This window comes from Salvelinus namaycush, unplaced genomic scaffold, assembly GCF_016432855.1.
Source record: "Salvelinus namaycush isolate Seneca unplaced genomic scaffold, SaNama_1.0 Scaffold1288, whole genome shotgun sequence".
Classification (NCBI taxonomy): domain Eukaryota; kingdom Metazoa; phylum Chordata; class Actinopteri; order Salmoniformes; family Salmonidae; genus Salvelinus; species Salvelinus namaycush.
Genome location: NW_024057995.1, coordinates 1 through 70478, shown reverse-complemented (window position 1 = coordinate 70478; position 70478 = coordinate 1). Strand labels below are relative to the sequence as shown.

Sequence of the window (70478 nt, the reverse complement as noted above, 5' to 3'; positions counted from 1 at the left end):
CTGCAGAGCATTGTTCGCTGCTAGCATGCGACCATTTAGGTATGGCTTGCAAAGTTGCCTTTTCAGATTCTGTGGCAGCAACAAACTTCCAAATGCACCACACCAAGTGCACAGCAATGATTAGGGGAATACTGGCTCCTTATTTTCTCAAAAGGGTAACATCAGATGTGGGGGATGAGAAGTTCAGTCTCCTTTTGGATGAGTCCACTGATGTCAGTGTCTCGAAATACCTGGGTGCGGTGATTCGGTATTTCAGTGCTAAAAAAGAACCGTTGTGTCCACATTTCTCAGGCTAGTTGTCTGGGAGGGTGGCGATGCCAGATCAATAGCAAATGCGGTGGTTGAGTTTCTTGAGAAGTGAAACCTTAAAAAAGAGAATCTTCACAGTATTGGCACTAATAATGCGTCTGTGATGACTGGGGTACACAACGGGGTGCACATGATTTTAAAGGTAGAATGTGCATTGCCCAATTTGGTACTCATCCGTGATGTGTGCCATTCTTTACAATTGGCGGTCTGTGCAGCATCCAAAGAAACCATCCCTAGGAGTGTTGAGTACTTAATCAGGGAAACCTACAACTGGTTTTCCATTTCCCCAAAACGGCGCGAGGCGTACAAAGCAGTGTATGCCACCATTAATTGTGGCCAGAAACCCCTGCAGGTCACCAAAGTGTGTGCCACACGTTGGCTATCGATTGAGCCTGCGGTAACTCGTATATTGAGCCAGTGGGAAGAACTGAAACTCCACTTTGAGTTGACCAAGGCCAGTGAGCGTTGCTACATGGTGGATGTGCTCCACGCTATGTACATGGACAAGACCAACTATGTCTACCTGACATTCTTGAAATCAAGTTGCAGTGAAGTAATTTGAGGGAGAGCAAACAGATCCTGTCAAGCTTTTGGACAATCTGGTACACCTCTTAACATCAATTTGCAGCAGAGTAGTCAACCCTATGGCAAAAATGGATGTCCTGAATGATGCCATTGATGGACATCTCAGTCCATCACCATGTACCAACTCAGTCTTGCGCCAGAGGACAAAAAGGTAATTCGGAGACAGTGCATCAACTACATTGTTGCTTTAAGCAAGGAGCTGCAAGCAAGGCTCCCAGACAACCTTGAACCCTTGCGAAACAACATGGCCTTGTTCAGTGTTAAGGAAACGCTAAAGCACAATAAACGCACCACTGAAATTATTAAAGTAGCTGAGCTACTGGGGTACCAGCCCCAAACAATTGATCAAATTGTTTCCCAATGGAGAAACATCCATCTGTTTAGGTGGGACTCAACTGAAAACACAGTCGAGTTTTGGAGTGAAGTCAATAACTACACGGACTCTTCCGGGTCAAATCCATTTGAAGAACTGTGCAAAGCTGCACTCGCTGCCCTCTCCTTGCCACACTCAAATGCGGAGGTTGAACGGCTGTTCAGCCAAATGAGTGTGGTCAAGTCAAAGTTAAGAAATAGAATGTCACTGCACACTCTCAACTCCATACTCCTGGTGCGGTATGGACTGAAGCTGGCTGGTGAAACCTGTTACCAGCATAAACTACCAAGTGAAGTTCTGCAGCAGTTTGGCACCACAGCAGCATACAGCTTTAAGGCCACTCCATCCTCTACTGCTGGTTCCAGCTCCGTGACAATGCAGTTGGACAGTGAAGAGGATTTCCTTGCCAATCTATGATCCATCATATTTACAGTACGTATGCAAGGAGTGGGCTTTCTGGAACTGGCGGAGACACACAGCTGATGGTGGCAGTGTGTACTGCAGTGGGTGCGAGAACAGTGGCAATATCTGAAGGAAACCATCGAGCAGCTAGCCAGCCAAGCAGCACAACAACCTGGGGAGAGCTGGAGAGAGATGCCTAGCACATACATCATTATTTGAGTTAAGTTGCTTATTCAATAAGATAGCATATATACCTTGTTATTTGCCTGTACCTATAATTGTTGATCAGTTAGGTAGCATGTTAACTAACTACCAATACACTGCTTAAAACTATGATTGTTCAGAATGTGTAGGTTTACTAGTTAAAAAGAAAATAAATAAAATGTAATTGTTCAATAATGTGTAATTGTTCAATAATTCAATGTGTTGTGTTTAAAAATAAAAATGTGATAATATAAAATGTGTTGTGTTTATATTAATTTTACAAATAAAAGTATATGATAATAAACAAACAAATCTAAACTAACAAATATCAAATCATATTTTTCGCCGAGATTATTTTTATATGTTTTTTTTTTCATGTGATATTTATATATATATTTTTTCACTTTTTTTTTATTTTTATTAACAGTAACATGCAAAACATAAACATAACAGCCAGAGGGATTCCACAAAGAAATGATTAAAAAAAATAAAACTCATCCACATTATATCAATTCAAATACAGACATATAGCGAATACATTTTTTTGACATTTTGTTTTGTATACGTTTCAAAGACTCTAAATAGTTTTCCAAATCAGATCAAAAAATTAAGAAAAGGGCCTTTTTCTTCATACATTTTGATTTGTGTATGAAAAATGTTCCAAATAAAATAAAGAGATTTATGACATATTCACATTCAATTGTGGAATCAGTGTAGAAAAATAATATGTCAAACTTAGATTTCAATGGTTGTATGCAAAATGAGGACAAGATATAGTTTTACATCAGTCCAGAACACTTCACTATATAACAATGACAGAATAAGTGTTCAATTAGAGTCTACGTAATGACGTTACTCAGTTTTACGTTATTATGTAATGACGGCATCACGCAATGACATCACAATGTCTATTAGCAACAAATCAACTTCCTCTGGAAATTAGTTGGCAACACTGAGCGGAATGCGGCGAAAGCACCTACCGGTAACTTAGCATTCAATCTAAAGCCATCCTTTTGTTTCAACTCCTCCACTGATCTTTAGAATTTACCCTAGACAAATTATGGATTTCTAGTATCAAACATGTTTTGTTCTGGTTTGTTTGTTTCATGTTCAGACCGATATCTGGCTGTTAGCATTGCAACGTCTTTCGATGATGAGAATTTACACAGACCTGTTCTGAATACTTGATTGTACTTTAGTATTTCTGATGAGAGACTTGCAAATGTATTAGAATTTTTAAAAAAAATGCTGCGTTCGCAGAACACGTGTCCGCATCTAGCTAGGTCACATGAGAACCTACGTTATTTAATGGTTGGCTAGCTACCGGGGTTGTAACTGAAATTAGTGTTGACTTTATATTTTCTCCTTTCAAGATGCCGACGACTCGAATGTGCTGCTCTGGTAAGCAACATATTACTTAAATGCCTGCTTACGTGGTGGTTTTACTTAGCAACTAGCTAACCACGTGCCATGTTAGCTAGTATGCTAGCTTGCCATTTAGGTGTGACCGGACCATCAGTCGTTATAAACCCAACGTTAGGTCTCTGCTACGGTGATGATAAAATGAACTCTCTCTTACCGAATCAGTCTTTGAAGAAGAAACTTCTTTACCAGATTCTGAGTAGCAGTTGGCCCCTGACTCGACTGTCGTTGCTGCGTTAATGACACCCTATTCTCAATAGTGTACTACTAATAACGTTGATCTGGTCAGAAGTAGTTCACTGTATTGGAAATACGTTTCCATTAGCGACGATATCAATGTTGGGTTCTATATGCCTGCGTGTTGCCTGTTCATGAAGGGACCTCCCTATCTTCCCCCTGATCAACAGCAATGCAGGACAGATGCCAGGGAAGTCCAGAAGACTGACACGTGAGTGCATTGACTTACCACCAGGAACATTAGATGTGTTCAGCTTGTCAGCCCTAAGCCTTAAGGGTAAAGGTCCTGTGCCCTAAATCCCCAAGTATCTTTGTGTGCACTTGGAAAACTGTCATGGATTTTCAACTAAATAGGGAAGTGCACTTTGGGGTGGACTTTCAGGACGTAGTAACTGACTCACACGTGACTGGCTGTAAATGATGATCCTCAATGACAAGCATATATCTGATTTTTGGTGATGCTAACTTTGATCTGATGGCCTCCTTGTCCTGTGTTCCAAAGCCTCTTGTAGTAATATACAGACTAGTAAGTCACTAACATGGATGTGTTCTTTGCTCAGGTCTGCATTACTTGTGACACGACTTCCTGACTGCAAGGCATCTGAACAGATTCTCCACTTGGAGTTCCATTCTGGAATAGGAATGTGTGCTGGTGAGTTCCATTTGAGTTTCTTCACTGGTGTTCAGGACAGTTCTAATGGCACCATTTCTATATGGTCACTACCTCCGGGCTTTATATGATGATCCATTGACAAGCATATGTCTGATTATTTTGTGAAGCTACTGTTTGTTCTGATGGGCTCTATTTAAGAACTTTCTATCTTCTCATAGAAGCCAGGCAAAAACTAACATTTATTTTGTGATTCCTTCTATAGAATACCTGATTCCAGACCACGAGACTGATGCGCTTTGTGAAAATCCAGGTTAGTGAAATGTTAAGACACTAGTACCCCACTTCCCTTTATAGTGCACAACCGTAGACCAGGACCCATGCACTATAAAGGGAATAGGGTGTGACTTTTTGGATGCAGGCATGGTCCCCTTTTGGCCGGCCAACTGTACAAGATGGCTACCGGGACGTGCTACAGTCCCAATGATGATGAACTTAACTCACTTTGAACCAATGTGAAACGACATGAACTACTGAGTGACTGTAGCTAATGCAGCAGTTAGTCATTGATTCCTCAATCATCACACTAATAAAATGTTTACCTTTCATTCTTCAGGGTTTGAGTGCTGTGGTCAGTGGAATTGCAGCGTGGACGCCAACATACTGGTAAGTTGTGGTTCTGAAACTGTCCTAAATGCTGCCCTCTATAGTACACTACATTTGACCAGAGCTTTAAGGGCCCTAGTCAGAAGTAGTGCACTAGAAAGGGAGGTCTTTCCCAGAATAACAATCGTTCTCTGCAACCACATGATAAACCTTTTGGAATCTCGTTTGTCTGACTTCCTGTTGATGATAAATGACCTGACACCCTGCTGAGTAAAGAACCCTCGCTTGACTGTCTTGTTGCAGCCTAGTTTCACGTCCTCCATTTTGTCTTACAGTTGACTGTCCTGAAACAAGATGGCTGTTCTGGGCTGCTCTAAGCTATGCAGGTAAGGATCCATCCAGTCTAAATGTATATTTTAACACCAGTGTCTTGTCCTGGAAGTGGTAGTTCAAACATTCATTAAGTTTATTGTATAGATATCTACACAGTGTTGCCAACTTTTACTTGTACAGTTTAGCTGAACGCAACATGTTTGAGGGATCCCGTCCTTCTGCTGAACATGATGAATATTCTCTTTGGAATCTGGTTCGTCTGAACTCCTGTTGAGAAAAGGAATAGCTGACTTCAGCAGAGGGCTACGTAACCTGTCATAAAGGCTACATATGTAATGTCTAACCCCTCCATGTGCCTGCCTGGTATCTGGTCCCCATCCAGACTTTAACCTGAAGCATATGTCTTCGTAGGTTCTTCTGTTTGTGGCTGAACAGGGAGCCGTGATGCCAACTAGACTGGTGAGTTTTGGTTAATGAGTACGTTCGGTAATGAATCTAGTCCTTGTATCTTAAACAGAGCCTCTTCTTTAGCCACAAGCTATAACCAGCCTAGTGTTAAAACTCTCTGAACGGTTGATGTTTGGTAGTCGTGGTGACTCTGGCTCCTAGTGATGACACCCGCACGCGTCTTACGCCCTGTGTCGACAACAGAACCTGCAAAGGTGGACCCACTGGCGTTGCCAGGGCAACAAGGGGACAGCTGGTTGGGGTTACCAACTGTCTGATGGGACCAGAGACTCACACACACAATATAATTTGGCTTTGCATTGTCGATCCAAGATGGCTGTCATTTGATTTAATATCAAGAAGTAGATGGAGATTCATTCATGAAATGCTAGTAGCAGCACAAGTGACTGGGGTGGATGGGCCACTCAGGATGTAGTCAGTTAATTTATATTTCCATGCAGTACCATCAATACAGTTTAAGGATTGAAGTTAGAATACTGACTTCCAAATAACTAGTGTCCTGATGTAGTACAGGGCCCTTGTCAGCACTTTCCCATATTTAGTCTCTCAGGGTGGTAGTGCTGGTCTAGGATCAGTTGTGTTACCTCCCCAGCTGATTGGTTACCCCTCTGATCTATCAGACGATATAGCAGTCTTTAATGTAGTGCTGTTCAGCATGTTTATTTGGACTCCTCTCCTTCAGGTCCTGATGGTGGTACCAGACTGGTCACTAGAAGATGCCTGTTACTGAACTACCACAAGGTGTGTATGATCGACTTTACTTCTGTCCTTTATAATGTAGAAGTGATGATTTCCTGTTACCGCCCCAGTCTGATGTTAAGCTGACTGATTGGTTAGTCAACTGATCTACACTATAGCAGTGAGGTCTGGTCCTGAGGACCCAGAGGAGTGGTGGGTCCCCAGGATTAGATAATGCTGTGCTGTAGACTGATCTAATGTCTGACCACTAGTTCTTACAATATCACTTAATTCTCCCTCAACTCTCCTCCCCCAGTTGATGTCCTTGTGGGTCTGCAGTCTTCAGGAAGGTGTGTGTGATTGTGTTTTTACAGCATCTTCATTCACTGACCTTTCACCTCTTGCACTTGGTACCAACTCCACCTACCTTCTACCTATTCATTAACATCACTGAGGGAACTACAAATACCATGGACTCTTTACAGCACACACCCACCACATGGAACATTCTGGATGTATGTGATGAAATGACATCCCCAGTTGGTTGGCTTCTGTCCGGTGCTCTGTGGCTGGCATCAACGCAGGTTTCCCATCGGTCTCCTGTGGGTTGGGCAGACACTGACAAGCCTGCTCTCAGTGCGGGGGCAGGGGTAAGGTGGGCTGCCTGCCTGGAGGGAGGGTGTCTGGGTGGGGAGCTTGTAGCCAGACCTTGGACTACTGGCTGGATGGCTGCAATGACTGAACCCCCTTGGTCTGATCTCGTCTCAGAATGCTCTGCATATAGTCTGCAGTACCTAATGTACTTGTGCATAATGTTTAATTTGGTATCTGTTCCTTCCAGGTCCTAACTGTTCCAGCCTGGCCACTGGAGAACTGTTACTGCACTACCTCAAGGTGTGTAGGATCAACTTTGATCAGTTGCCATTAATTTCTGTCCTTTATAATGTAGAAGTGATGATTTCCTGTTACCGCCCCAGTCTGATGTTAAGCTGACTGATTGGTTACTGAACTGATCTATACTCTAGAGCAGTGTTTCACAATCCTGGATCTGGGGACCTAGATGTAAGGCTTCGTTTAGACACCGCTCAATTCTGATCTTTCACTAATTAGTCTTGAGTAATCAAATCAGTAAAGATCTGGTGTGATTGTTAAACACCAATTAGTGGAAATCTGAATTGGTCTGCCTGTGTAAACGCAGCATTATTCACCTAATTCAATCAAGGGTTTGAGTGTAATCAGGTGTAGGGTGGTATTCAGGTTTTCACTGGCAGTGCTGTCCCAGCATATTAACACTTCACAGGTTGAGTTGTGAATTCTGTCCTGTAATTAGATCACCTGGTCAACAGTGAGGGTCTCACAATGCTCTGGTCTCATTCTTGTAAACAAACACCATGTGACTGGACCTACTGTAAAATACATAAGTAGCTATTAATATAAACTTCATAGAAATAATGTAAATGTTATTGGTGAAACCCTGTTTTCCAAATACTCTGGTATACCACCCAAGCCTAGTTCTGGGGGGGGAAACACTTGTTGACAGTTTTGGGTCCCCAGGATTAGAATACACTGCTATAGACTGATCTCATGTCTGACTACAAGGTCTTACATTGTCACTTCATGCTTTTCTACTTTCTCCCTCTAGGTTTCTGCCCCCCTGGTTGAGGTCCTAGTGTTTGGAAAGGTGTGTGACTTTTGACAGCATCTTAATTCCTCTTCCACATGAAGCATTCTGGAATGTTGTAAATTATGAACGCACTTGACTGGCCAGTCTGGTGGCAATCCTGTCCTGTGCTCTGGGCTGGATAAAGGTCTGGCCTCCCATCGCCCTCCTGTGGGTTGGGCAGACACTGACAAGCCTGCTCCTGTTGATCTGGGGCAGGGGTAAGGTGGGCTGCCTGCCTGGAGGGAGGGTGTCTGGGTGGGGGCTTGATCCCAGACCCTGGACCGCTGGCTGGATGGCTGCAATGACTGAACTAGACACTCCTGATCTGGTTTCAGAATGCTCTGAATGTAGTCTAGTAAAATAAGATTGGTTTTATTTGGTTTTAAAACTGTTCTGTCTTTTTAGAGCTCGTTGGCTGCTGAAGTGTTGCTGTGCTGGTGGAGCGGGAAGGTGTGTAGTGGGAATGACTTACGGTTCCAGTATTATAGTACACTGAGTATAGAGGATATTAAACCTTCCTAATATTGAGTTTGCCCTCAGAACAGCCTCAGTTGTCTACAAGGTGTCTGAAAGCGTTCCACAGGGCTGTTGGCCCGTGACACAACTGTGGGTCGGCATTGGAGTCAAGTTAGCTGGATGTCCTTTGGGTGGTGGACCAGTGTTGATACACATGAGAAACTGTTGCAGTGTTTCATTTGAGCTAAACCGGTGCACCTGGCACCTACCATACCTCTTTCAAGGGAACTTAATCTTTGTCTTCATGTTCATCTACACTGTGATGTCAATAAGGGCTAGCTTTCACCTGGTCAGGTTAATGTATTGTCCACTCAGTGTATATGTGTTGTAATGGAAAAGGGGGGCAGATCAATATTAGGAAGATGTTGTTAATGTACTGTTGAATGTTCCTCTTGGATCATCACACTGACCCAGGCTATTTGTTATAAACTACATACTCTGACGTGATGAGTCATCATTACCGCCCCAGTCTGATGTAACGCTGACTGATTGGTTACTCTCTGATCAAATCATCTCATACCTTGTGTATTAGTCCCTACAGTATCACCAGGGTTTAATTCTCACTATTTTCCCTCTAGCTCTCCTACACTGACAAGCCCTCTTGTACTCCTGTTTGGTCAGCAAGGAAGTGGGACGTCTCGTTGGAACTGGGGAAAACCAGGCCAAGTCAATTCAACCCTGTGACTGTTTTGATGTATAAATAAATCTACAAATTAATGCTTGTCCTATTTTTCTTTCTTGGTGGTAGAAAATCAGACTTGGTGAATTTGGCCATTTTGAATGAACCATTTGTTCTGAATTCAATACTGAACAATTTGACATTTCCTGTCATCTCAAATCTTTACATCATTATTCTAGGTGGTTGTAAACATGCAGACGTAAAGGTAACATTTCACTGGCTATAGAAAGTTATCTGACTTCAATAATTTTACGCATATTTGTTTATGAAATTGTTATTGTGAGCAGCATGATTAGTTATGTAGTAGGCTTAGACACGATGGGACAGTTTATAGCTAATATATGGAATAAAGTCAGTTTACGCTGCAAAGAATACCGTGAAAAATAAAGCGTTCACTCAGGCTCTTTGCTATGGGGCGAAAAGTAAATTCCGGTATATTTAACTGGGTGTGTATCATGGACATCAATGTGCCATCTTGTAGTCTCGAAACCCTAAATGGGTTACCTCTGGTTCGTTCAACCATTCCTATGGTGGAAAGAATAGGAGGGTTTTGGGATCGACGGCGACAACGGGGGTTAATGGCGCTGCATGGGTCAATCTGTTTGCGTTGGTCGTCTACCGAAGTCGGGTCATTCATAATTTCGAGCTGTTAAGGAACTGAGTTTGTGTTTATACAGGACCTACCGTCAACCAATCGTATCATTGCAGAGGTATTTGGAGCCCCGAAACGTTACACAATGAGGCGCACAGTGATGCGGTAGGGAACTCAATTTGGTCTCTGACCACTACAAGGTAATTCAGTGTTGGCTCTTTTGACGCTAGTTTCCCGGACACAGGTTGATAGTGCAGCACAACACCACTGGATAGAATACCTGTATGTCTCTAGTGGTGAACTGGGATAGTGCAGCAGAACACGCCTGGATAGAATACCTGTATGTCTCTAGTGGCGAACTGGGATAGTGCAGCAGAACACACCTGGATAGAACACCTGTATGTCTCTAGTGGTGAACTGGGATAGTGCAGCAGAACACCACTGGATAGAATACCTGTATGTCTCTAGTGGTGAACTGGGATAGTGCAGCAGAACACCACTGGATAGAATACCTGTATGTCTCTAGTGATGAACTGGGATAGTGCAGCAGAACACCACTGGATAGAATACCTGTATGTCTCTAGTGGTGAACTGGGATAGTGCAGCAGAACACCACTGGATAGAATACCTGTATGTCTCTAGTGATGAACTGGGATAGTGCAGCAGAACACCACTGGATAGAATACCTGTATGTCTCTAGTGGTGAACTGGGATAGTACAGCAGAACACCACTGGATAGAATACCTGTATGTCTCTAGTGGCGAACTGGCATAGTCCAGCAGAATGCAACAGTCCTATAATTTTTATCACTGATGGATGATATTTTCTGTGGCATTAAAAAGGTTTGTCTGACATTGGACATGGTGCCAAATAACCTTTCACCTGACTGATGCATGCTTTCATTAAAGGAAAATTCCACCCAAAACAGTCTTTTGGTATTTGCAAAATGCATCATATGGGGATTTCTGTATTTTGAAAGTTACATATCTTGAGAACTTGATTGTTGATATGCAAAACATTTTGGGACTATGTCACAACGGACTAATGAAACAAATACCAAAAGATGGTTTCTGGATGGAGTTTTCCTTCAACTGGTTTCTAGAACTCCCTGAAACTGTATTTTATGGTATTATTCTGTAGTGATGAAATTAAAACCTTTTCAAGACATGAAGTCAAACCGTTACACACCAACACTAACCATGGTGGGGTGACTGAATTTAATATAGTTATACACCAACACTAACCATGGTGGGGTAACTGAATTTAATATACAGTTATACACCAACACTAACCATGGTGGGATGACTGAATTTAATATAGTTATACACCAACACTAACCATGGTGGGGTGACTGAATTTAATATAGTTATACACCAACACTAACCATGGTGGGGTGACTCAATTTAATATACAGTTACACACCAAAACTAACCATGGTGGGGTGACTGAATTTAATATACAGTTACACACCAAAACTAACCATGGTGGGGTGACTGAATTTAATATACAGTTATACACCAACACTAACCATGGTGGAGTGACTGAGTTTAATATACAGTTACACACCAAAACTAACCATGGTGGGGTGACTGAATTTAATATACAGTTATACACCAACACTAACCATGGTGGAGTGACTGAATTTAATATACAGTTATACACCAACACTAGCCATGGTGAGATGACTGAATTTAGCAGTTACATACCAACACTAACCATGGTGGTGTGACTGTATTTAATATACAGTTGCACACCAACACTAACCATGGTGGGGTGACTGAATTTAATAAATGGTTACACACAAACACTAACCATGGTGGGGTGACTGAATTTAATTTGCAGTTATGCACCAACACTAACCATGGTGGGGTGACTGAATTGAATAAATGGTTACACACAAACACTAACCATGGTGGGGTGACTGAATTGAATAAATGGTTACACACAAACACTAACCATGGTGGGGTGACTGAATTTAATAAATTGTTACACACAAACACTAACCATGGTGGGGTGACTGAATTTTAATAACAGAAACATTAAAGTGAAGCACTGGTTGGCAGAAAACCAATAAACCACTGTAAACAGTTATTGCTCAGTATGATGGTAAAGTCATCAAAAATATGAACAATTATAAAACTATGAATATCTTTCCATAACTTTTTTTACATGTAGACAATGCCAAAATAAATACAAAATTGTTTCTGGATGCTCAACACAAAAAGTACAGTTAATGTTAACTTCTTTTTTGAGTTTCTTCAGGTAATGATTCGCAGGGTAATACATATGGATCATTCTGAAAGAGACCTCTGACCTTGTTAACAAGCAGGTATTTGTCTGGTAATAACCAGACTTTTTTCCAACAGATATTAGTGACCAATGTATTTCAGTAAGTTGTGACATAAGGAATAGATACAATATCCCTTTGAAATAAAGCACGTATAGATCTGTTGTTCTGAGGGAGCAAGGAGAAACACATTTTCCCTATCAACTGGATTAAGCGAGGGTAGGTCAAGTAGGTGGGGTCTGGCTACACCTCTAAACAACATGAGAGTTCCAGATGGAATAGCATCAAAGACTATTATGGCGAACTCTCTCGGTGTAACAGGGATATTGTAATGAGATAAAAATTCCTCATAATTCAGTAACAATCCTTCTGCATTAAAAAGTTGACTCACCAGCAGGATATGATTATTGAACCAGTTCTTAGAAAATGAAGACTTGTTTCTATACAAAATATCCTTATTGTTCCAAATGAAATACCGATGCGGGGAAAAATGTTGTTTATATATTAACGATCACGCTAAGAATACTTGTCTATGAAAAGCTGATAATTTTGTAGGAATCTTATCAATGTTATAGTTACAAAGTAACATAAAATTGAAGTCACCAAAACGAGAGAAGATATGAGAGATGAAATTCCAAATTGAAGTTGGATTCTTTAAGAAATGTTTAGCCCAATTTATCTTAAGTATTATTCGAAGTTGGAAAATCAAAAAAATTGAGCCCACCATATTCATATGTGTACATAACGACAGATTTCCTAATATAATGTGTACGATTTTTCCAGATGAAGTTGAAAAGCATCTGGTCAACCGCTTGACCTATTTTGATGTCAAGATGGAGGGACTGGGCTGCATAAGTAAGTCTGGAGATACCTTCAGCTTTAGAAAGCAATACTCAACCTTTCAAGGATAAATCCCTCTGCAACCAATGGTTCAACTTCTTTTTTTCAATAATAGGTATGAAATTTAATGAGCATCTTTCCTGTTGATCCTTAGACATGGTAATCTCAAGGTATGTTACTTTTTCCTTGACTGGAATATTGCAGATAGAGGGTATCACACAGTCTTTAACAGCAAACAATTCACACTTATTAAGGTTTAGGCAAAGACCAGATGCTTTGGAAAAAATATTTAGCACATCGACTTCTCTAGGAATCTGGTCAGCATCTTTCAAAAAGAGGGTGATGTCATCTACAAGCTGACTGATGATAATATCTCTGTCAGCAATAGAGATCCCTTTTAATAATATCTCTGTCAGCAATAGAGATCCCTTTTAATAATATATCTGTCAGCAATAGAGATCCCTTTTAACAAAATCTCTGTCAGCAATAGAGATCCCTTTTAATAATATCTCTGTCAGCAATAGAGATCCCTTTTAACAAAATCTCTGTCAGCAATAGAGATCCCTTTTAATAATATCTCTGTCAGCAATAGAGATCCCTTTTAATAATATCTCTGTCAGCAATAGAGATCCCTTTTAATAATATCTCTGTCAGCAATAGAGATCCCTTTTAATAATATCTCTGTCAGCAATAGAGATCCCTTTTAATATCTCTGGATTTAACAAAACTTGTTGGGTTGCAAGCAGGAAAAGGTAAGGCGTAATTGGGCAACCTTGCCTAATTCCTCTTTTCAAATCAAATCTAGGAGAAGTGCCATACTTTTATTGACTGGAACTGTTCTCATTCATATAAAGAGTTTTAATAGTACTTCAAAATAATTCCCCAAAACCAAATTTCTCAAGGCAGAGAAATAGAAACTCATGTTCCTATGTATCGAAGGCTTTATAAAAGTCTAAGAATACAATAAAACTATATTGGAAGATTAAATCAGAATAGTCAATAAGGTCAAACACCAGTCGAATATTATTACATATATGTCTATTCTTCATGTCTTTGACCCAGATTGGGTCTCTTCTATAATTGAGTCCAATACTGCCTTCATTCTTTTTGCAAATATAGAGGTTAATATTTTGTAGTCGTTTTTGAGCAGACAGATTGGACGCCAATTATCGAGGAAAAGCAAGTCTTAGAGCTTAGAGATTAATAGAGCTTAATGTAATCAGACCTTGAGTCTGATTGGGAGGGAGAGCATTATTGGGGTGGCAGGTAGCCTAGTGGTTAGAGCGTTGGACTAGTAGCCGAAAGGTTGCAAGATCAAATCCCCGAGCTGACAAGGTAAAAATCTGTTGTTCTGCCCCTGAACAAGGGCCTGTTTCCTAGGCCGTCATTGAAATTAAGAATTTGTTCTTAACTGACTTGCCTAGTTAAATAATACTTTTAAAAAATATATTTACAATGCTTTCAGAAAAGACCTCTAACAGAAATGGGGCTAACTGTTGAGGAAAATGTCTTGTAAAACTCGGCAGTCCCAGGAGACGTATTATTTTTAAGGTGTTCAATAGAATAAATGATCTCTTCAACTATAATAGGGTCACCACACTGTTCCATTTCAGCCTACCCAATTGATTTCACATCCACCAGAGAGTAAAAAAAAAAAAGAGTTGAGGACACCTCACAATACTTAGAACTATATAAATTCCTGTAGAAGTTGCAACTAAAGTTAGAGATTAATTAGGGACCATCTGTGATGAGAACAGTCATTTTGATTGTTGAATTGTATTATTTTTAGAGTGGTATTTTTCTAACCTGAAAAAAATAAGATTTTTTTTGTTCACCCTCCTCTAGCCACTTCTTCCTAGATCTGACAAAGGCTCCCTCTGCTTTCAGTTCATACAGGCTCCCTCTGCTTTCAGTTCATACAGGCTCCCCCTGCTTTCAGTTCATACAGGCTCCCTCTGCATTCAGTTTATACTGGCTCCCTCTGCTTTCAGTTTATACTGTCTTCCCCTGCTTTCAGTTCTGTCACGTTCCTGACCTATTTCTGTTAGTTTGTTGTATGTGTTAGTTGGTCAGGACGTGAGTTTGGGTGGGCATTCTATGTTTTCTGTTTCTATGTTGGTTTAGGGTTGCCTGGTATGGCTCTTGATTAGAGGCAGGTGTTTGGCGTTCCTCTAATTAAGAGTCATATTTAGGTAGGTTGTTTCACTGTGTTCGTTGTGGGTGGTTGTCTTCCGTGTCTGTGTAATTGTTTGCACCATACGGGACTGTTTACGGTTTGTTCGGTTTGTGTAGTCTAATTGTCCTATTCGTGCGTTCTTCTTGTTTTATGTAAGTTCGTCGTATAGGTCTGTCTACACCGTTTGTTGTTTTTGTTAGTTTAGTTAAGTTTGTGTTTTCGTTAAATAAATATGTGTTCAAACTCCACTGCGCCTTGGTTCGATCAATACTCCTCCTTTTCGGGAGTAGAGGAGGAGGAATGCCGTTACAAGTTCATACAGGCTCCCTCTGCATTCAGTTTATACTGGCTCCCTCTGCTTTCAGTTTATACTGTCTTCCCTCTGCTTTCAGTTCATACAGGCTCCCTCTGCTTTCAGTCTATACTGGCTCCCTCTGCTTTCAGTTCATACAGGCTCCTTCTGTTTTCAGTTCATACAGGCTCCCCCTGCTTTCAGTTCATACAGGCTCCCTCTGCTTTCAGTCTATACTGGCTCCCTCTGCTTTCAGTTTATACTGGCTCCCTCTGCTTTCAGTTCATACAGGCTCCCTCTGCTTTCAGTTCATACAGGCTCCCCCTGCTTTCAGTTCATACAGGTTCCCTCTGCTTTCAGTCTATACTGGCTCCCTCTGCTTTCAGTTCATACAGGCTCCCTCTGCTTTCAGTTCATACAGGCTCCCCCTGCTTTCAGTTCATACAGGCTCCCTCTGCTTTCAGTCTATACTGGCTCCCTCTGCTTTCAGTTTATACAGGTTCCCTCTGCTTTCAGTTCATACAGGCTCCCTCTGCTTTCAGTTCATACAGGCTCCCCCTGCTTTCAGTTCATACAGGCTCCCTCTGCTTTCAGTCTATACTGGCTCCCTCTGCTTTCAGTTTATACAGGCTCCCTCTGCTTTCAGTTTATACTGTCTCCCTCTGCTTTCAGGTTATACATATCATCCAACTTGTGTTGTAGCTCAAACAGAACAGACGTGTCCTCCTCAGAGACTTTCAACAGGCTTTTGAACAAGAGAGATGATCTTTGTAATTACACTTTCTTCTTCAGCTCTCCTCGTCTTGGCAACAATACTCCCCATATTTTCCAACCTCATTTAAAAAGCTCCCAGTTATTGCTGTATGAATTGTCATTTATAGACTTGTTCCAGAAGTGTGTAATTAAATTATCTCCATTTTGACCAACTCATGTTTTAATATAGAGCTATTAAGCTTCCAGTTGGATGCTCTGCCAATGCCATTATCAGAGGTAAACAGTGTAATGTCAGTATTAATAACTCTATGATCAGTAAGGGGAGTGGACAGGATATTAACAGAAATAGTATGTTTATCAAAACATTTAAACACCAAACCCAAGATGAGACTTGTCATTAGGAAACTTTACTCTCCAAATATCTATAATATCAAACCTTTCCATAAACTGCCTCAAACTTCATAGAAGTGGACTGTCCCGGAGACCATCTATCAATTAAATTATTCTGAGAAATATTAAAATCCCCACCTACTAGAAGTAAAGCATTAGGGAACTTGGTTAGCCAATGGAGAATAGGCTTTTCCAAAGATACAAGTAACTGATCGTTTTCAAGTTTGGAATAGAACCCATATATGTTGGTAAGAGTGATGTTGTTACAGTTGATGACAAGACAAAGAAAGTGACCAATAGGGTCCCAGTCAGAGCAAAAATACAAAGAAAGTGACCAATAGTGTCCCAGTCAGAGCAAAAATGCTTCCATTGAAATTATTCTTTAGAGTGGTAACTCCAGCAGTGTGGGGGGGGGGGGGGGGGGGTATGGGGAAAAACCACGCTGGTTGACTTGACAAACATACAAGAAGAACTGGCACAGAGAGACAGGAAACACAGGGATAAATACACTGGCACAGAGAGACAGGAAACACAGGGATAAATACACTGGGGAAAATAAGCGACACCTGGAGGGTGGTAGAGACAATCACAAGGACAGGTGAAACAGATCAGGGTGTGACAGCCTTTCTAGGAAGCTGGAGGTTTGCTTGGGGTTATAGGCAAAGAAGGAAAATCCTCGTCTGACACAGTAAGTGTCATAGAGTCTGTCAGGCCAGTATAGTTGTGGCAGTTGTCAATCAAAGCATTTGTCTCCTGTGTAACAATGTTGGATGATGCCTGAGCATTGCAGGCTGAGGAGGTAGCTGTAAGATTTCTCTTTCTGTCAGCACGCTGTGACATTTTGGAAAATATCTTAATTCACCAATAACCTGTTTTTAGCAAGCAAAGTATTACTTTGGTAGTTCAAAATAATACAATTCACTATCTTTCAAAAGTTGGTATGCAGCGCTCGGTAGGAAGCGTGTACTCAAGTTGCCATCTTGGAGCCTCCTCTCGATTGCAAATAAGTTAGAAATTGTGCTACTAATGCACGTCTCGTAAATGTGTTTTTGTGTGGTTATCTTCTGGAAATTGTAGAAATAAAACATTTTTCCTTCAGAAGTTCCAGCTAGGCAGGCTAACTGATTAAAAATCATGACGTCAGACGTCATCAGTGGGCGTTAGTTAATTCATTTGCTAGGTATCATACAGTAGGCGTATATTAATAATTCTGTATTTAATTTAAGTAGACTTGCACTCATAATTGACCGTAGTTCACATAAAGTACCCATCATCGCGGGATGAACGAGTGTCGAATTTCCGGCCAAGGGTTGTCCGTTTAAAAATCATTCATTCATTCCATTAAAAATCATGACGTCAGACGTCATCAGTGTGCGTCTACTTAATTGACGGCTGAGGGGATAGGGTGTATTTTAAATGTTTGGATCTTAGCCAGAGAGATATTATATATATGAAGAGATATAGATATATATATATATGAAGAGAGGGATATCAACATCTAGTCATTCAATAATTTTCATTCGTGTGTTTACTCCTCCGTATGTGTAAACGTTTTCATTATTCTCCTTTCAAGATGCCGACGACTCGGTGGAGAAAGTGCCGCTCCGGTAAGCTACTTGTTACTGAAATGTCAGCATTTTGCTGCCATGGTACAATTAAGCAATAATGCCCTCGAAGCCGGTGTTTGGAGGATATATTGGCACGGGTTTTGTTCGTCGATGGCCAGTAAACCGTGCCAATATATCCTCCAAACACCGGCTTCGAGGGCGTATCCCTTTTATACAACGGGTTACCAACATATTCAAATAATGATTGACATATTTTCATTAACGTTATTTAGCTGAATTTATTCATACTATTTAATTCTTCCTCAAACTATAGTACCAAGTCGGCTGGTCGTTCGTTCTATTGGTTCGTTTGCCAATGACGCGACCCAGTCAGTCTTTGTTTTGTATCTATGGACGGGACCCAGTCAGTCTTTGTTCTCTATCTATGGACGCGACCCAGTCAGTTTTTGTTCTGTATCTATGGACGCGACCCAGTCAGTTTTTGTTCTGTATCTATGGACGCGACCCAGTCAGTTTTTGTTCTGTATCTATGGACGCGACCCAGTCGGTCTTTGTTCTGTATCTATGGACGCGACCCAGTCGGTCTTTGTTCTGTATCTATGGACGCGACCCAGTCAGTCTTTGTTCTGTATCTATGGACGCGACCCAGTCAGTTTTTGTTCTGTATCTATGGACGCGACCCAGTCAGTTTTTGTTCTGTATCTATGGACGCGACCCAGTCAGTTTTTGTTCTGTATCTATGGACGCGACCCAGTCAGTCTTTGTTCTGTATCTATGGACGCGACCCAGTCGGTCTTTGTTCTGTATCTATGGACGCGACCCAGTCGGTCTTTGTTCTGTATCTATGGACGCGACCCAGTCGGTCTTTGTTCTGTATCTATGGACGCGACCCAGTCAGTTTTTGTTCTGTATCTATGGACGCGACCCAGTCAGTTTTTGTTCTGTATCTATGGACGCGACCCAGTCGGTCTTTGTTCTGTATCTATGGACGCGACCCAGTCGGTCTTTGTTCTGTATCTATGGACGCGACCCAGTCAGTTTTTGTTCTGTATCTATGGACGCGACCCAGTCAGTTTTTGTTCTGTATCTATGGACGCGACCCAGTCGGTTTTTGTTCTGTATCTATGGACGCGACCCAGTCGGTCTTTGTTCTGTATCTATGGACGCGACCCAGTCAGTTTTTGTTCTGTATCTATGGACGCGACCCAGTCAGTTTTTGTTCTGTATCTATGGACGCGACCCAGTCAGTTTTTGTTCTGTATCTATGGACGCGACCCAGTCGGTCTTTGTTCTGTATCTATGGACGCGACCCAGTCGTTCGTTCTAAATGTTCCATTGTCATACTGGCTGTCAACGTTCTTACCCCCTGCTTGCTTGCTAGCTAGCTAATGTACAGTCATGTCACAGTGCAGACAGAATAACAACTGTAGCTGCATTTGTTTAAACTGTTTTCTAGTGACATTTAACAATGAGCTAATGAGGCACGATTAAATCTGACATAGAAAATGTGCCCTTTCGTTAGGACTCTGTTGTTCAGAGGAGCTAGCCAACAACACAACTTCAAATTTAAGCTGGAAAGACCGCAAACTAGCCGCACTTCGTTTCGTTGGACTTTTTTTTTCAATTGACATTTATTTTTGTATATCCATAAAAATGATGCCAACTGATTAATAATTTCGACTGGCTGAGAAACGCTGCCTGCCTCTCTCAATTCAATTCAAGGGCTTTACTGGCATGGAAAACATGTAAACATTGCCAAAGCAAGTGAAGTAGATAATAAACAATACACTCACAGAAGTTCCAAAATAATAGCGACATTTCAAATGTCATATGTCTATATACAGTGTTGTAATGATGTGAAAATAGTTAAAGTACAAAAGAGAAAATAAATAAACATAAATATGGGCTGTATTTACAATGGTGTTTGTTCTTCACTTGTAACATGTCCCAAATCTTGCTGCTGTGATTACACATGGTGGTATTTCACCCAGTAGATATGAGAGTTTATCAAAATTGGGTTTGTTTTCAAAGTCTTTGGATCTGTGTAATCTGAGGGAAATGTGTGTCTCTCTAATTTGGTCATACATTTGGCAGGAGGTTAGGAAGTGCAGCTCAGTTTCTGCCTCATTTTGTGGGCAGTGTGCACATAGCCTGTATCCCCTCTCTCGTCCTGACCCCTACACGTTCATTACTATGTGACAGCTGGAGATCGAATTTGAATATTGAAACAATGTTGGAGAGACAGACAGTAAAGTTTATACAAATCTCTGCTATTGAAAACTAAATGTTAGTATAAAAGAAATGTGAGAATGTCTAGATGCTTTTTTTATAGTGGAGATTAAGTTAATAACTTCCCTGTTTGGGCTGATGAGACAGGGGTTTGCGCAGTCAGAGTAAATAGGCATTTTAACATCATAGATTTAGCCGGTGGTAATTTGGGGAATAGACACTGGCTGGAATGCGCTTTTAACCAATCAGCATTCAGGATTAGACCTACCGTTGTATAATGACATTCTGCAGTAGTAAAATGCAAGCAAATGTTAGTTTGCCAACTGGCTAGTTTGGTGGTTTTTGTTATCACCTAGCTTACCACGTGCCATGTTGGTGTTAGCTAGCAGGCTAGCTTTCCATTTAGAAGTGACTGCACCATCACTCACTCTTACCGAATCAGCCTTTGAAGAAAACTTACCAGATTCGGAGTAGCATTTGGCCCCTGATTCGACTGTCGTTGCTGCGCTAATGACACCCTATTCTCAATAGTGTACTGCTTATTAACGTTGATCTGGTCAGAAGTAGTCGACTGTATTGGAAATAAGTTTCCATTAGCGACGATATCAATGTCGGGTTCTATATGCCTGCGTGTTGCCTGTTCATAAAGGGACCTCCCTATATTTCCCCCTGATCAACAGAAATGCAGGACAGATGCCAGGGAAATCCAGAACACATTGACCTGTGAGTGCATTGACTTACCACTAGGAACATTGGCTGTGTCCTGCTTTTTAAATGTATTTAATTTAACCTTTTTATTTAACTTGGCAAGTCAGTTAAGAACACATTCTTATATTCAATGATGGCCTACCAAAAAACATCCTGGGGGATGGGGGCCTGGGATTAAAAAAAAAATAATAAATACAATATAAATATAGGACAAAACACACATCACAACACAGAGAACTAAGATGACAACATAGCAAAACATGGCAAGACAACATGGTAGCAACACACAACATGGTACAAACATTATTGGGCAAAGACAACAGCAAGAAGGTAGAGACAACCATACATTACACAAAGCAGCCACAACTGTCAGTAAGAGTGTCCATGATTGAGATAAACTGGCCAGTTTGTGGCATCTCGGAACTAAAAAGAGTGACCCAGGGATGTTTGCTTTGGGATCTTTAACAGAATGTGACTGGTAGACCGGGTGTTGTATGTGGAGGATGAGGGCTACAGTTGATATCTCAGATAGGTGCCCCCCCCAAGAGGGTTTTATAAATAAGCATTAACCAGTGGGTCTTGTGATGGGTATACAGAGATGACCAGTTTACAGAGGAGTATAGAGTGATGTCATATAAGTAGCATTGGTGGCAAATCTAATGGCCGAATGGTAAAGAACATCTAGCCGCCTGAGTACCCTTAGCTGCCGATCTATAAATTACATCTCCATAATCTAGCATGGGTAGGATGGTTATCTGAATCAGGGTTAGTATGGCAGCTGGGGTGAAAGAGAAGTGATTACGATTAAGGAAACCAAGTCTAAATTTAACTTTAGCCTGCAGCTTTGATATGTGCTGAGAGAAGGACAGTGTACCGTCTAGCCATACTCCCAGGTACTTGTATGAGGTGACTACCTCAAGCTCTAAACCCTCAGAGGTAGTAATCACACCTGTGGGGAGAGGGGCACTCTTCTTACCAAACCACATGACCTTTGTTTTGGAGGTGTTCAGAACAAGGTTAAGGGTAGAGAAAGCTTGTTGGACACTAAGAAAGCTTTGTTGTAGAGCATTTAACACAAAATCTGGGGAGGGGCCAGCTGAGTATAAGACTGTATAATAGAAAAAATAGAAACAGGCCTATAACAGTTAGGATCAGCTTGATCTCCCCCTTTAAAAAAAAAAAAGACGAACCGTGGCTGCCTTCCAAGCAATGGGAACCTCCCCAGAAAGGAAAGGCAGGTTAAAAGTCATAGATAGGCTTGGCGATGATGGGGGCAGATACCTTAAAGGGTCAAGTTTAAGGAGCTCCTTTAGTACCTCGGACTCAGTGACTGCCTGCAGGGAGAAACTTTGTAGCGGGGCAGGGCAAAAAGAGGGAGAAGCATCGTGGAGAGTCACATTAGAAGGGGTGGGAGATGAGGAAATGTTGGACGGGCAAGGAGACATGGCTGAGTCAAATAGGAATCCTGACTTAATGAAGTAGTGATTTAAAGAGCACAGCCATGTGCTTCTTTTTTTGTAATTATAGTTTTTATTTTCTTTCACATTACTACAACAATGCAATTTAATTACATTTAGCAGTAAACAATAACTTGACAGACTTGAATATACAGTGCACCGGGAAGCACCCAGACCCCACGCTCCGCCACATCCCCACTCGAAAACGGACCAAATAACAAATCCATTCTAGAGCAATGCAACGAAATGTGGAAAAAGGTCAAGGGGCGTGAACACCCCCCTGAATGCACCCCCCTGAATGCACCACACACACAAAGATCTAAAAGGAAGCAAACTTTTAATTTTTCACCCACAACCCCCCCCCCATAACAACTATTACAACAAAAGGAAAAACTAAAGTGAAAACTCACCCCTCAGTCATCTATTTATGCATGTAGTCTATTAGATTGTTACATATTGTTTTCACTCTTTCTCTGAGAGAAAATGGCCCCAAACGTCAGAAAAGGTTTCAAGTTTGCCATTCATTTCATAAATCAATCTTTCATATGAAGCTGTTTCTGCCAAGAGTGTGCAAAGCTGTCATCAAGGCAAAGGGTGGCCACTTTGAAGAATCTAAAATATATTTATTATTATTTAAAAAAAATTGGTTACTACATGATTCCATATGTGTTATTTCATAGTTTTGATGTCTTCACTATTATTCTACAATGTATAAAATAGTAAAATAAAAACCCTTGAATGAGTTAGTTTGTCCAAACTTTTGACTGGTACTGTAAAGCCCAGAGATAATCATATATAGAGCACTACTACCCTGGTTTATGGTCAACAGTAGTGCATAATATAGAAATGTGGTGCCATTGGAACTGTCATGAACACCAGTGAAAAACACATGGAACTCACCAGCACACACACATTCCTATTCCAGAATGGAACTCACCAGCACACACACATTCCTATTCCAGAATGGAACTCACCAGCACACACACATTCCTATTCCAGAATGGAACTCACCAGCACACACACATTCCTATTCCAGAATGGAACTCACCAGCACACACACATTCCTATTCCAGAATGGAACTCACCAGCACACACACATTCCTATTCCAGAATGGAACTCACCAGCACACACACATTCCTATTCCAGAATGGAACTCCAAGTGGAGATTCTGTTCAGATGCCTTGAAGTCAGGAAGTCATGTCACAAGTAATGCAGACCTGAGCAAAGAATACATCCATGTTAGTGACTTACTAGTCTGTATATTACTACAAGAGGCTTTGGAACACAGGGCAAGGAGGCCATCAGATCAAAGTTAGCATCACCAAAAATCAGATATATGCTTGTCATTGAGGATCATCATTTACAGCCAGTCACGTGTGAGTCAGTTACTACGTCCTGAAAGTCCACCCCAAAGTGCACTTCCCTATTTAGTTGTAAATCCATGACAGTTTGCCAAGTGCACACAAAGATACTTAGGGATTTTGGGCACAGGACCTTAATCTACTTTCCCAGTCGGTTAAAGTCATGGATACATTTGTAACCATATACTTCACAGCTGCGCTAATGCTAGTTAGCATTCACTTACATAACTACCTTTTAACTTCTCTCAAACTGGACACAGAAATTGTATCCACTGACCTGGGAAGTATATGAAGGGCCTGAAGTATCCCTTTAAGGTAAAGGGCTGAGAAGGGATCAATTGTGGGTTCACAGCTCCAATCCAGATGTGTTGGTCATTACTGAGACGTGGTTAAGAAAGAGTGTTTTGAATACTGACGTTAACCTTTATGGTTATAACCTTTTTCGGCAAGACTGAACTTCCAAAGGTGGGGGAGTGGCAATATTTACCAGGGATCACCTTCAGTGATCGGTTGTCTCCATCAAGTCTGTCCCCAAACGATTGATTTGCTTGTTTTAAGCATTAAACTTCAAATAGCTCTTTGTTGACTGTTGCTGGGTGCTATCGTTCTCCATCAGCACCAGTCTATACCCTACCTTCCCTAAGCTCTCTCCTGGCCCCTTACACTAAGTCTGAATTTGTCCTGCTAGGTGACCTGAACTGGGTAATGCTTAAACCACCTGACGAGGACCTAAAGCAATGGGACTCCCTAAATCTTTCTCAGATTGTTACCAATCCCACAAGGTATGACTCCAAACACCCAGAAAAGGCTACTCTCCTCGATTTTTATCTTCACAAATAATCCTGATAGGTATCAGTCTGGTGTTTTCTGTAATGACCTTAGTGATCACTGTTTTACAGCCTGTGTTCGTAATGTCTATGAAACTACCTGTACTGATTTGTCATAAATGCTTGCTAAAAAACTTTAATGAGCAAGCCTTCCTTCATGACTGGCCTCTGTAAATTGGCATAGAATCAGCTTGATCCCCTCTGTCGAAGACATTTTCACATGTTAACAAACACGCCTCCATAAAGAAAATGAGAATTAAAAACAGGTTCAGCCCCTTGGTTCGACTGATCTTGCAGAGTTACTCCACCTCAAGAATTGCATTTGGCGAAAGGCTCGGCATACGCGTACTGGCTCTCGTTTAGGCAAATGAGAAATAAGTGCACTCAGGCTATCCGGGAAGGCCAAAGTTAGTTACTTTAAGGAGCAGTTCTCTCTCTGTGGGTCTAACCCCAAGAAGTTCCGGAAAACGGTTAAAGATCTGGAGAATAAACCCTCCTCACGGCTGCCCATGTCCCTTAATGATGATGTGGTTGTTACTGACAAACGCATGGCTGACTTCCAGCGACGATGTGACGAGGAGCAGCAGCTAACTAAAGAGTCTGTGTAGCTCCAACTGTATTCTAACTAATTATTCAGCGCCTAGATACACATTTTGTTAACTAATTGTCCAAAATATTGGTTACATTTGAAAAACAACTTAGGAACCACAAAAGCAGACACTTACGATGAAAAAGAACACGTCTCTACCAGCAGCTGCTGCTAGCGAGGAAAATAGCGTAGAAGAACAGCCTGATGACCCAGTTCTAAATGAGATTCACAAAATTAACAAAAATCTCGAAGAGAAAATTGCGAAAGTGGGCGACGATGTGTCAGAAATAAAACATACAGTGGACATTCTCGACAACCAAGTTACAAAACGCAGAAGAGAGGATATCAACCTTGGAGGACAAGAACAACCGCCTAAACGAAACTGTTGAAATAATGAAGAATGTGATCGAAAAACTCAAGGAACGACTTCAGTACCAGGAAAATTACAGTCGAAGAAACACACTTCGTATCAGAGGGGTTTCCGAAATCCACATAAATGTGGAAGATTATGTTAGACATTTTACGCAATCTATTTGATAACACACCGGAGGATGTTAACATCATGACCATCGAAAGAACACCGACGACACTGCGCCCAGGACTAGCCCCACGCAACCCCCGGCCTATCCTGGTGAAATTCTTACCATACACTGACAGGGAGAAGGTCTGGCTCAGAGCCAAATAGCGTAGGACTTTTCACTGGAAAATGACAAAGGTGGAGGTTTTCCCGGACTTTACCAAGGAGGTTCAAGACAAGAGAAATGCGTTCACGGAGGTGAGTCCCCGCAAGAAACGGGGACTGAAATACTCGTTGCAATATTCTGCCGTGTTCTGGGTGACTGTGAGAGGATCACTACGTCGTTTCACAGACCCAAAGGAGGCAAAGAAGTACGTCAATGAGGCCGAACAAATTGAGTAGTGTGGTAGGCTATGGAAGATCTGCATGGTGTCAGTGGTCCATCACGGATGGACTAACATTTCTCTCTCGGGTGATAGAACTCCCCACAGTCTCATTGTCTTTATGCCACGAATGCTGCCTATAATTAATCATTCGGGTTTACAGTTGACATCATTATTGTACTAGATTAAGCAAGATTATAGTCCAAACATATAATTCTGTATTATGGTTATAGTAGGGATACATGTATGTGTGTGTGTGTGTGTGTATATATATATATATATATATATATATATGTATATGTATGTATGGTCTCAAAAGGACATTTGTGGCCTGCTGGAGGTCATTTTGCAGGGCTCTGGCAGTGCACCTCCTTGCACAAAGGTGGAGGTAGCGGTCCTGCTGCTGGGTTGTTGCCCTCCTACGGCCTCCTCCACGTCTCCTGATGTACTGGCCTGTCTCCTGGTAGCGCCTCCATGCTCTGGACACTACGCTGACAGACACAGCAAACCTTTTTGCCACAGCTCGCATTGATGTGCCATCCTGGATGAAATGCACTACCTGAGCCACTTGTGTGGGTTGTAGACTCCATCTCATGCTACCACTAGAGTGAAAGCACCGCCAGCATTCAAAAGTGACCAAAACATCAGCCAGGAAGCATAGGAACTGAGAAGTGGTCTGTGGTCACCACCTGCAGAATCACTCCTTTATTGGGGGTGTCTTGCTAATTGCCTATAATTTCCACCTTTTGTCTATTCCATTTGCACAACAGCATGTGAAATTTATTGTCAATCAGTGTTGCTTCCTAAGTGGACAGTTTGATTTCACAGAAGTGTGATTGACTTGGAGTTACATTGTGTTGTTTAAGTGTTCCCTTTATTTTTTTGAGCAGTGTATATATATTAGTTTAGTTTTCACTCTAACAGCAATAGTGGGTAGACCACACCAGGCGTGTTTAGGCCATGCGTGACGGGCGCAACCCAAAGTGTTATTCAGTAAATGTTATGACCTATGCCAGTCTTTTTGTGTGTATTTTGACCTCCGTTTACATACATGAACAGTCTAATTCCAAAAGACATGAATCCGTCTACATGAGAAAGGTCTTCTCTTCGTGAGAATAATGATCAGCCTGTCTTTATGTTCAATGTTTTTGGTTGATCTATGACATGTCGTATTGGCTACTACATGATTCCATATCTGTTCGTAGTTTTGATGTCTTCACTGTTATTGTAGAAAATAGTGAAAATAAAGAAAAACCCTTGAATGAGTAGGTGTGTCCAAACTTTTGACTGCTACTGTATGTCTTGTGTTTTGTGAAGCTACTGTTTGATCTGATGGTCTCTATTTAAGAACCTTCTATCTTCACATAGAAGCCAAACTATAACTAACATTCTTTTGTGATTCCTTCTATAGAATACCTGATTCCAGACCACGACACTGATGTGCTTTGTGAAAATTCAGGTTGGTGAAATGTTAAGACAATAGCTTCATTTGAAATAGTACCCCACTTCCCTTTATAGTGCACGACCTTAGACCAGGACCCATGCACTATAAAGGGAATAGGGTGTGACTTTGGATGCAGACATTTTCACTTTCCCCATTTGGCCGGCTAACTACAAGATGGCTACCGGGATGTGCTACAGTCCCAATGATGATGAACTTAGCTCACTTTGAACCGATGTGAAACGACATGAACTACTGAGTGACTGTATATAATGCAGCAGTTAGTCATCAATTTCTCAATCATCACACTAATAAAATGTTTACCTTTCATTCTTCAGGGTTTGAGTGCTGTGGTCAGTGGAATTGCAGCGTGGACTCCAACATACTGGTAAGTTGTGGTTCTGAAACTGTCCCAAATGGCGCCTTCTATAGTGCACTACTTTTGACCAGAGCTTTAAGTGCCCTAGTCAGAAGTAGTGCACTAGAAAGGGAGGTCTTTCCCAGAATAACAATCGTTCTCTGCAACCACATAATAAACCTTTTTATAATCTCGTTTGTCTGAATTCCTGTTGATGCTAAATGACCTGACACCCTGCTGAGTAGTCTAGTTAAATGTCCTCTTTTTTTTTTTTTTTTTTTACAGTTGACTGTCCTGAAACAAGATGGCTGTTCTGGGCTGCTTTTAAACCTCTACAGGATCAGTGTCCTGAAATCTGGAACGCTGCTGCTCAGTATGTGACTAGAAAGGCATTCTGAACAACAGCCAACTTTCCGAGACATCGACATGTCTTGTATCGTCAACAAGCTTAAATGTTTGTTAATCTAACCGCAGTGTCTAATTTACAGTAGCTATTACAGCGGGACAAAATACCATGCTATTGTTTGGGGATAGTGCACAACAACAAAACACTTATCAATGCAACTTGATACATTCACCTGTGACATATTGGCTACACAACACGTCAATTAGCCTAATGAAGGTAAGCCGTTAGGCACCAATGAGACAAGCGGTGTTCACTTGATTGACAGAGTCTTGGTCCAAGGACCACCTATCATTTTGAAAGCGATCAAGCTACATAGCCAATGATCTGGGCTTTCCAGCAGCATGTGAACGCCTTTTGTACTACAAACAACCATCATGCTAGAGCTGTGGGCAACAGTGTTCATTCTCTGGTGAAAGCAAACAGGACTCACGGTATTTAATGATACGCAGTGGTTCGTTCTCTTCTACAAACTTTTCTCAAAACTTAAAAAAAGAACATGGCTACTACTAGTGGAAAAGCTACATTGAAGTCCAAGTTTACAAATTTGGATGAGAACATTGCAGAAATGGACTGGGAGAGTGACACAGAACTAATGGATGAGGACTCCATGAGTGAGTACAGTTTTGATTCCAGTGAGGAAGAAATGTTTTTGGAAGGAGAAGATCCACTTTTAGATCAGTAAGTAAAATAGGTTTTTCTCATGCTAATGCAGATGTTTAAATGGTTGCATATTCATTTGAGATACATTGTATGCCTCAGGTCTATATATATATATATATATATATATATATATATATATATTAGCAAAGCCCAAGTGTATTTTCTGTTGGCTATGACATGCTGTTGTTTTTGAGTGTCTTACTGCCTATTGGTCCACATATTTCATCATAGTGATTGTGTTCCCCATACTCTATATAATATAGATGGGTGTTATGTATTTGATGCAGTGCTCACTCCCTGCTAAAATAAAAGTTAAATCAAATAAGTAATAGGAAACTTGAGTTCTAAACATTTAATTTATATTTTATCCTCAATAGAGGTAGAGACTCCGATGACCTCTGGGAGCCATCTCCAAAGAAACCACATTCAAGTCCATCCCACACTCATTCAAACATAGGAACTGGTTCCTTCAGTCTGACCCCTGCTGCTGTCTCTGGCTCCACACCCACCCGGCCATCTAGAGGCGTTATGAGTCCAGACCAGAAGCGGAGGAGGGCCAGTGTACCAGCGGCAACTACCACCGAGGGAGAGGACCGTTGGCGCACTGTGCTAGAGGATGATGTGGAGCCACTTCGACCAACATTTCGACCTAAAAGGCAGCCAGGACCTCAGCTGGACATGACTGGAAAGTACAGCCCCCTTAATCTTTTCCAGATGTTTTTCTCCTTGTCAGTTCTTGATTTGCTGGTGTCGAACACCAACAAGTATGGGGCTAAGAAGCAAGCAGGCAAGAAAGAGGCATGGAAGCCCATTTCCATCCAAGACCTATACTGTTACATCTCACTGGTCATTTATATGGGGCTTGTGAAGTTCAAAACCCTGAAGGACTACTGGAGAAGCTCAAGACTCTACCAACTGCCTTTCCCTACAACTGTCATGTCTGGTAATAGGTTTCTGACCATCTCGCGGGCGCTTCATATCAGTGACCCACAAGCTGACGATAACAATGACAAGAAGAAGGGCACAGCAAGCTTTGATAGGCTCTGCAAAATCAAACCTCTCTACTCCAGCATTGTTGAGGCCTGCAAGACCCATTTTCAGCCTTCCCAGAACCTGTCCATCGATGAGAGGATGGTAGCCTCAAAGGCCAGAATTGGCATCAAGCAATATATGCCTAACAAGCCAACAAGATGGGGTTACAAGCTGTTTGTTTTGGCAGATTCTGCGTGTGCCTACACTTGGAATTTCTTTGTTTATGAGGGGAAGTCCATCTCAGCCACCGGTATGGGACTTGGTTATGATTCCGTTATGAAATTATTGGATTTTCCACTGCTGGGGACGGGCTACAAACTGTTTGTGGATAACTTTTACACAAGCCCTACCCTGTTTACAGACCTGAGGAAGCTGAATGTATGGTCTTGTGGAACCATTCGTCCCAACGGAGTGGGTTTTCCCAAAACAAAAGTAAACGACATGCCTAAGAGGGCTGAAAGGGGTACCATACGATGGATTCGTAAAGATCACCTGGTCTTTGTAAAGTGGATGGATGCCAGAGAGGTGGTCATGTGCTCCAGTATCCACAAATCGTACAGTGGCGATCACATCCGCAGGCGTGCGAAGGACGCTAATGGGACATGGACCAAGAAAGATGTCCCCGTTCCAGCTGCTGTGAAGGATTACAACAAGAGCATGGGAGGTGTGGACCTGTCAGACGCTCTGATAGGCTACTACAATGTTCTCCACAAGACAAAGAAATGGTACAAGACATTGTTCTATCACTTCATCGACATTGCTGTGGTGAATGCATTCATCCTCCAGAAGGAAAAGGCTAAGATCTGTGGAAAGACCCCCATGACACAGCTAGCCTTCAGAGAGCTGCTCATCCAGGAGCTTGCTGACTGCGGCACAAAGTCCACTGTAGCACCTTCTGTCCGCTCTACCTCTGTCCCCTCTACTCCTGCCTCCAGTGATGTTCACCTGCCAAAATACATCACTGCAGACCTGAATGTGCCTCAGGGCCAAAAGGGCTCAGTAGGGAGGCGTCGTTGTACTCTGTGCCACAAGAAATCTCCCATCGCCTGCACTACTTGTGCAGTTACCCTCTGCTTTACAACAGAGAGGGACTGCTATGGGCCTTGGCATCAGCAGCTCAATCTGGTGTAGAGGACTGTGGGTGTTCTGAATACTCTAATTGTAAGTAGTGTTTTTTCTCCCTCAGTTTGTGGTGTTACACTTCTGACATTAGATCAGTGTTGGCTGCTAATGTGGCCGTTTATCTTAAATCACTCCTTGTTTTGGGAGGCATTGGTTCAGCGTTCTCGTCACGTCTCCTGTTAGTAACTTTTATGTCGGGATGCTAATGATCCATTACGTATGACATTCCTGGGAGTGTGTAAACTTGAAATGTGTGCATGTATTTTTATTTATATATTATTTATTTATTTTTCTCCCGAATTTCTTTGTATCCAATTGTCTCATCGCTGCAATTCCCCTACTGACTTGGGAGAGGCGAAGGTCGAGAGCCGTGCGTTCTCCGAAACACAACCCAGCCAAGCCTCACTGCTTCTTGACACAATGCCTGCTTAACAAGGAAACATCCGCACCAATGGGTTGGAGGAAACACCGTACACCTGGCGTCCGCGTGCTTTGCGCCCGGCCCGGACCAGAGGAGTCGCTAGTGCGAGATGGGACGAGAACAACCCGGATGACTCTGGGCCAATTGTGCGCCGCCCCATGGGTCTCCCGTTCACGGCCGGCTGGGACAGAGGCACAGCTCTGCATTTTAGACCACTCGGGAGGCTACCTTAACATCAGTATTACCATTTTAGTATGTTCTCTATAGGTATGTACTTTAAAATGGACAAATTTGGGCACTTGGGTACATTTTTGGGAAAACTCGTGAGGGACACCTGGGAAACTTCATACTAAATATTATGTACTTCACTCATTCTTGACTGTATCAGTATGAAACTGTGCACACACGTTGTCCTGTTGGGGACAACAACAAATATAGAAAACCGATGTTTTTTGTTTTGATCTATTGTGTTATTCTCCTGCATTATTCTCACCCCTCCACAAACTTCAAAGTGGTTCCATTCAAATAGTATCAAGAATCAGCATATCCTTTCTTCAGGTCCTGAGCTACAGGCAGTTAGATTTGGGTATGTGATTTTAGGTGGAAATTGAGATGGATCCTTACCTATGCAGGTATGGATCCATCCAGTCTAAATGGATATTTTAACACCAGTATTTAATTTGTCCTTAAAGTGGTAGTTCAATGTTCAATTTAAAGTTTGTCCTTTTTTAAAAATATAAATGTATTGGTATGTACATTACATTTCCATACAACTTTTTTATTTGTATAGTTGAACGCAACACGTTTGCAGTTTGAGCGATCCCGTCCTTCTGCTGAACATGATGAATATTCTCTTAGGAATCTGGTTCGTCTGAACTCCTGTTGAGAAAAGGAATAGCTGACTTCAGCAGAGGGCTACGTAACCTGTCATAAAGGCTACATATGTTATGTCTAACCCCCTCCATGTGCCTGCCTGGTATCTGGTCCCCAGCAAGACATTATCTTGAAGCTTTTGTCTTAGGTTTCCTCTGTATGTGGCTGAACAGGGAGTCGTGATGCCAACTAGACTGGTGAGTTTTGGTTAATGAGTACGTTCGGTAATTGTCATGGGAAATGAATCTCTAGTCATTGTATCTTAACCAGAGCCTCTGCCTTAGCCACAAGCTATAACCAGCCTAGTGTTAAAACTCTCTGAACGGTTGATGTTTGGTAGTCGTGGTGACTCTGGCTCCTAGTGATGACACCCGCACTCGTCTTACGCCCTGTGTCGATGACAGAACCTGCAAAGGTGGACCCACTGGCGTTGCCAGGGCAACAAGGGGACAGCTCGTTGGGGTTACCAACTGTCTGATGTGACCAGAGACTCACACACAATGGCTGTTGGCTTTGCATTGTTGATCCAAAATGGCCGCCATTAGATTTAAGATCAAGAAGTAGATGGAGAATCATTCATGAAATGCTAGTAGCAGCACAAGTGACTGGGGTGGATGGGCCACTCAGGATGTAGTCAGTTAATTTATATTTTCATGCAGTACCATCAATACAGTTTAAGCAGGATTGAGGTTAGAATACTGACTTCCAAATAACTAGTGTCCTGATGTAGTACAGGGCCCTTGTCTGCACTTTCCCATATTTAGTCTCTCAGGGTGGTAGTGCTGATCTAGGATCAGTTGTCTTTTAGATAGTCGTGTTACCTCCCCAGCTGATTGGTTACCCCTCTGATCTATCAGACAATAAAGCAGTATTAATGTAGTGCTGTTCAGCATGTTTATTTGGACTCCTCTCCTTCAGGTCCTGATGGTGGTACCAGACTGGTCACTAGAAGATGCCTGTTACTGAACTACCACAAGGTGTGTATGATCGACTTTACTTCTGTCCTTTATAATGTAGAAGTGATGATTTCCTGTTACCGCCCCAGTCTGATGTTAAGCTGACTAATTGGTTACTGAACTGATCTATAGAGATGGGGCTACTTTGCTGTACTGCTGTTTATCACATTAATATAGATAGATAATCTCCTCTTCCAGGTCCTGACTGTTTAATTCAAGTTATTGCATTATATGCTACTTCCTGATGTTCAGCCAATAAGGTTGCAGCAGTCTGTCCACTCCTGGCTGAACGCAAGGTGCAACATAAGGAATTAGCATTAGCCATTCTAGCGTTGTGTAAAAAATGTATTAAGACTGCAAATTTGCTGTTTTGGATGGTTTTCAATTTAAAGCTTGTTCAGGAGAAAATGATCTTTGCAGCCTGAATGGAGGTGGTCAGTAGGGGACACTACTCTCTCCAGCTGGGCAGATCATGTTGGGATGCCAGGGGACAAACTGAATAATAGATGTGAAAGGAATAATGGTGCCACCTGCTGGCTGGTTAGTAGAAGTGGTGATTTCCTGTTACCGCCCCAGTCTGATGTTAAGCTGACTGATTGGTTACTGAACTGATCTATACTCTAGAGCAGTGTTTCACAATCCTGGTTCTGGGGACCTAGATGTAAGGCTTCGTTTAGACACAGCTCAATTCTGATCTTTCACTAATTAGTCATGAGTAATCAAATCAGTAAAGATCTGGTGTGATTGTTAAACACCAATTAGTGGAAATCTGAATTGGTCTGCCTGTGTAAACGCAGCATTATTCACCTAATTCAATCAAGGGTTTGAGTGTATTCAGGTTTTCACTGGCAGTGCTGTCCCAGCATATTAACACTTAACACGTTGAGTTGTGAATTCTGTCCTGTAATTATATCACCTGGTCAACAGTGAGGGACTCACAATGCTCTGGTCTCATTCTTGTACTTGTAAACAAACACCACATGACACAGGACTTCTGTAAAATACATATTGTTACTGGTGAAATGAAGAAATGTATCCTAATGTTGACTGCAGGTATTTCCTTGACCCCAGACCCTGGACCGCTGGCTTGATGGCTGCAATGACTGAACTAGACACTCCTGATCTGGTTTCAGAATGCTCTGAATGGAGTCTAGTAATCTAAGATTGGAATTATTTGGTTTTAAAACTGTTCTGTCTTTTTAGATCTCTTTGGCTGCTGAAGTGTTGCTGTGCTGGTGGAGCGGGAAGGTGTGTAGTGGGAATGATTTACGGTTCCAGTATTATAATGCACTGCATATCAGTCTGTCCCTGATGTTTTTCCTGGAGAGAAGTGGCTTCTTTGCTACCCTTCTTGACACCAGGCCTCCAAAAGTATTTTCCTCTCTGTGCGTGCAGATGCACTCACACCTGCCTGCTGCCATTCCTGAGCAAGCTCTGTACTGGTGGTGCCCCGATACCGCAGCTGAATCAACTTTAGGAGACGGTCCTGGCGCTTGCTGGACTTTCTTGGTCGCGCTGAAGCCTTCTTCACAACAATTGAACCGCTCTCCTTGAAGTTCTTGATGATCCGATAAATGGTTGATTTAGGTGCAATTTTACTGGCAGCAATATCCTTGCCTGTGAAGCCCTTTTTGTGCAAAGCAATGATGATGGCATGTGTTTCCTTGCAGGTAACCATGGTTGACAGAGGAGGAACAATGATTCCAAGCACCACCCTCCTTTTGAAGCTTCCAGTCTGTTATTCGAACTCAATCAGCATGACAGAGTGATCTCCAGCCTAGTCCTGGTCAACACTCACACCTGTGTTAACGAGAGAATCACTGACATGAGCTGGTACTTTTGTGGCAGGGCTGAAATGCAGTGGGAATGTTTTGGGGATTCAGTTAATTTGCATGGGAAAGAGGGACTTTGCAATTCATCTGATCACTCTTCATAACATTCTGGAGTATATGCAAATTGCCATCATACAAACTGAGGCAGCAGACTTTGTGAAAATTAATATTTGTGTCATTCAACTTTTGGCCACGACTGTATATTTTGTTTTAATGGAAAAGGGGGGCAGATCAATATTAGGAAGATGTTGTTAATGTACTGTTGAATGTTCCTCTTGGATCATCACACTGACCCATGCAATTTGTTATAAACTACATACTCTGACGTGATTTACCGCCCCAGTCTGATGTAACGCTGACTGATTGGTTACTCTCTGATCAAGTCATCTCAGACCTTGTGTATTAGTCCCTACAGTATCACCAGGGTTTAATTCTCACTATTTTCCCTCTTGCACTCCTGTTTGGTCAGCAAGGAAGTGAGACATCTTGTTGGAACTGGGGAAAACCAGGCCAAGTCAATTCAACCCTGTGACTGTGTTTTGATGTAAAAATAAATCTACAAATTAATGCTTGTCCTATTTTTCTTTCTTGGTGGTAGTAAATCAGACTTGGTGAATTTGGCCATTTTGAATGAACCATGTGGTGGTCTGAATTCAATACTGAACAATGTGACATTTCCTGTCATCTCCAATCTTTATGTAGTTATTCTAGGTGGTTTTAAACATGCAGATGTAACGATGATTGACATTTTTCACTGGCTACAGAAAGTTGACTGACTTTAATTATTTTAATCCATTGATTTGTTATTGGAAGGATGTTATTTTGAGCAGCATGATTAGTTATGTAGTAGGCTTCAACGACACGATGGGACAGTTTATAGCTAATATATGGAATAAACTCAGTTTACGCTGCAAAAAATACCGCCAAATATGGTGGAAAAATAAAGCGTTCACTCAGGCCCGTTACCATGGGGCGAAAAGTAAATTCCGGTATATTTAACTGGGTGTGTATCATGGACATCAATGTGCCATCTTGTAGTCTCGAAACCCTAAATGGGTTACCTCTGGTTCGTTCAACCATTCCTATGGTGGAAAGAATAGGAGGGTTTTGGGATCGACGGCGACAACGGGGGTTAATGGCGCTGCATGGGTCAATCTGTTTGCGTTGGTCGTCTACCGAAGTCGGGTCATTCATAATTTCGAGCTGTTAGGGAACTGAGTTTGTGTTTATACAGGACCTACCGTCAACCAATCGTATCATTGCAGAGGTATTTGGAGCCCCGAAACGTTACACAATGAGGCGCACAGTGATGCGGTAGGGAACTCAATTTGGGCTCTAACCACTACAAGGTAATTCAGTGTTGGCTCTGATTGCACTACCTCAAAAAGTAACCTATACAATATTGATTACTGAGATTAAATGTATTTTCTTTTGGGACCAGTTTCCCGGACACAGATTGAGCCTAATCCGGGATTGCATTTACATTAGAATTTTGGTGATTAACAGGAGAAAAAAGCCGTACTGTACAGTTAATATTGTGTGCCGTTTAGTACTGGTCTGCGTCACACCAGTCATATGGCACCGATCATATTTTTCTGTCAAGCATAAATTGGCTTTTAGGAGATTCTACATTTTCTGAGATCAGTTAACATGACCATTATAGCAGGGGATTTTAATTTCAGTACAAACGCTTCAATTGTGTGACGTTAGCCGATCTCAGAAAAAGGTTTACGCCTGAATTTACCACAGATCTTGTTTTCAGTATTGATGTCAAAACATTTTCCCAAAGGACTCTAGTGGTGAACTGGGATAGTGCAGCAGAACACCACTGGATAGAATACCTGTATGTCTCTAGTGGTGAACTGGGGTAGTGCAGCAGAACACCACTGGATAGAATACCTGTATGTCTCTAGTGGTGAACTGGGATAGTGCAGCAGAACACCACTGGATAGAATACCTGTATGTCTCTAGTGGTGAACTGGGATAGTGCAGCAGAACACCACTGGATAGAATACCTGTGTCTCTAGTGGTGAACTGGGATAGTGCAGCAGAACACCACTGGATAGAATACCTGTATGTCTCTAGTGGTGAACTGGGATAGTGCAGCAGAACACCACTGGATAGAATAGCTGTATGTCTCTAGTGGTGAACTGGGATAGTGTAGCAGAACACCACTGGATAGAATACCTGTATGTCTCTAGTGGTGAACTGGGATAGTGCAGCAGAACACCACTGGATAGAATACCTGTATGTCTCTAGTGGTGAACTGGGATAGTGCAGCAGAACACGCCTGGATAGAATACCTGTATGTCTCTAGTGGTGAACTGGGATAGTGCAGCAGAACACCACTGGATAGAATACCTGTATGTCTCTAGTGGTGAAATGGGATAGTGCAGCAGAACACCACTGGATAGAATACCTGTATGTCTCTAGTGGTGAACTGGGATAGTGCAGCAGAACACCACTGGATAGAATACCTGTGTCTCTACTGGTGAACTGGGATAGTGCAGCAGAACACCACTGGATAGAATACCTGTATGTCTCTAGTGGCGAACTGGGATAGTGCAGCAGAATGCAACTGTCCTATAATCTTGGCCATTAAGTGTTTCAGCAAAATTTGATCAGGAATGAAGACTATTAGTGTATGCGACAATGTATATTAAAAATAAGATTATTGTTATAAAATGCCTTTTATCACTCAGATGTAAAATTAAAAGGTCTTAGCCTGACATTGGACATGGTGCCAAAGGTATTTATTTTAATTTAACCTTCATTTAACTAGGCAAGTCCAGTTAAGAAGAAAACCTTATTTACAATGACGGCCTACTTCGCGCCAAACCCTAACCCGGACGATGCTGGGTTGTGTGCTTTTTCTAATCAGGGACAGGAAAGATAGGTTTTGTGCAATTGCACATTTAGGGGCGGTTTCCTGGAAACCAATTAACCCTAGTCCTGGACTGAAAAGCATCTGTGTCCGGGAAACTTCCCCTAAAAACTAGCATTATAGAACTGATTAAGTCAGCAAACAACATCCCACAGAGCGGAGTTTGAGAAACACTGAAGCTTCTTCAGATGCGTTTTATTAATGCAACACCCAGGATGTTAATCTGCAGTGAAGACGCGTGCAGCGATGTCATCCAGTAGCCAGTCTACTCCGGTCAGTAGGTTCTCTCCTGTCACAGCACTGCAGCCGATGATACACCAGTGGTGGGTCTTAATGTCATCCAGACCCAGGGCCTACACACACACACACACACACACACAGTAATAGATGAATACAAGTATTAGACATGAAATCAAAGTTATCAAACAATGTATTTCCAACCCACGAATGATAAAAACACAGAAATTGTGAGGGAGTGTGTGTATGGGGGGGGTACTGTGTTCCCACCTCTCGAATGGTCTCTTTACTCAGGGATCCAGGAAGATCCTGTTTGTTGGCGAACACCAGGAGAGTAGCTCCTGATAACCTCTAGAGAGGAAGAGATAGAAAAAGAGAGTGTAGATAAAGGGAGAGAAACATCAACAGTTAGTAATTCATAAATGTTTGTGTGTGGTATACACTCCTCCATGCCTGTGTGTGAGTTTTTGGTGTTTACTCCTCTGTCTGTATGTGTGTGTACCTCCTCCAGCAGCAGAGAGCTGAGTTCCTGTCTGCAGTCCTCCAGTCTCAGTCTGTCTGCGCTGTCCACCACCCACACCAACCCATCGGTGCTCTCAAAGTAGTTCCTCCAGTAAGAACGAAGGGATTTCTGACCGCCCACGTCCCAGATGTTTAACTTGAACCTGAGGAGGATGACGACGGGGAGAAGAGGGGAGGATGAAAAGAGAGGAGTTAATGAAAGGTGTGTATTCTCCATCTGCCTTAGAGAAGCGGTGTAAAATGACTCTGCTGATGATGCTGGTGTGTTCTGACTTACCCTTTATGTTCCAAGGTTTTGATATTGAACCCCAGTGTAGGAGAGATGGTACTCACATCCTCGCCATTGAACTTCTTCAGAATAGTGGTCTTACCAGCATTGTCTAAACCCCTGTAGTACATGGTTAAGGACTGGCAATGGCCAGGGGGGAACCTCCGTACAGATTAGAGGGTGACACACATCATTTGCAGCACTTGTTATAAGGCAGTGATAGCCATATAGCTGAGTAATCGTTTTAACCATGTCAGCCAGTGGGTTAACAAACGTAGCTTATAAACATGGTAACATATGTAGCCTAGCTATGGATGTGACTGGTAGCTAGCTAGGCTTACTTGCTGACAAGCGAAGCTAGATGACCACAGCTAACTGGCCACTTTAGAAAACACAAATGTATCAGGCCCAAAGGCAGGCGACAAACTAGTCCGATCACATAGGTAGATACGCGGATGAAAGTGGTTTATCTAGTACACATAGTCATGTAGCTATAGATAGGTAAACATCATAGCTAACTAACTTATCACAAATCTTATTTCATTGCAGCAAAAAAGGATACAACATAAGTAGTCGCATCTCTCGCTCCTTGTGCTTCATTTTCTTCAGTATCGTCAGCAAACCCATCGTGACGAACGTTTGATAAACTATTTAATATAAAACGGAAGTAACACAAGATAAATAGTGGTATAATGTTTTAACTTTTGGTTATAATATCAACACATAAATTGTCTCTCATTACCGTTGCTATCTAAAACAAGCACGCAGCTCCAAGACAAGCAGGAAGTTGATACTAAAGTAGTCCCGCCCGCTCTAATCATGGATTGGTGAATGTTTGGGACAAGCTTCAGATCAACATATGATTGGTTTACTTCAGCGTCACTCAAAATGCTTTAGGCTATTTGATTCGTAAACCGCCACCAAGGCAAAGGTGCGGCTGTGTTAATTCAGAGGGAGCAACAAACGTTTGGAAACGTATATTTTGGTTTCCACTAGTTACCACAGCGAAAAGGTCAAAATCATGAAAACAAAAATGAATGTGCTTTTGGGGTCTTGGTTAGGGTTGGGTATAAGGTTAGCAGAGGGGTTAGGTTTAAATCTCATTTTAAGAAAAGGAATTGTAGAAATAGGAGGGCTATATGACTTTGTGGCTGTGGTAACTAGTGACGACCTTATATTTTGTGACCAAATAGCGCAACACGCGGTTCATATCAGGGACGACAATGTTAGGAGATATTGTAGGCATTAGATTGTTCAAAAGGAACAATTCTTACTTCATTATAGATTATTGGTTAAATCCACACTTTACATTTTATGGAGACTATAGCACCAGGCTGTAGTGTCATCGGGCTTAGAGTAGTTTATTCTTCTCTTAATAGACATACACTACATGACCAAAAGAATGTGGACACCTGCTGTCGAACATCTCATGCCAAAATCATGGGCATTAATATGGAGTTGTGTGGCCTACCACTTTGTTGCTCCTAGACGTTTCCACTTCACAATAACAGCACATACAGTTGACCGGGGCAGCTCTAACGGGGAAGAAATTTGATTAACTGACTTGCTGGAAAGGTGGCATCCTATCCAGGCGGAATCACAACCGGCCGTGATTGGGAGTCCCATAGGGCGGCGCACAATTGGCACAGTGTCGTCCGGGTTTGGACGGTGTAGGCCGTCATTGTAAATAAGAATTTGTTCTTAAGTAACTTGCCTAGTTAAATAAAGGTTCAATTTAAAAATATATATATATTTAAATGATTGTGCCACGTTGAAAGTCACTGAACTCTTCAGTAAAGCCATTCTACTGCCAATGTTTGTCTATGGAGATTGCATGGTGGTGTGCTCGATTTTATACACCTGTCAGCAAAGGGTGTGGTTGAAATAGCCAAATCCACTAATTTGAAGGGGTGTCCACATACTTTCGTATATCCAGTTATGATCAAATCATTTGGTCAGTTATTTGACGTTTCTTATTCGATTCGTGATTAGACTATGAAGATGATGTTGATCTTTGTAGTAATGTGTAACAACAATCGTATGTAGCAAACAATCTACCTGATTTACTCAAAATATATAGTTGCAATCAGAAGTTTACATACACCTTAGCCAAATACATTTAAACTCAGTTTTTCACAAATCCTGACATTTAATCCTAGTAAAAATTCCCTGTCTAGGGTCAGTTAGGATCACCACTTTATTTTAAGAATGGGAAATGTCAGAATAATAGTAGAGAGAATGATTTATTTCAGCTTTTATTTCTTTCATCACATTCCCAGTGGGTCAGAAGTTTACATACACTCAATTAGTATTTGGTAGCAATGCCTTTAAATTGTTTAACTTGGGTCAAACGGTTCAGGTAGCCTTCCACAAGCTTCCCACAATAAGTTGGGTTAATTTTGGCTCATTCCACCTGACAGAGCTGGTGTAACTGAGTCAGGTTTGTAGGCCTCCTTTCTCGCACACACTTTTTCAGTTCTGCCCACAAATGTTCTATAGGATTGAGGTCAGGGCTTTGTGATGGCCCGTCCAATACTTTGACTTTGTTGTCCTTAAGCCATATTGCCACAACTTCGGAAGTATGCTTGGGGTCATTGTCTATTTGGAAGACCCATTTGCGACCAAGCTTTAACTTCCTGATTAACGTCTTGAGATGTTGCTTCAATATATCCACATAATTTTCCTGCCTCATGATGCCATCTATTTTGTGAAGTGCACCAGTTCCTCCTGCAGCAAAGCACCCCCACAACATGATGCTGCCAACCCCCGTGCTTCACGGTTGGGATGTTGTTCTTCGGCTTGCAAGCCTCCCCCTTTTTCCTCCAAATATAACGATGGTCATTATGGCCAAACAGTTTTATTTTTGTTTCATGAGACCAGAGGACATTTCTCCAAAAAAGTACGATCTTTGTCCTCATGTGCAGTTGCAAACTGTAGTCTGTCTTTTTTATGCCGGTTTTGGAGCAGTGGATTCTTCCTTGCTGAGCGGCCTTTCAGGTTATGTCGATATAGGACTCGTTTTACTGTGGATATAGATACTTTTGTTCCTGTTTCCTCCAGCATCTTCACAAGGTCCTTTGCTGTTGTTCTGGGATTGATTTGCACTTTTCGCACCAAAGTACGTTCATCTCTAGGAGACAGAACCCGTCTCCATCCTGAGCGGTAAGACGGTTGCGTGGTCCCATGGTGTTTATACTTGCGTACTATTGTTTGTACAGATGAACGTGGTACCTTCAGGCGTTTGGAAATTGCTCCCAAGGATGAACCAGACTTGTGGAGGTCTACAATTTTTTTTCTGAGGTCTTGGCTGATTTCTTTAGATTTTCCCATGATGTCAAGCAAAGAGGCACTGTGTTTGAAGGTAGGCCTTGAAATACATCCACAGGTACATCTCCAATATACTCAAATGATGTCAATTAGCCTATCAGAAGCTTCTAAAGCCATGACATAATTTTCTAGAATTTTCCAAGCTGTTTAAAGGCACAGTCAACTTGGTGTATGTAAACTTCTGACCCACTGGAATTGTGATACAGTGAATTATAAGTGAAATAATCTGTCTGTAAACAATTGTTGGAAAAATTTACTTGTGTCAAGCACAAAGTAGATGTCCTAACCGACTTGCCAAAACTATAGTTTGTTAACAAGACATTTGTGGAGTGGTTGAAAAACGAGTTTTAATGACTCCAACCTAAGTGTATGTAAACTTCCGACTTCAAATGTAAGTAAGCCTATGTCTCCAGCCTATCCACGATCCGTCCCAGCGAAATTCCCCACGTTGATTGAAATTATGTCTGTCTAATCCTGCCTCTATGTGGTATCATATCCCTAACAGTCTGTTTATTAACCTTGGTGGACTTGAATTCCTAATGAAATGGGATTTTGACCCTCCAAAATTACCTGTTCAATTGTCTAAGTTTCACCAGCAAATTTTATTTATCTGGAAAATTATATTCAAGCACAATTTTTTTCCCCCATGAAACATTGATTTGGAACAATAGAGTTATTAAAATTAATAGGATATTCATTTTTCAAAGGCTTTTGGTTTGACAAGAATATTACTTTTCTATGTGATTTGTTAGACAACACTGGGGAGTTTCTGCCGTTTGATGAGTTCATTGGTAAATTTCTGGTTAATATTACTCAGAGAGAATATATGAAGGTTTGCAAAGCAATTCCACTTTCTATACTTGGGACTTATTATGAACACTTTGTTATATAATGAGGTTGTTCCCTCTTTTCCAAGTTTACAAATGAATGACTCGAAGAACACTTTGTTATGTTATGAGATTGTTCCCTCTTTTCTAAGTTTACAAATGAATGATTTGAATCTTTTGGATAAAAAAATAAATAAACTAAGTGGATACGATTGGCAGTTAATGAAGTAATTTTGGGTGATTATAATTCAATATATTGCTATTGATGTGACCAACCCATGCTGTGGTCAAAAGCAACTACCTTTTACCTTAATTTTCCATTTATCCCAAAAGTTAAAGAAACAAATTTTAAAATATTTTCTTCCATCTACCCTGTTAATGATTTCTTGCACATAAGATTCAATTTTGTCAAAAATCCTTGTGTTTTTTTGTTCCTCTGGTTCAGAATCTATAGAGCATTAATTTGTTTCATGTCGCCATTCTCGTAAACTATGGGTTGAAATTCATGAATGCTTGTGTATAAAATCTCCAGAATTACCTATGTTTACCTTGTTTTTTTTTTTTTCATTGAACTGTTACAATTTTATAAATCCCTCAAATTTGTGAAACTTAAAAAGTTGGAAAAATTATTAGTAGTCATGTCTCTGAATGTCTGTTAATGTCTCATTGCCATGTCACATATAAATGATGTTCTGAATTATTTTTATTTTTATTATTTATTTCCGAAAAAAATTGGGGGCGTTTCAACTGGTGTTCTATTACTATATTGTTTTCATTGTATTCACAGGAATGTCCCTGTGTTGATGTGTAATATTGTTATGATTATTGCAATAAAAAATACATTATAATAATAAAACAAAAATAATAATAAATAAATCGCCACGTTTCTGCTTGACATCCTCTACACTTCCTACAAATCACAAAATTCCCAGCACGTGGTGTCGAATAGAAAAGCACGGTCAAATATGGTCATGTCCGCCGCGCGCCCGTTGATCAACTTCCGCCTGTTACTTTGCAACCATGCCATTTAGAATAAACTGAAACTGAAAGCACAAGACCCTAGCCCCCCTCCCCTCTCTTCCCGTCCTTAAAGTACTGCCCTACTGTACAAACAGGTGGGCGGTTTCTACAAACATTATAAGAGTGAAAGCAATAGCTTCTGCAATACAAGCGTAAAGAGACGTCTGCAGGGAAACTGACAGCCAATATCCTGCCCATTTATCCAAGGAGGCGCTGTAGGATTTTACAACAAGTTGAGAAGATCATAGGAATACCGTAGCCCCCATATCCAGTCTTGAAAAGGAAATGCATACATCTTTGTCTGTGGCCGTTTAGAAACGTTCCCTTTATTTGCTGCTGCGGTTAACGTTGCACCATATGGGACCTTTACTAACAGATATGCCGCTGGTGGCATCCTTCGTCGACTCGCGATCAGAAGGCAGCGGCACGTCTTTCTCCGGCGAGGACTGCCCAAGCCCATCTGAATCGGTAAGTTACACTGTTTATTGAGATATTAATAGCAAGTCACTGCATAATGAATCACTTATTGTCTAGTATAAGTATTAAGATAATGAAATGATGATCAAATTGTTTGTGATGCTGGTGTAATACTTTCTCCATTCTGCATCTGTAGTAGACTATAAAACAGCAACCAGTGTTCCTATATGATGTGCAGGGTTTTGTTCCAGCCCAGCATTAAGACATTTGCAGCACACCTTGTAGCTCTCCATGACCCAAAGTGGTTATAACCTGGGCGTACAGGTGGTCAGATCACTAGTTATAGATCACCTGGGCGTACAGGTGGTCAGATCACTAGTTATAGATCACCTGGGCGTACAGGTGGTCAGATCACTAGTTATAGATCACATGGGCGTACAGGTGGTCAGATCACTAGTTATAGATCACCTGGGCATACAGGTGGTCAGATCACTAGTTATAGATCACCTGGGCGTACAGGTGGTCAGATCACTAGTTATAGATCACCTGGGCGTACAGGTGGCCAGATCAGCGGATAAATATCACAGTTTTATTTTTATTAAGGTGTATTATAACCTGTATGTTACTGAGTTGATCAAACATTTTATTTCCAGGAGAGAGGAGGACAGAAAGGAGTGAGTGTGGACCGGAGAGGTAAAAGAAGAGTGAAGAACAGAGACGCTGCCAGGAAGAGCAGGAAAAAACAGACGGAGAGAGCAGACATTCTCCACCAGGTCAGTCTGGCTCCTTTATCTTTAACCCAGATTTCTCTCCTTTACATTTATCCTCTCTTTCTCTCATGTTCTTTGTTGTCTCTTACTCTCTTTTCCTCTCCCTTTTGCTTTCTCTCTCACTTCTTAACTTTTCTTGTATATTTTCAGTTTCTCTCTTTCATCCTCAACTCTCTCTCTCTCATTTCTATTTAAATTTAAGGTCTTTATTGGCATGGGAAACATATGTTTACATTGCCAAAGCAAGTGAAATAGATAATAAACAAAAGTTAAATATAAAATGAACAGTAAACATTACACTTTCAAAAGTTCCAAAAGAATGAAGACATTTCAATTGTCATATTATGTATATCTCTTTATCTCTCTCGGTCTCTCTTTATCTGTTTCTCTTTATCTCTCTCTCTTTATCTCTCTCTGTCTCTTATCTCTCTCTCTTTATCTCTCTCGGCCTCTGTCTCTCTCTCTTTCTCTGTCTCTCTGTCTCTCTCTCTGACTCTCTCCCCCTACCTCCCACCTTCCCATTGTTCACTTCCTCCTGTGTGTACTCTCATGCATGTGGTATATAGTAAGGCTGGTTACTCACAGAGAGGGTCAGGGATCTATAACTATGGTGTGTGTGTGTGATGCAATCTGCCTGTGCAGTCGGGCAGAGCATTTCTGGGAAACCCTTGCTCTAAAGAGAAACCCTCCCTGTCTCTCTCCTCCCCCACTCACCCCTCCCTACCTCTCTCCTCCCTCTCTCACCCCTCCCTGCCTCTCTCACCCCTCCCTCCCTCCCTCACTCCCCCTCCCCCTTCCTCATAGTACACTACATAGGGAATAGGGTGGCAACTTTATTTACGACACTCACACCACCACCATATAGCTGTGTAGCGGTGTAGCTAACTCCTGGAACTACACACTACTGTTTTACCATGTAGCGGTGTAGCTAACTCCTGGAACTACGCACTACTGTTTTACCATGTAGCGGTGTAGCTAACTACTGGAACTACACACTACTGTTTTACCAGGTAGCGGTGCAGCTAACTACTGGAACTACACACTACTGTTTTACCATGTAGCGGTGCAGCTAACTCCTGGAACTACACACTACTGTTTTACCATGTAGCGGTGCAGCTAACTACTGGAACTACACACTACTGTTTTACCATGTAGCGGTGCAGCTAACTACTGGAACTACACACTACTGTTTTACCATGTAGCGGTGCAGCTAACTACTGGAACTACACACTACTGTTTTACCATGTAGCGGTGTAGCTAACTCCTGGAACTACACACTACTGTTTTACCATGTAGCGGTGTAGCTAACTACTGGAACTACACACTACTGTTTTACCATGTAGCGGTGCAGCTAACTCCTGGAACTACACACTACTGTTTTACCATGTAGCGGTGTAGCTAACTCCTGGAACTACACACTACTGTTTTACCATGTAGCGGTGTAGCTAACTCCTGGAACTACACACTACCAACATGTAGCTTTACTTCTTCCAGTGTGAAAGTAGCTTGGTAGCTTGGTGAACTATAGAGGAGCTTCCCCAACACCGACAGTCAGACACACACATTTTTATTGGGCCATTTAGTTAAGAAATTCTGCAGGCTATCCCTAACCTCTGTCCTAGAATCAGAACCAACTTTCACTTTCTCTCTCTTCAAACCACAATTACTCTGTCTAAGAACAGGATGTTCCCCCAGTGGAATAGAGTGAGCTCCAGAAGTACTGGGACAGTGACCATTTTTAAAAATTCATTATTGTTTTGGCTCTATACTCCAGTACTTTGGATTTTAAATGATACAATGACTACGAGGTTAAAGTGCAGACTGTCAGCTTTAATTTGAGGTTATTTTCATATCAGGTGAAGAGTTTAGAAATTACAGCACTTTTTGTACATAGTCCCCCCATTTTAGGGGACAAAAAGTGTTGAGACAAATTCACTTGTGTATTAAAGTAGTCAAAAGTTCAGTATTTGGTCCCATATTCATAGCACGTATTGACTACATCAAGCTTGTGACTCTACAAATTTGTTGGATGCATTTGCTGTTTGTTTTGGTTGTGTTTCAGATTATTTTGTGCCCAATAGAAATGAATGGTAAATAATGTATTGTGTCATTTTAGAGTCACTTTTATTGTAAATAAGAATATGTTTCTAAACACGTCTACATTAATGTGAATGCTACCATGATTACTGATAATCCTGAATGAATCGTGAATAATTATGAGTGAGAAAGTTACAGACGCACAAATATCATACCCCCAAGACACATGCTAACCTCTCACCATTACAATAACAGAGGAGGTTAGCATTTTTTGGGGAGAGGTATGATATTTGTGTCTAACTTTGTCACTCATAATTATTCATTATTTACCATTCATTTGTCTCAATACTTTTGGTCCCTAAAATGGATGGACTATGTCCAAAAAGTGAATTCATTTCTAAACGGTTCACACGATAAGGATGAAAACATCCTCAAATTAAAGATGACAGTCTGCACTTTAACCTCGTTGTCATGGTATCATTTAACATCCAACGTGTTGGAGTACAGAGCCTAAACAATAATAAGAAATGCCACTTTTGTAGCTCACTGTTGGTTTGTGTGTGTGTGTGTGTGTTTGCATATTAGTATTGCTAATAATAGCAATGCTAACCAACATATCTCTCTCTCTCTCTCTAGGAGCTACAGACCGCGGAAAGTGCTAACTTAGCTCTAGCGAAGGAGATTGCTGGTCTGAAAAGAGAGTTCCGGCTCTACACAGCCACGCTGGAGCAACATGAACCTCTCTGCACCCTCCGGCCCTCCTCTATACCCGCCAATGCCCCCTGCTGCCAGATCCTGTCCCCCTCCGCGTCATCTATTGCCCCTGTGACTATCCCGGCACCCGCTGTGTCCCCTCAAACTACCCCGGCACCCGCTGTGTCCCCTCAAACTACCCCGGGCTCTCTTCTTACCCCAGTAACTGGAGGGCAGAGGGCTTGTTTACCTGCCCCTGCCTCTTTACCACTCTCCACTCTCGTCACTGTTCCTTCAACTGCCCATGTGACTAACCCCTACCCTTTGCTTTCCACTCTATATTCCCCAATATCTAATATTGCCTCTCTGATTGCCCCAAACAATCTTTGTGGCTCTCTAATTACCCCAATAGCTAATATTTCCCCTCTAACTACCCCAATAAATAATCTTGCCCATCCAACAACCCCAATAACTAATCTTGCCCCTCCAACTATCCCTGCCCCTACTCTGTCATCCAACTCCTACCCTTTGACCCTGTACCCTCTGAACTTGTCTACCCCAGCCATTGAACCCCCAATAGAATTTTCCCTCTCCGACATCCTGGACAGTCCTGATTGGCTCTGCGACCTTCCATCACCCACCTGGGGCGAGTTCTAATGGACCGATCACACTGTTTGGCGAATGGTTGAAATCAGCCGGTGGTTATCGCCTCTGACCACAGAACATCACTACTGATTTTCTGGCAATTTCCTGACGAATCTCCATGTTGAATCTCCACTGTCCATCGGCAGACAACCACCAGGTGATCTACAGCCAACGTCTGTGATGATGTGTCTTTCGTGGGGTAAGATTCCTGGCACCCTATGAAAGACTAATTTAGGTTTCTGTAGAGAAGAACAGAAAGACACTTAAAGTTTATGGACTCTGGTGTTTGGTACATGTATATACCAAGCACATGTAATGGTTGTTCACATCTTGTGAGGAATTCTGTAGCTGTTATGTTGATTTACTGTTTGTGTTTTTGAATAACCGGCCCTGTTCATTGGTCATAACAGCCTATTGGCCCTGTTCATTGGTCATAACAGCCTATTGGCCCTGATCATTGGTCGGTGATGAACTTCTTTGAGAGTGGAATAATTGATTGATTGATTGGTATAAGCTTTTAAACTCTTCATTAGAACCTCACATATTGAGTTAATTTATTTGTGTATAAAATCAACAATTCAAATGGACTTTCCATTTTATTTTTTTAAGCTGCAAATGTATGAACAGGCTATAGACAAAACGAATAGCATATGACTGTATTTGGAAAACCACATCTCATAAGATATAAACTACGTCTATATTCAAAATACCTCAGATTTAGGTTTAAACATAGGATATACAGGTAACTGCCAAAATAAGGGAAACTCCAACATAAAGTGTCTTAAATAGGACGTTGAGCCACCACCAGCCAGAACAGATTCAATGCACCTTGGGCATAGCAGTGCCTTCAGAAGGTATTCAGACCCCTTGACCTTCTCCACATTTTGTTACGTTACAGCCTTATTCTAAAATGGACTAAATTGTATTTTTTACTCATCAATCTACACACAATAACCCATAATGACAAAGCAAAAAGAGGTTTTTAGAAATGATTTTTTTATTACAAATAAAAAACTGAAATATCACATTTACATAAGCATTCAGACCATTTACTCAGTACTTTGTTGAAGCACCTTTGGCAGCGATTACAGCCTGGAGTCTTCTTGGGTATGAGGCTACAAGCTTGGCACACCTGTATTTGGGGAGTTTCTCCCATTCTTCTCAGCAGATCCTCTCAAGCTCTGGCAGTTTGGATGGGGGGCGTTGCTGCACAGCTATTTTCAGAAAATAGACACGTGAAAAGATTCTGGGGATGAACGTGGACATATTCAATATGTACCCATTGTTTTTTATATATACAGTTGAAGTCGGAAGTTTACATACACTTAAGTTGGAGTCATTAAAACTCATTTTCAACCACTCCACAAATTTCTTGTTATCAAATTATAGTTTTGGCAAGTCGGTTAGGACATCTACTTTGTGCATGACACAAGTAATTTTCCCAACAATTGTTTACAGACAGATTATTTCACTTATAATTCACTGTATCACAGGTCCACTGGGTCAGAAGTTTACATAGATTAAATTGACTGTGCCTTTAAACAGCTTGGAAAATTCTAGAAAATGATGTCATGGCTTTAGAAGCTTCTGATAGGCTAATTGACATCATTTGAGTCAATTGGAGGTGTACCTGTGGATGTATTTCAAGGCCTACCTTCAAACCCTGTGCCTCTTTGCTTGACATCATGGGAAAATCAAATGAAATCAGCCAAGACCTCAGAAAAAAAATTGTAGACCTCCACAAGTCTGGTTCATCCTTGGGAACAATTTCCAAACGCCTGAAGGTACCACGTTCATCTGTACAAACAATAGTACGCAAGTATAAACACCATGGGACCAAACAGCCGTCATACCGCTCAGGAAGGAGACGCGTTCTGTCTCCTAGAGCTGAACTTAGTTTGGTGCGAAAAGTGTAAATCAATCCCAGAACAACAGCAAAGGACCTTGTGAAGATGCTGGAGGAAACAGGTACAAAAGTATCTATATCCACAGTAAAACGAGTCCTATATCGACATAACCTGAAAGGCCGCTCAGCAAGGAAGAAGCCACTGTTCCTAAACCGCCATATAAAAGCCAGACTACAGTTTTCAACTGCACATGTGGACAAAGATCCTACTTTTTGGAGAATTGTCCTCTGGTCTGATAAAACAAAAATAGAACTGTTTGGCCATAATGACCATTGTTATGTTTGGAGGAAAAAGGGGGAGGCTTGCAAGTCGAAGAACACCATCCCAACCGTGAAGCACGGGAGTGGCAGCATCATGTTGTGGGGGTGCTTTGCTGCAGGAGGGGCTGGTGCACTTCACAAAATAGATGGAATCATGAGGAAAGAAAATTATGTGGATACATTGAAGCAACATCTCAAGACGTCAGTCAGGAAGTTAAAGCTTGGTCGCAAATGGGTCTTCCAAATGCACAATGACCCCAAGCATACTTCCAAAGTTGTGGGAAAATGGCTTAAGGACAACAAAGTCAAGGTATTGGACTGGCCATCACAAAGCCCTGATCTCAATCCTATAGAACATTTGTGGGCAGAACTGAAAAATCGTGTGTGAGCAAGGAGGCCTACACACCTGACTCAGTTACACCAGCTCTGTCAGGAGGAATGGGCCAAAATTCACCCAACTTATTGTGGGAAGCTTGTGGAAGGTTACCCGAAACGTTTGACCCAAGTTAAACAATTTAAAGGCAATGCTACCAAATACTAATTGAGTGTATGTAAACTTCTGACCCACTGGGAATGTGATGAAAGAAATAAAAGCTGAAGTAAATAATTCTCTCTGCTATTATTCTGACATTTCACATTCTTAAAATAAAGTGGTGATCCTAACTGACCTAAGACAGGGAATTTTTATTAGGATTAATTGTCAGGAATTGTGAAAAACTGAGTTTAAATGTATTTGGCTAAGGTGTATGTAAACTTCTGAATTCAAATGTATATATATATATATAGTTGTATGTTTATCTCACATAATGTAATTTAACTGTTTGTTTATCTCACATAATGTAATTTAACTGTTTGTTTATCTCACATAATATAATTTAACTGTATGAATTAAGGTGTCTGTAATAGAATAAATGTGACAACAATGAATGTAGACATTAATAAATGTATTATAGATTCTAAATCATTTTGTACTATGAGGTGACTTCAACACAGCGGCCCCTAACAGTCATCTAGTGTATATACAGTGGGGCAAAAAAGTATTTAGTCAGCCACCAATTGTGCAAGTTCTCCCACTTAAAAAGATGAGAGAGGCCTGTAATTTTCATCATAGGTACACTTCAACTATGACAGACAAAATGAGAAAAAAAATCCAGAAAATCCCATTGTAGGATTTTTAATGAATTTATTAGCAAATTATGGTGGAAAATAACTATTTGGTCAATAACAAAAGTTTATCTCAATACTTTGTTATATACCCTTTGTTGGCAATGACAGAGGTCAAACCTTTTCTGTAAGCCTTCACAAGGTTTTCACACACTGTTGCTGGTATTTTGGCCCATTCCTCCATGCAGATCTCCTCTAGAGCAGTGATGGTTTGGGGCTGTTGCTGGGCAACACGGACTTTCAACTCCCTCCAAAGATTTTCTATGGGGTTGAGATCTGGAGACTGGCTAGGCCACTCCAGGACCTTGAAATGCTTCTTACGAAGCCACTCCTTCGTTGCCCGGGCGGTGTGTTTGGGATCATTGTCATGCTGAAAGACCCAGCCACGTTTCATCTTCAATGCCCTTGCTGATGGTAGGCTTTGTTACTTTGGTCCCAGCTCTCTGCAGGTCATTCACTGGGTCCCCCCGTGTGGTTCTGGGATTTTTGCTCACCGTTCTTGTGATCATTTTGACCCCACGGGGTGAGATCTTGCGTGGAGCCCCAGATCGAGGGAGATTATCAGTGGTCTTGTATGTCTTCCATTTCCTAATAATTGCTCCCACAGTTGATTTCTTCAAACCAAGCTGCTTACCTATTGCAGATTCAGTCTTCCCAGCCTGGTGCAGGTCTACAATTTTGTTTCTGGTGTCCTTTGACAGCTCTTTGGTCTTGGCCATAGTGGAGTTTGGAGTGTGACTGTTTGAGGTTGTGGACAGTTGTCTTTTATACTGATAACAAGTTCAAACAGGTGCCATTAATACAGGTAACGAGTGGAGGACAGAGGAGCCTCTTAAAGAAGAAGTTACAGGTCTGTGAGAGCCAGAAATCTTGCTTGTTTGTAGGTGACCAAATACTTATTTTCCACCATAATTTGCAAATAAATTCATTAAAAATCCTATAATGTGATTTTCTGGATTTTTTTCCCTCATTTTGTCTGTCATAGTTGAAGTGTACCTATGATGAAAATTACAGGCCTCTCTCATCTTTTTAAGTGGGAGAACTTGCACAATTGGTGGCTGACTAAATACTTTTTTGCCCCACTGTACATTGTTGGTATATAGCCATTGATTACAACTCGCCTGAAATGAACACACCCATCTCGCGATGGTTGAGACAACCGCCATCTGCGAGCTCGCCACCATGTCAAATATCTACTGTTCGCTAATGATCTGGTGCTTCTGTCCCCAACCAAGGAGGGCCTACAGCAGCACCTAGATCTTCTGCACAGATTCTGTCAGACCTGGGCCCTGACAGTAAGACAAAAATAATGGTGTTCCAGAAAAGGTCCAGTCGCCAGGACCACAAATACAAATTCCATCTAGACACCGTTGCTCTAGAGCACACAAAAAACTATACATACCTCGGCCTAAACATCAGCGCCACAGGTAACTTCCACAAAGCTGTGAACGATCTGAGAGACTTTTGATGGCAAGAATGGCCTTCTATGCCATCAAAAGGAACATAAAATTCAACTTACCAATTAGGATCTGGCTAAAAATACTTCAATCAGTTATAGAACCCATTGCCCTTTATGGTTGTGAGGTCTGGGATCCGCTCACCAACCAAGAATTCACAAAATGGGACAAACACCAAATTGAGACTATGCATGCAGAATTCTGCAAAAATATCCTCTGTGTACAATGTGAAACAGCAAATAATGCATGCAGAGCAGAATTAGGCCGATACCCCGCTAATTATCAAAATCCAGAAAAGAGACGTTAAATTCTACAACCACCTAAAAGGAAGTGATTCCCAAACCTTCCATAACAAAGCCATCACCTACAGAGAGATTAACCTGGAGAAGAGTCAACTAAGCAAGCTGGTCCTGGGGCTCTGTTCACAAACACAAACAGACCCCACAGAGCCCCAGGACAGAAACACAATTAAACCCAACCAAATCATGAGAAAACAAAAAGATAATTACTTGATACATTGGAATGAACTTACAAATACAAAAAGAGCAAACTAGAATGCTATTTGGCCCTAAACAGAGAATACACAGTGGCAGAATACCTAACCCCTGTGACTGACCCAAACTTAAGGAAAGCTTTGACTATGTACAAACTCAGTGAGCATAGCCTTGCTATTGAGAGAAGACCGGCTATGAATGAGGTGCAAACTGCCACAAGAAAAGGGCAACCAGTGAAGCAGAAACACAACCCATATTTATATTTATGTTTATTTATTTTCCCTTTTGTACTTTTACTATTTGCACATCGTTACAACACTGTATATATATACATAATATGATCTTTGAAATGTCTTTATTCTTTTGGAACTTCTGCGAGTGTAATGTTTACTGTTCATTTTTTATTGTTTATTTCACCCTTTGTTTATGATCTATTTCATTGCTTTGGCAATGTTAACACATGTTTCCCATGCCAATAAAGCCGTTTGAATTGAATTGAATTCAACTGAGAGGGAGAGAGGAAACATTACCACACCACCGGAGAGACACCGAGCACTGGTAATGAACGGTAACGGCTACTAATCGGGTTGATACAGATGATTCCTTCACAAACAAAGCGCGTGTGGACACCAGGCACGAGAACGTGAGCGAGGCTAGAATCAATAGCGGAAAGTGTTTACCTCGTCTGTGAGACACGGTAGACACGCGCAGAGGGGAGGGAAGGAAGGGAGGAAAGGGGGTGAGAAGGAGGAAAGACAGGCAGTGGTGAACAATCGGTGGGTGTATCTTAGCTAGAGGAACAGAAGGAGCGGAGAGGAGGTCGGATAAAAGGATAAACGCGTTAAGATGGGGGAGTGAAAGAGCGTATGCGCCCGTCGTGTCATAACGCATCCACCGACTAGCTCAAGACAAGCGCGCCACCGTCCGTCCATGGCGTAAAAAAAGGGGGTAAGTCTACATAAATATAACGGAAATAATTAAATAATTCGCTGTGGCGAGAAGAGCGTCATCCGCAGTGTGTCTCTCTCTCCTTGCACCACCTAAGTGCAGCGGAGACAGAAGAGAGACGAGGATACAGCAGGGAGGGGAGAGAGAGAGACCGCTTCCCTTACCGAATCTAGGAGAGAGGAGACGCGACTTGCAGACAGAAAAAAACGGGAATATACCTAACGCATCTGTGACCAACCGGCACTGCGAAGGTTTTGGAGGTGTTTTTAACGGTGAGCAGGGATTCGGTGTTGCAGCGGCCTACCTGAAGAACCGCACATGTCGGCACGTTCGAGCACCCCATCTCCATCCCCGCCCTGCGCGGAGCCCTGTTCGGTCTGAAACGGCAGGGCCAGGCGGGTTACCGAATAACGGAACCGTTCACGGAACCGGGGAACAGTGATGCGTTATAGAAGCGGAATCAGATCGACGATTTTATGATACGAGTCTGTTATGACCTAATCAATTAATGATTTATTATTCATTGATGTGGACGGACCAATCAAACGACTAATTTTATGGATTCATGTTGTTGACGTTTTCTTGAATGGAATGATTCCAATCACCTCTGGTAGTCCTGCTTTCTCTGTGTGATGTGCTTTATGTAAGGATCCATAGGCTATAGGCTAGGCTATATCCATGACAGAAATATATAAATAAATACCAAATTTAGGCCGATGACAGGCTGATGACGCCAATACGGCAAAGCAACCCTCACAGTTGTAACCTAAATAATCCACGTGCTTCTTCCTGTCTCTCAATAGATACACGGATCATTTCCGTTAGATCAATGCGTTTATCTTTGTCTGTGTAAAAAATATGTTTCGTTATTTCAAAAAGGACTGGAGCAACGTTTTTTTCCTCCCTCGGCTGTATTGAGACGGTATAGGCAGCAGGCAGGCAGTCACAAGGTGCGAAACGAATTGAACTTCAAGCAACAGCAGAACACACACACAGCCTATTTATTTTACCCTCCTGTCCTCTAACCTTCCATCCATCCATCTCTGGACTGCAGCGCTCCGTCTCTATCCCTCCCTCATTCCTCCCTCCTCGATCTAATTCCTCGCCCTATGTTCTATTCCCAGATTATCCATTTAGATTTTTTTTAAATTACGTATTGGCTCTATAAGGGATAAAAAAAAGTTTTTCGCCTCCATCCTGTACACCTCTCCTTCACTATCATATCATCGGTGCATCTGGTCACACACACACACACGCACACGCACACGCACACACACACACACACACACACACACACACACACACACACACACACACACACACACACACACACACACACACACACACACACACACACAAACACACACTTGGCACACACACCGGGCCGCTCGCTAACACAGCACGGCAACGATGGAGACGACTAAACTACCCCCGACCAGCCCTTCCTCCCCGACCACCGGGTTCTCGGTCCCGTCAGCGGAGAAGGTAGATGGGTTTCCCCGGCGGTCGATGCGCAGAGCCCGGCAGAGGCGCTCCCACTCCTCGTCCCAGTTCCGCTACCAGAGCTCCCAGGTCGAGCTGACGCCGCTGCCGCTACTCAAAGGTGGGTTGTATAGTCCTACCTCCTCGTCAAGGTCTATTCTGTTTAGGCCTGTTGTAGGAGGCTACTATTTTAAGTCGTATTTGATCTATGTCTTGTCTTATTCTATGTACTCTAAGAGAAAAAGGTGCTATCTACAACCTAAAAGGGCTCATCAGCTGTCCCCATTGGCGAACCCTTTGAAAAAAAACATTTTGGTTCTAGGTAGTACCCTTTTTGTATTCCACGTAGAACCCTTTCCACACAGGGCTCTACATGGACCCCAAATGGGTTCTACCTGGAACTAAAAAGAGTTGTACCTAGAACCAAAAATGGGTCTCCTATGGGGACAGCCAAAGAACCCTTTTGGAACCATTTATTCTAAGAGTGTACTCTCCAACCCTGTTCCTGGAGAGATACCTTCCTGTAGGTTTTAACTCCAACCCTGTTCCCGGAGAGATACCTTCCTGTAGGTTTTAACTCCAACCCTGTTCCTGGAGAGATACCCTCCTGTAGGTTTTAACTCCAACCCTGTTCCTGGAGAGAAACCCTCCTGTAGGTTTTAACTCCAACCCTGTTCCTGGAGAGATACCTTCCTGTAGGTTTTAACTCCAACCCTGTTCCTGGAGAGATACCCTCCTGTAGGTTTTAACTCCAACCCTGTTCATGGAGAGATACCTTCCTGTAGGTTTTAACTCCAACCCTGTTCATGGAGAGATACCCTCCTGTAGGTTTTAACCAACCCTGTTCCTGGAGAGATACCCTCCTGTAGGTTTTAACTCCAACCCTGTTCCTGGAGAGATACCCTCCTGTAGGTTTTAACTCCAACCCTGTTCCTGGAGAGAAACCCTCCTGTAGGTTTTAACTCCAGCCCTGTTCCTGGAGAGAGACCCTCCTGTAGGTTTTAACTCCAACCCTGTTCCTGGAGAGATACCTTCCTGTAGGTTTTAACTCCAACCCTGTTCCTGGAGAGATACCCTCCTGTAGGTTTTAACTCCAACCCTGTTCCTGGAGAGAGACCCTCCTGTAGGTTTTAACTCCAACCCTCCTGTAGGTTTTAACTCCAACCCTCCTGTAGGTTTTAACTCCAACCCTCCTGTAGGTTTTAACTCCAACCCTGTTCCTGGAGAGAAACCCTCCTGTAGGTTTTAACTCCAACCCTGTTCCTGGAGAGATACCCTCCTGTAGGTTTTAACTCCAACCCTGTTCCTGGAGAGAGACCCTCCTGTAGGTTTTAACTCCAACCCTGACCCTGGAGAGAGACCCTCCTGTAGGTTTTAACTCCAACCCTGACCCTGGAGAGAGACCCTCCTGTAGGTTTTAATTCCAACCCTGTTCCTGGAGAGATACCCTCCTGTAGGTTTTAACTCCAACCCTGTTCCTGGAGAGAGACCCTCCTGTAGGTTTTAACTCCAACCCTCCTGTAGGTTTTAACTCCAACCCTGTTCCTGGAGAGATACCCTCCTGTAGGTTTTAACTCCAACCCTGTTCCTGGAGAGATACCCTCCTGTAGGTTTTAACTCCAACCCTGTTCCTGGAGAGAGACCCTCCTGTAGGTTTTAACTCCAACCCTGACCCTGGAGAGAGACCCTCCTGTAGGTTTTAATTCCAACCCTGTTCCTGGAGAGATACCTTCCTGTAGGTTTTAACTCCAACCCTGTTCCTGGAGAGAGACCCTCCTGTAGGTTTTAACTCAAATCAAATCAAATTTTATTTGTCACATACACATGGTTAGCAGATGTTAATGCGAGTGTAGCGAAATGCTTGGGCTTCTAGTTCCGACAGTGCAATAATATCTAACAAGTAATCTAACCTAACAATTTCACAACAACTACCTTATACACACAAGTGTAAAGGAAGGAATAAGAATATGTACATAAAAATATATGAATGAGCGATGGCCGAACGGCATAGGCAAGATGCAGTAGATGGTATAGAGTACAGTATATACAAATGAAATGAGTAATGTAGGGTATGTAAACATTATATAAAGTGGCATTGTTTAAAGTGGCTAGTGATACATTTATTACATCCAATTTTTTATTATTAAGTGGCTAGAGATTTGAGTCAGTATGTTGGCAGCAGCCACTCAATGTTAGTGATGTCTGTTTAACAGTCTGATGGCCTTGAGATAGAAGCTGTTTTTCAGTCTCTCGGTCCCAACTTTGATGCACCTGTACTGACCTCGCCTTCTGGATGATAGCGGGGTGAACAGGCAGCGGCTCGGGTGGTTGATGTCCTTGATGATCTTTTTGGCCTTCCTGTGACATCGGGGGGTGTAGGTGTCCTGGAGGGCAGGTAGTTTGCCCCCGGTGATGCGTTGTGCAGACCTCACTACCCTCTGGAGAGCCTTACGGTTGTGGGCGGAGCAGTTGCCGTACCAGGCGATGATACAGCCCGACAGGATGCTCTCGATTGTGCATCTGTAAAAGTTTGTGAGTGTTTTTGGTGACAAGCCAAATTTCTTCAGCCTCCTGAGGTTGAAGAGGCGCTGCTGCGCCTTCTTCACCACGCTGTCTGTGTGGGTGGACCATTTCAGTTTGTCCGTGATGTGTACGCCGAGGAACTTAAAACTTTCCACCTTCTCCACTACTGTCCGTTCGATGTGGATAGGGGGCTGCTCCCTCTGCTGTTTCCTGAAGTCCACGATCATCTCCTTTATTTTGTTGACATTGAGTGTGAGGTTATTTTCCTGACACCACACTCCGAGGGCCCTCACCTCCTCCCTGTAGGCCGTCTCGTCGTTGTTGGTAGTCAAGCCTACCACTGTAGTGTCGTCTGCAAACTTGATGATTGAGTTGGAGGCGTGCATGGCCACGCAATCATGGGTGAACAGGGAGTACAGGAGAGGGCTGAGAACGCACCCTTGTGGGGCCCCAGTGTTGAGGATCAGAGTGGTGGAGATGTTGTTACCTACCCTCACCACCTGGGGGCAGCCCGTTAGGAAGTCCAGGACCCAGTTACACAGGGCGGGTTCGAGACCCAGGGTCTCAAAGCTTAATGACGAGTTTGGAGGGTACTATGGTGTTAAATGCTGAGCTGTAGTCGATGAACAGCATTCTTACATAGGTATTCCTCTTGTCCAGATGGGTTAGGGCAGTGTGCAGTGTGATTGCGATTGCGTCGTCTGTGGACCTATTGGAGTGGTAAGCAAATTGGAGTGGGTCTAGGGTGTCAGGTAGGGTGGAGGTGATATGGTCCTTGACTAGTCTCTCAAAGCACTTCATGATGATGGAAGTGAGTGCTACGGGGCGATAGTCATTTAGCTCAGTTACCTTCGCTTTCTTGGGAACAGGAACAATGGTGGCCCTCTTGAAGCATGTGGGAACAGCAGACTGGGATAAGGATTGATTGAATATGTCCGTAAACACACCAGCCAGCTGGTCTCCTGAACCTCCCGGGTGGCGCAGTGGTCTAGGGCACTGCATCGCAGTGCTAGCTGCGCCACCAGAGTCTCTAGGTTCGAGCCCAGGCTGGGCTGGGTTCGCGCCCAGGCTCTGTCGCAGCCGGCCGCAACCGGGAGGTCCGTGGGGCGACGCACAATTGGCATAGCGTCGTCCGGGTTAGGGAGGGTTTGGCCGGTAGGGATATCCTTGTCTCAGTATGTAAAAAATGTAATAAAATGTATGCACTCTACTGTAAGTCGCTCTGGATAAGAGCGTCTGCTAAATGACTAAAATGTAAATGTAAAAATGTAAATGTCTGCGCATGCTCTGAGGACGCGGCTGAGGATGCCGTCTGGGCCGGCAGCCTTGCGAGGGTTAACACGTTTAAATGTTTTACTCACGTTGGCTGCAGTGAAGGAGAGCCCGCAGGTTTTGGTAGCGGGCTGTGTCAGTGGCACTGTGTTGTCCTCAAAGTGAGCAAAGAAGTTGTTTAATTTGCCTGGGAGCAAGACATTGTGGTCTGCGACGGGGCTGGTTTTCCTTTTGTAGTCCGTGATTGACTGTAGACCCTGCTACATACCTCTCGTGTCTGAGCCGTTGAATTGCGACTCTACTTTGTCTCTATACTGACGCTTAGCTTGTTTGATTGCCTTGCGGAGGGAATAGCTACACTGTTTGTATTCGGTCATGTTTCCAGTCACCTTGCCCTGGTTAAAAGCAGTGGTTCGTGCTTTCAGTTTTGCGTGAATGCTGCCATCAATCCACGGTTTCTGATTGGGGAATGTTTTAATAGACGCTGTGGGTACAACATCACCGATGCACTTGCTAATAAACTCGCTCACCGAATCAGCGTATTCATCAATGTTATATCCCAGTCCACGTGATCGAAGCAATCTTGAAGCGTGGAATCCGATTGGTCGGACCAGCGTTGAACAGACCTGAGCGCAGGCGCTTCCTGTTTTAGTTTCTGTCTATAGGCTGGGAGCAACAAAATGGAGTCGTGGTCAGATTTCCCAAAGGGAGGGCGGGAGAGGGCTTTATATGCGTCGCGGAAGTTAGGCAATGATCTTCTCTGTTCCATGGAGAGATACCTTCCTGTAGGTTTTAACTCCAACCCTGTTCCTGGAGAGATACCCTCCTGTAGGTTTTAACTCCAACCCTGTTCCTGGAGAGAGACCTTCCTGTAGGTTTTAACTCCAACCCTGTTCCTGGAGAGAGACCTTCCTGTAGGTTTTAACTCCAACCCTGTTCCTGGAGAGATACCCTCCTGTAGGTTTTAACTCCAACCCTGTTCATGGAGAGATACCCTCCTGTAGGTTTTAACTCCAACCCTTTTCCTGGAGAGAGACCCTCCTGTAGGTTTTAACTCCAACCCTGTTCCTGGAGAGAGACCCTCCTGTAGGTTTTAACCAACCCTGTTTCTGGAGAGAGACCTTCCTGTAGATTTTAACTCCAACCCTGTTCCTGGAGAGAGACCTTCCTGTAGGTTTTAACTCCAACCCTGTTCCTGGAGAGAGACCCTCCTGTAGGTTTTAACCAACCTTGTTCCTGGAGAGAGACCTTCCTGTAGGTTTTAACTCCAACCCTGTTCCTGGAGAGAGACCCTCCTGTAGGTTTTAACTCCAACCCTGTTCCTGGAGAGAAACCCTCCTGTAGGTTTTAACTCCAACCCTGTTCCTGGAGAGATACCTTCCTGTAGGTTTTAACTCCAACCCTGTTCCTGGAGAGATACCCTCCTGTAGGTTTTAATTCCAACCCTGTTCCTGGAGAGAGACCTTCCTGTAGGTTTTAACTCCAACCCTGTTCCTGGAGAGATACCCTCCTGTAGGTTTTAATTCCAACCCTGTTCCATTGAGAGATACCCTCTTGTAGGTTTTAACTCCAACCCTGTTCATGGAGAGATACTCTCGCCCAACACCAGTTGTAATTAGCCTGATGCAGCTTATCAACCAGTTAACTATTAGAATCATGTGCGATAGAATACGGTTGGAGATTCTAGTTCTAGTTGTAGTTGTAGTTCTAGTTCTAGTTCTAGTTCTAGTTCTAGTTCTAGTTCTCATATTAAGCACGATAGAATAATAACATACAACTATCATTATTATAAGAATCTCGATTTATTTAGAGTGTAAACATCCCTATAAGTAAAACCCAGGGAGGAGTGCTGATCTAGGATGAGTTTTGTCTTTGAGATAATAATGAATAGGAATAAAGGGAACCTGGTCTCAGATCAGGTCTCCTAATCTGAGACGCTTTGTGACTACAGGCTCCGTATTATAATAACAATACCATTGGATTTAGAATAATACAGTACTAGAAACATTCGTCCTCTAGAGCTCCACGTCTCCCTCAGACTGGCTGTTAGCATTGCGCTCTTGCCCAGTTTTGATATCCTCCCCTGGGGCTACAGCATCAGCCTCCCTCTCTGGTCATGGGTCTCCATGCTTTAGCTAACATGCTAACGATGCTAAGATCACATTTTCACCCACAGGCTAGATTCTCCTCCCTCCTCTCCCCTCTCTTCATCTTCCCTCTCCTCTCTCCTCCTCTCCTCCCCTCCTCTCCCCTCTCTTCCTCTCCTCTCCCCTCTTCTCTCCTCCCCTCTCCTCCTCTCCCCTCTCCTCCTCTCATCTCTCCCCTCCTCCTCTCCTCTCCTCTCTCCTCTCTCCTCCTCTCCTCTCTCCTCCTCCCCTCTCCTCCTCTCATAGTTTTATGATGTAGTATTTGATCTGTATTTAACCAGGAAGTTGAGACAGACAATACATTTAGCTAGAGGGCAGCTACAAAATTCCCTATGTAGGACACTACTTTTGACCAGAGCCCTATGGACCCTAATCGAAAGTAGTGCACTACATAGGGAATATGGTTCCCCTGTAATGTAGAACATTACAACATTATCCACACATATTCCTTGCTGAATCAAATTTCACTCTGAATCAATTCTAATTAGAATCATTCTGATTATCAGAATCATTTTGAATCAACTCAAATCTGAATCTGTTCTAATCAAACTGAATACAGCAAACAATGAAAGTACAGTTTGATAAGTGAAATACAAACAAGGCACAGTTTATGGAGATAGACCACCCGGTGGAATCTAGAGGCATAAGGCAGTCTACCTACTTGGGGTGTGTGTGCATGTGAGTGTAGTGTGTGTGTGAGTGTAATGTGAGTGTAGTGTGTGTGTAGTGTGTGAGTGTAGTGTGTGATTGTGAGTGTAGTGTGTGAGTGGAGTGTGTGTGTGTGTGTGTGTGTGTGTGTGTGTGTGTGTGTGTGTGTGTGAGTGTAGTGTGTGTGTGTGTGAGTGTAGTGTGTGAGTGAGTGTAGTGTGTGAGTGTGTGTGTGTGTGAGTGTAGTGTGTGAGTGTAGTGTGAGTGTAGTGTGTGAGAGTGGTGTGTGTGTGTGTGAGTGTAGTGTGTGATTGTAGTGTGTGTGTGTGTGTGTGAGTGTAGTGTGTGGGTGTAGTGTGTGTGTGTGAGTGTAGTGTGTGAGTGTAGTGTGTGAGTGTAGTGTGCGAGTGTAGTGTAGTGAGTGTAGTGTAGTGTGTGAGTGTAGTGTGTGACTGTAGTGTGTGTGAGTGTAGTGTGTGTGTGTGAGTGTAGTGTGTGAGTGTAGTGTGTGAGTGTAGTGTGTGAGTGTAGTGTAGCCTTGCTCCCTAAGATAGAAAAGAGAGTTTGTCCTGTGAAAGAAAGAAAGAGAGAGGGAGAGAGAGAGAGAGATAGTTAAAGAGAGAGAAATAGAGGTCGAGAAAGAAAGGGAGAGAGAGAGAGAAATACAGAGAGAGAGAAAGACAGAGAGAGAGAGAGAGAGAGGTGTGGGGAGGTGTGGGGGAGTAGGGGACCTTAAAATCAGTAACAGCTGAGGCATTAATGATGTACTGAAAAACATCATAACCACAGAGATAGGGTGTGTGTGTCTGTCTGTGTGCTCACGTGTGTGGGTGTGTGTGTGAGACACTCTTGAAATAGCCCTTTGCCGTGATCTTATGTGGTCAACTACATCTCACAATAGAAGCCTATTTATCTTTTATAGCCTATAGACTCTAGAACCCCTCAATAGACATCTATGATCTATTATCTCAGTTTAAACTAGAACCTCTCTCTAGACATCTATGATCTATTATCTCAGTTTAAACTAGAACCTCTCTATAGACATCTATGATCTATTATCTCAGTTTAAACTAGAACCTCTCAATAGACATCTATGATCTATTATCTCAGTTTAAACTAGAACCTCTCAATAGACATCTATGATCTATTATCTCAGTTTAAACTAGAACCTCTCTATAGACATCTATGATCTATTATCTCAGTTTAAACTAGAACCTCTCTATAGACATCTATGATCTATTATCTCAGTTTAAACTAGAACCTCTCAATAGACATCTATGATCTATTATCTCAGTTTAAACTAGAACCCCTCTATAGACATCTATGATCTATTATCTCAGTTTAAACTAGAACCTCTCAATAGACATCTATGATCTATTATCTCAGTTTAAACTAGAACCTCTCAATAGACATCTATGATCTATTATCTCAGTTTAAACTAGAACCCCTCTATAGACATCTATGATCTATTATCTCAGTTTAAACTAGAACCTCTCAATAGACATCTATGATCTATTATCTCAGTTTAAACTAGAACCTCTCAATAGACATCTATGATCTATTATCTCAGTTTAAACTAGAACCTCTCAATAGACATCTATGATCTATTATCTCAGTTTAAACTAGAACCTCTCAATAGACATCTATGATCTATTATCTCAGTTTAAACTAGAACCTCTCAATAGACATCTATGATCTATTATCTCAGTTTAAACTAGAACCTCTCAATAGACATCTATGATCTATTATCTCAGTTTAAATTAGAACCCCTCTATAGTGTGTGTGTCTGTGTGTGTATTGGTGTAATATAGCTGTGTGTCTGTGTGTGTACTGGTGTAATATATGTGTGTGTGTGTGTGTTTGTATGTAAGGGAGAGGCCAGCTGGAGAGGTATAGGGTTACATAAGACGCAGAATCCTCTCCTGATCAATATGGAGAGATGTGGGGTGGGGGGAGGACAGAGAGAGAGAGGGAGCGAAAGAGAGAGAGAGAGGAAGAGGGGGAAAGATAGGAGGGAGAGACAGAGAGGGAGTGACGGAGAGGGACAGAAAGGGAGAGAGAGGTGATGAGAGCAAAGAAGAGAGGGAAGAAAATGAAGAAGGGAGAGAATCTATATTTACAGGTGTAGGAACGGAGAGAGGGAAGGGAGATAAGAGAGAAGAGAGAGAGGAGAGGAGAGGAGAGAGGAGAGAGAGAGGAGAGAGGAGAGAGAGGAGAGAGGAGAGAGGACTAGTGAGGAGAGAGGAGAGAGAGAGGAGAGAGGAGAGAGAGGAGAGAGGAGAGAGGAAGAGAGAGGAGAGAGGAGAGAGGAAGAGAGAGGAGAGAGGAGAGAGAGAGGAGAGAGGAGAGAGAGGAGAGAGGAGAGACCGCAGTACAGTAACATTGTTGTGTGGATGGAAATAAACATGTTACTGATTCATTCTATATCTTGTCTATCTCTCTTTTTCTCTCGCTCTTCTATCTCTCTCTGTCGCTCTCTCTCTCTCTCTCTCTCTCTCTCTCTCTCTCACTGCATCACAACGTGGGTGAGGTTAGACAGAGAGCGAGACAGAGAGAGAGAGACAGAGAGAGAGAGAGAGAGAGACAGAGACACAGAGAGAGAGAGAGACAGAGAGAGAGAGACAGAGAGAGAGAGAGAGAGAGAGAGAGAGAGAGAGAGAGAGAGAGAGAGAGAGAGAGGAGGAGGAGGTCGGCAGCTAAAATATAGCGGCTAATCGTCACACAACCCACACACACACACACACACACACACACACACACACACACACACACACACACACACACACACACACACACACACACACACACACACACACACACACACACACACATACACACACAGAGCCAAAACATAATCCGTGTTATTTAAAGACGAGAGCAGTAGTTGCTCATCTCATTTAGAAAGCCACAGAGAGAAGGAGAGAGGGGGAGGGAGGGAGGTTAGGGAGGAGAGGTACCCAGAGAGATGGAGGGAGAGAGGGGAAAGAGAGCGAGAGACGGAGGAGCAACAGAGATGATGTCATCCTTTAACCCTATATACCCCACTCTCTCCTCTCTCTCACCTATCTCTGTCCTCTCTCTCCTCTGTCTCTCTGAGAGGGAAGGAGGGGTGAGAGGGAAGGAGGGGTGAGAGGGATGGAGGGGTGAGAGGGATGGAGGGGTGAGAGGGAAGGAGGGGTGAGGAGGGGTGAGAGGGATGAGGAAAGATGAGAGGGATAAGGAGAGGGTTGGAGAGGTGCAGAGGGAGAAATATGTACTGAACTTTTAACATAGACTTTGGACATTTAGCTCTCACAAATGAGTATTAACTTTCTGTGATTACCTTGCTGTGATTACCTTGCTGTGATTACCTTGATGTGATTACCTTGATGTGATTACCTTGCTGTGATTACCTTGCTGTAATTACCTTGCTGTAATTACCTTGCTGTAATTACCTTGCTGTGATTACCTTGATGTGATTACCTTGCTGTAATTACCTTGCTGTAATTACCTTGATGTGATTACCTTGCTGTGATTACCTTGCTGTAATTACCTTGCTGTGATTACCTTGCTGTAATTACCTTGCTGTGATTACCTTGATGTGATTACCTTGCTGTGATTACCTTGATGTGATTACCTTGCTGTGATTACCTTGCTGTAATTACCTTGATGTGATTACCTTGCTGTAATTACCTTGCTGTGATTACCTTGATGTGATTACCTTGATGTGATTACCTTGATGTAATTACCTTGCTGTAATTACCTTGATGTGATTACCTTGATGTAATTACCTTGCTGTAATTACCTTGCTGTGATTACCTTGATGTGATTACCTTGATGTAATTACCTTGCTGTAATTACCTTGATGTAATTACCTTTCTGTGATTACCTTTCTGTGATGCTGTAATTACCTTGCTGTAATTACCTTGCTGTAATTACCTTGCTGTAATTACCTTTCTGTGATTACCTTGCTGTAATTACCTTTCTGTGATTACCTTGCTGTGATTACCTTGATGTCATCAAGAAGTGCAGCCTGTTGGTTGAAACTGTTTTGACTGTGTCCCTCTCTCTCCTTCTGTTTCTCCACCCCTCTCCATCCCCCTCTCCATCCCTCTCTCTCCTTCCGTTTCTCCACCCCTCTCCATCCCCCTCTCCATCCCTCTCTCTCCTTCCGTTTCTCCACCCCTCTCCACCCCTCTCCATCCCCCTCTCCATCCCTCTCCATCCCTCTCTCCATCCCTCTCTCTCCTTCCGTTTCTCCACCCCTCTCCATCCCTCTCTCCACCCCTCTCCATCCCCCTCTCCATCCCTCTCTCTCCTTCCGTTTCTCCACCCCTCTCCATCCCTCTCTCTCCTTCCGTTTCTCCACCCCTCTCCATCCCTCTCTCTCCTTCCGTTTCTCCATCCCTCTCCATCCCTCTCTCTCCATCCCTCTTTCTCCTTCCATTTCTCCACCCCTCTCCATCCCTCTCTCCATCCCTCTCCATCCCTCTCCATCCCTCTCTCCATCCCTCTCTCTCCATCCCTCTCTCCACCCCTCTCCATCCCTCTCTCCATCCCTCTCTCTCCTTCCGTTTCTCCATTCCTCTCTCCTTCCGTCTCTCCATCCCTCCTCCAGATGCCCCAGTGGCAGAGCTCCATAACCTGTTCTGTAAGAAGCTGCAGCAGTGCTGCGTCCTCTTTGACTTCCTGGACTGTGTGGCCGACCTCAAGGGGAAGGAGATCAAACGAGCTGCGCTCAACGAGCTGGTGGAGTCTGTTGCTACCAGCAGAGGAGTTCTGATAGAGCCACTCTACCCAGAGGCTATTAAGATGGTGAGAGAGGAGAGGAGGGGGTGAGAGGAGGAGGGAGAGAGGGAGGGAGAAGAGGAGAGGAGGGAGGGAGAGAGGGGGAGAGGAGGTGAGAGAGGAGAGGAGGAGAGAGAGAGGAGAGTAGGAGAGAGGAGGGGAGAGGGGGAGAGAGAGGGAGGGAGAAGAGAGAGGAGGGAGGGAGAGAGGGGGAGAGGGGGTGAGAGAGGAGAGGAGGAGAGAGAGAGGAGAGTAGGAGAGAGGAGGGGAGAGGGGGAGAGAGAGGGAGGGAGAAGAGAGAGGAGAAGAGGGAGGGAGAGAGGGGAAAGAGAGGGAGGGAGAAGAGAGAGGAGGAGAGGGGGTGAGAGAGGAGAGGAGGAGAGAGAGGGGGAGGGGGAGAGAGAGGAGAGTAGGAGAGAGGAGGGGAGAGGGGGAGAGAGGAGATGAGGAGAGGAGGAGAGAGGAGGGAGGGAGGGTGTGGAGGGAGGGAGGGAGAAGAGAGAGGAGAAGAGGAGAGGAGGAGAGGGGGTGAGAGAGGAGAGGAGGAGAGAGAGAGGGAGGGGGAGAGAGAGGAGAGTAGGAGAGAGGAGGGGAGAGGGGGAGAGAGGAGATAAGGAGAGGAGGAGAGAGGAGGGAGGGAGGGAGAGAGGAGAGTAGGAGAGAGGAAGGGAGAGGGGGAGAGAGGAGATGAGGAGAGGAGGAGAGAGGAGGGAGGGAGGGTGTGGAGGGAGGGAGGGAGAAGAGAGAGGAGAAAAGGAGAGGAGGAGAGGGGGTGAGAGAGGAGAGGAGGAGAGAGAGAGGGAGGGGGAGAGAGAGGAGAGTAGGAGAGAGGAGGGGAGAGGGGGAGAGAGGAGATAAGGAGAGGAGGAGAGAGGAGGGAGGGAGGGAGAGAGAGAGGAGAATAGAAGAGAGGAGAGGAAGGGAGAGGGAGGGAGAAGAGAGAGGAGAAGAGGAGAGGAGGAGAGGGGGTGAGAGAGGAGAGGAGGAGAGAGAGAGAGGAGGGGAGGAGGGAGAGAGGGGAGAGTGTGAAGGAGAAGAGAGGGTGAGAGGAGAGAGATGGAGGGAGACCGGTCTATTAGCAGACTATATTGTGAAGATGGTGCCATTTGGGACACAGCTGGATTAACATTAAATTATAAAAGAGGATCTTTTCTATTCTCTTATTCTTCCCCCACTTTTCCCTTCCTCCTGCATGCCCCCTCCTCCTCCTCATCGTCTCCTCCACTTCTCCTCCCTCCCTCCCTCAGATCTCAGTGAATATCTTCAGGACGTTACCTCCCAGTGAGAACCCAGAGTTTGACCCAGAGGAGGATGAACCCACTCTAGAGGCCTCCTGGCCACACCTACAGGTACACATGCACACAAACACAGCACCGTTTTCAAAGTAGCCAGGAATCTCATTGTTTTCAGCAACAAAAGCGAAGCAGGCTGTCAGAGGCCTAACCTGTTTGTATCTGCATTACAACGTCATCTCTACCTCTGTCTGTGTGTGTGTGTGTGTGTGTGTGTGTGTGTGTGTGTGTGTGTGTGTGTGTGTGTGTGTGTGTGTGTGTGTGTGTGTGTGTGTGTGTGTGTGTGTGTGTGTGTGTGTGTGTGTGTGTGTGTGGGTGTGTGTGTGTGTGTGTGTGTGTGTGTGTGTTCTCAGCTGGTGTATGAGTTCTTTCTACGTTTCCTGGAGAGCCCAGACTTCCAGCCCTCCATGGCCAAACGTTACGTCGACCAGAAGTTTGTTCTACAGGTACAAAACTGCTTCGTACATAATGTCTGTCCCTTACAATATGTCTACAGTATGTCAACAATATATTTGTCTGTTACAATATGTCTGCAATATGTCCACAATATATATACAATATATCTACAGTATGTCTACAATATATATAAAATATGTCTACAATATGTCTACAATATGTCTACAATATGTCTACAATATGTCTACAATATATCTACAATATGTCCACAATATATCTACAATATGTCTACAATATATCTACAATATGTCTACAATATATCTACAATATATCTACAGTATGTCTACAATATATCTACAATATATTTGTCTCTTACAATATGTCTACAATATATCTACAATATATCTACAATATATTTGTCTCTTACAATATGTCTACAATATATCTACAATATATCTACAGTATGTCTACAATATATATATATACAATATGTCTACAATATATCTACAATATATTTGTCTCTTACAATATGTCTACAATATATCTACAATATATCTACAATATATCTACAATATATCTACAATATGTCTACAATATGTCTACAATATGTCTACAATATATCTACAATATTGTCACGTTCCTGACCTGTTTTTTCTTTTCTTGTATTTATTTAGTTGGTCAGGGCGTGAGTTGGGGTGGGTTGTCGATGTGTTATTTTCTATGTTGGGATGTTTGTGTTCGGCCGGGTATGATTCTCAATCAGAGACAGCTGTCAATCGTTGTCCCTGATTGAGAATCATACTTAGGCAGCCTGTGATTCACGTGTTTTTTGTGGGTGTTTGTATCTCGTGTCAGTGTTCGTACCACACGGGACTGTTTGTCGGTTCGTTTCTCTTTTGTCATTTTGTTTCATTAGTGTTCCGGTTATTTTTGTTAATAAATAATCATGGACACCAC

The 70478-nt window shown here is 42.7% G+C and overlaps 4 protein-coding genes, 2 long non-coding RNA genes, 7 other non-coding genes and 2 pseudogenes across 23 annotated transcripts; 14 read left to right on the top strand and 1 right to left on the bottom strand.

Annotated features, from left to right (window-relative positions):
- The first annotated feature begins 2272 nt into the window (after positions 1–2272).
- On the top strand, positions 2273–9123 carry LOC120036284. Of its 10 annotated transcripts, XR_005474454.1 has the most exons (14): positions 2277–2855; positions 3247–3274; positions 3703–3743; positions 4093–4184; positions 4408–4455; positions 4759–4808; positions 5084–5134; positions 5493–5540; positions 6232–6290; positions 6544–6577; positions 7069–7121; positions 7870–7908; positions 8296–8340; positions 8985–9123. It is a non-coding gene; the product is annotated as an uncharacterized LOC120036284 (long non-coding RNA). The 10 variants fall into 10 exon arrangements; XR_005474451.1 differs by having other exon boundaries at positions 2275–2855; positions 3703–4184; XR_005474452.1 differs by having other exon boundaries at positions 2277–3274.
- Positions 4621–4684, top strand: LOC120036296. The gene has a single exon (XR_005474463.1). It is a non-coding gene; the product is annotated as a small nucleolar RNA SNORD29 (small nucleolar RNA).
- Positions 5685–5811, top strand: LOC120036294. Its single transcript, XR_005474461.1, has one exon. It is a non-coding gene; the product is annotated as a small nucleolar RNA SNORD22 (small nucleolar RNA).
- LOC120036299 lies at positions 6326–6400 on the top strand (annotated as a pseudogene).
- LOC120036298 lies at positions 7172–7241 on the top strand. Its single transcript, XR_005474464.1, has one exon. It is a non-coding gene; the product is annotated as a small nucleolar RNA SNORD31 (small nucleolar RNA).
- On the top strand, positions 8843–8916 carry LOC120036297 (annotated as a pseudogene).
- Positions 9124–27383: 18260 nt separating the features above from the next.
- LOC120036289 lies at positions 27384–28137 on the top strand. The gene is made up of 3 exons (XR_005474457.1): positions 27384–27475; positions 27796–27845; positions 28101–28137. It is a non-coding gene; the product is annotated as an uncharacterized LOC120036289 (long non-coding RNA).
- LOC120036291 lies at positions 27658–27721 on the top strand. The gene has a single exon (XR_005474458.1). It is a non-coding gene; the product is annotated as a small nucleolar RNA SNORD29 (small nucleolar RNA).
- Positions 28138–28147: 10 nt separating the features above from the next.
- LOC120036288 (piggyBac transposable element-derived protein 4-like) lies at positions 28148–31287 on the top strand. The gene is made up of 2 exons (XM_038982770.1): positions 28148–28899; positions 29259–31287. The coding sequence occupies exons 1-2, from the start codon at positions 28718–28720 to the stop codon at positions 31042–31044; spliced, it is 1968 nt and encodes a 655-aa protein (XP_038838698.1). The 5' UTR covers positions 28148–28717; the 3' UTR covers positions 31045–31287.
- A 1398-nt stretch (positions 31288–32685) lies between these two features.
- On the top strand, positions 32686–32812 carry LOC120036295. The gene has a single exon (XR_005474462.1). It is a non-coding gene; the product is annotated as a small nucleolar RNA SNORD22 (small nucleolar RNA).
- Positions 32813–33341: 529 nt separating this feature from the next.
- LOC120036293 lies at positions 33342–33411 on the top strand. The gene has a single exon (XR_005474460.1). It is a non-coding gene; the product is annotated as a small nucleolar RNA SNORD31 (small nucleolar RNA).
- A 417-nt stretch (positions 33412–33828) lies between these two features.
- LOC120036292 lies at positions 33829–33898 on the top strand. Its single transcript, XR_005474459.1, has one exon. It is a non-coding gene; the product is annotated as a small nucleolar RNA SNORD31 (small nucleolar RNA).
- Positions 33899–38159: 4261 nt separating this feature from the next.
- Positions 38160–39826, bottom strand: arl2 (ADP-ribosylation factor-like 2). 2 transcript variants are annotated; one of them, XM_038982768.1, is made up of 6 exons: positions 39771–39826; positions 39591–39675; positions 39038–39148; positions 38741–38903; positions 38509–38589; positions 38160–38354 (listed from the first exon to the last, which is right to left on the bottom strand). In XM_038982768.1, the coding sequence occupies exons 2-6, from the start codon at positions 39653–39655 to the stop codon at positions 38220–38222; spliced, it is 555 nt and encodes a 184-aa protein (XP_038838696.1). In that variant the 5' UTR covers positions 39656–39675; positions 39771–39826; the 3' UTR covers positions 38160–38219. The 2 variants fall into 2 exon arrangements, with proteins under 2 accessions (XP_038838696.1, XP_038838695.1); XM_038982767.1 differs by having other exon boundaries at positions 39591–39821.
- Positions 39827–44364: 4538 nt separating this feature from the next.
- On the top strand, positions 44365–49681 carry LOC120036287 (basic leucine zipper transcriptional factor ATF-like 2). Its single transcript, XM_038982769.1, has 3 exons — positions 44365–44670; positions 45273–45392; positions 48063–49681. Exons 1-3 carry the CDS (start codon positions 44560–44562, stop codon positions 48774–48776), a joined length of 945 nt encoding a protein of 314 aa, XP_038838697.1. The 5' UTR covers positions 44365–44559; the 3' UTR covers positions 48777–49681.
- Positions 49682–56404: 6723 nt separating this feature from the next.
- LOC120036285 (serine/threonine-protein phosphatase 2A 56 kDa regulatory subunit beta isoform-like) lies at positions 56405–69571 on the top strand (the record flags this gene model as incomplete). The annotated part of the gene is made up of 4 exons (XM_038982766.1): positions 56405–56597; positions 67664–67860; positions 69081–69182; positions 69479–69571. Coding segments are annotated over exons 1-4 (585 nt in total), but the record flags the coding sequence as incomplete, so codon positions are not given.
- Between the last annotated feature and the right edge of the window lie 907 nt (positions 69572–70478).

Coding starts and splice junctions, on each gene's coding strand:
- arl2 (XM_038982768.1), bottom strand. CDS start 39,655: ATGGGTTTGCTGACGATACTGAAGAAAATGAAGCACAAGGAGCGAGAG. Junction 39,149..39,590: donor GAGATGCGACTACTTATGTT/GTATCCTTTTTT, acceptor CATGTACTACAG/GGGTTTAGACAATGCTGGTA. Junction 38,904..39,037: donor AAAACCTTGGAACATAAAGG/GTAAGTCAGAAC, acceptor CATCCTCCTCAG/GTTCAAGTTAAACATCTGGG.
- LOC120036287 (XM_038982769.1), top strand. CDS start 44,560: ATGGGACCTTTACTAACAGATATGCCGCTGGTGGCATCCTTCGTCGAC. Junction 44,671..45,272: donor GCCCAAGCCCATCTGAATCG/GTAAGTTACACT, acceptor TTTTATTTCCAG/GAGAGAGGAGGACAGAAAGG. Junction 45,393..48,062: donor GAGCAGACATTCTCCACCAG/GTCAGTCTGGCT, acceptor CTCTCTCTCTAG/GAGCTACAGACCGCGGAAAG.
- LOC120036288 (XM_038982770.1), top strand. CDS start 28,718: ATGGCTACTACTAGTGGAAAAGCTACATTGAAGTCCAAGTTTACAAAT. Junction 28,900..29,258: donor GAAGATCCACTTTTAGATCA/GTAAGTAAAATA, acceptor TATCCTCAATAG/AGGTAGAGACTCCGATGACC.